The 64,095-nt window shown below is 44.7% G+C and overlaps 1 protein-coding gene and 1 long non-coding RNA gene across 3 annotated transcripts; one reads left to right on the forward strand and one right to left on the reverse strand.

Annotated features, from left to right (window-relative positions):
- Positions 1–311: 311 nt before the first annotated feature.
- On the reverse strand, positions 312–58,019 carry WTIP (WT1 interacting protein). Of its 2 annotated transcripts, XM_081872196.1 has the most exons (8): positions 56,423–58,019; positions 34,947–35,048; positions 21,514–21,581; positions 9,353–9,415; positions 8,644–8,774; positions 6,987–7,038; positions 5,615–5,683; positions 312–4,995 (listed from the first exon to the last, which is right to left on the reverse strand). In XM_081872196.1, exons 1-8 carry the CDS (start codon positions 57,546–57,548, stop codon positions 4,843–4,845), a joined length of 1,764 nt encoding a protein of 587 aa, XP_081728322.1. In that variant the 5' UTR covers positions 57,549–58,019; the 3' UTR covers positions 312–4,842. The 2 variants fall into 2 exon arrangements, 1 of the variants encoding a protein (XP_081728322.1); XR_014158967.1 differs by lacking the exon at positions 312–4,995 and having other exon boundaries at positions 21,510–21,581.
- LOC309347550 lies at positions 22,596–26,062 on the forward strand. Its single transcript, XR_014158974.1, has 3 exons — positions 22,596–22,662; positions 23,192–23,293; positions 25,872–26,062. It is a non-coding gene; the product is annotated as an uncharacterized lncRNA (long non-coding RNA).
- Positions 58,020–64,095: the final 6,076 nt, after the last annotated feature.

Genomic DNA, 64,095 nt, shown 5'->3' on the forward strand with positions numbered 1-64,095 from the left:
ACTGGAAAGTGGCCACTGTAACCCTTTAAAAAACAAAACAAAACCACTGGCACATTTAAAAGTGTACAAAGGACAGCTGTTGGAGGGGTGTGTGTGGATTTGTGGGTAAGAAAAGGCTTGTACCATCTTTTCCCCATCTCTTCCACTTTAAATGCCCTGCTTCCTGATGCAGCTTTGCCATTTATTTGTTTTTAAAAAAATAAAAGTTAAATGACAAAATAAAAAGGTGTTGGAGCAGCATGGCATGAAACACGCAGTATGTTCCCATAACCAATAAATTCCTTCTAGGTAACACACTATAAAATCAGAAGTAACTACAAAAATGTCTTTATTGGAAAAAAAAGCAGATTATAACATCTAAGGTTAAATGAAATTCTGACTTTTAATATTAAAATAACTTAGGACGATAGCAAGCAGCTTCTTTAGATAAATAAATCTACATTTCCCAACTTTAATTCTTCAACAATCAAGGAAACCAAATGACAAGACAAAAACCTGGCAAGTCAATCTATGTACTAACTAAAAGGCCGAAGGTTTTAGAATGATATATACAAACAAGGTTAAACTAACATATTTGCAGCATGTAAACTAGACACGATATACAAATTGGGCATTTAATATATTTCCTACAAAATAAAAATCAACATTGGTCCAAGTTCTTGGAAAAAAAACTATATTCTTTTAAAGAAAATGAAAATAATTCTCAAGAAAAAAACTTAATTTAAGTCAAATTATATACTCTAGTTATGGCATTAGTTGCATGATGAATCACAAACTTTCCTCAGGGCATGAGAAAGCAGCTTTTGTGTGCCTTCTTCGAGCTTTGGTTTAAATTCTTGGACTTCTTGAATTTCTGAATTTCAGAATGTGCACCCTCTATTTTTAAGCAATTCTCTTTTCAGTCAAATTCAAAACTACTTTGGTCTTTCCTTTGGAACCTTATAATTTTAAGGGATATGGTGGAACTTCCAAGTAGGCTGTTCTTTTGCATTTTCCAACAAGAGAGAAATGTGGAAGGCAAAATTCCTGCTTTTTTCATTAATGCAAAGACTAAGCAATGAAACTGAAAGTAGAAAGAATAGGAAAAATCACCAATAAATATTATGGCACAAATGAAAGAAGTGTTCCATCCCTGTTAAATAAGAATTCTCTCGAAGCAAACATAAAAAAGCTGCCTCAAACTCTTTGTCCCTCTAATCCAGCCTTCTGGTGCCCTCCAGATATTGGACCCTAACTCCCATCTGAAGGGCACCAGGTTGGCAAAGGCTATTCTAGTTCAGTGTTGCTTCCTGACTGGCAGGAATTCTGCAGAGACACAGGGAGACACAGGCCTTTTGCATCACTTGCTACCTGTTCCTTTCAACTGGAGAAGTCTGGGACTGCCTGCACACTGAGCTATGCGCACCCCCCAAAAACAACAACTTGAAGGGAGTTTCTTTTTATACTTTCCAAGGAAAAGAGGTAAAACGTTTCACTCTAATTTCAGTGCACACCATTTCAGAGTCGCTGTGGGAAGCTTTCTGGATGCTTTCTTCTTAACAAAAAATAATTAAGGAAATCTAAACAAGCTCTGTTTTTCAAAACGGAAAGAAAAAAGTTGGCAAGACACAGCCCACTGAGCCGTGATCAAATTCCGCTTTCTGTGGAAAAACAGTTTATGGAAAATGACTGCATTCTGGACAGGGCAAACTTGGTCTTGCTAGAAATAAAAAGGTTCAGCATCTATACAACAATACGGAACTGCGTAAAAAAAAGAAAAGAAAAAAAAAGACCCGAAACATTTTTAACAAGTGAAATTAAATACTCCATTCCAACGGATGTCAGTTTAGAACAGTAAAAACAGTAGTGTATGTACATAGTGCGGATGTTGTGCTATTCACTGAAAATTAAGGCAGGAATATGAATTCAAAGGTTTGCCACTAATATGGTCAAGGCACTGGGTAATACAGACTTCCCTGACTTGGCGGCCTTCAGATGTTCTAGACTGCAACTCCCATTGTGGTTATAGGGTGGGAAGAGAGGAAGAGAGTTAAACGTAAATGATGGAAGGAGTTTGGTTTTAGGTGGACCGGCCCCAATCCAGAGAATCACAGGAGAAGAGCATGCACAATGTTGAGCGTTCAGCAGGGATAACCAACACAAATGCTGTTGGGCTACAATTCCCACCAGCTCAGCTTAGTATGGCCAATGTTCAGGGATGATGAGAGTTGTAGTCCAACAGCATCTGAAGGTACTTCAATGGCTACCTCTGATGTTCCGAGAAACAAAGCATGCTGTACAAGGGATCCAAATACGACAAGCATCCATCATTCCAGGTTGTGGCATGTACTAGCCTCCACACCCCATGAAACAAGCTGGGCCCACTGGATCAAGACTGTTGTTTCCAACACCAAGAGGGCCCAAGCATTATCCTGCATCAGTTCAAAAAGGCAGCATTTCTTCCTTGCTGGAGAGAGAACAGGTATATTTTTAATCCATTATACTTTATAATCTAAAAAGGGGGCAAAATCTCAAAACTGTTCCTTTGCCATTTATTTTTTCTCTGTATAATTCCAGCAAAACAGTTTGGTACCTTCCTTGACTGATGCCTTTTAGGTTTTGTTGGAATAGAACTTCCATCAACTCCAGCCAGAGCAGACGTGGTGTGTGAAGCCTGCTTTGAGGGGTTCGGTTTGGTTTGCTTTCAAAGTATAACACTGATGTTCTGTTGGCTGTTGTGGCTGACAGCTTGAAAACGAAAGGATCAGATTCTTAGTTTTGCTGAAATTACTGGAGCATACAACTGTTTACAACAGACAGAAATCTGGCCCCCGCATGTAAATGCTAAAACCAGTTAAAACATGCTTAAGATCGATAAAGTCTTATGAGTCTACAGAGTTCTGGGTGTTTTGTAGGAGCTCAGGCAAAACAGGAAAATATGAACATTTCAAGGAACTCTTTGTGTTTGTTATTAAGTATCGTTTTTACTTCCGCTTGGCCTCCAAGGACATCTCCAAGTAGGTCTGCACATCATAAAATTGTCTCTGGAGAGGCGATGGGTAAAGACTTTCAAGGTGGATTTGGTGCAAATGAAAATTTCAGCATGCCACTGGCAAATCTATCAGTGACTCCCATCTTCCGCCACCCTGTTTTCCAGGGTGACTGGTTCTTGTTACTGAACTGTCCAAACAAGCTGCTCTTGCCAGACATTCTAGGCGATTACACGATGTTTAAATGGCCTTTATTAAATGTGGCATGACCCCACTTCAGCCTGAAAAAAAAGTCGGGTGGGAGGAGGGGAGAGATGGGGCAAATGCCCCTCAGGGCCTCCTTGGAAAACTGCTATGTGCTTGTCAAGGGCCACTTGTTTCCTAATAACCTGAAATCAGTTTGAAAATGCTGGGGATTCAATCATTAAGAATTTGACCTCCAGAGTTGAGCTTATCAAGAGGCAAGCTGTAAAAATCCAGCATGGAGCAAACCAATTCAAAAGGACCTCTCTGGAAAAAGCATGTCTGCCACCTGCAACTGAAACCACACCATAAATCTGCTGCCCTTAAAAACACACACACACAACAAAGGCAACATATAATCTAGCACAATTGCAAAACAAGTAGAATTTTGCATAGTCAGGAGGACTTAAGTTATTAGCTGAAATTGAGAGACACTGACCAAAGACACTTACCAAAACAGAAACAAAAAACACACACCAGAATTTGAGGACCTGGGAAGCCACCCCTAGTGGCTGTTTATCTGCCACTAATAAGCAGGCAGTGATGTCCAGAGTGCCAGGGCCAAGTCACTGTGAGGAAAGACATATTAAAACAGGAGACTCTCATTCCTTCGTTGCCTCTTATTAGGCTCGAATGAGCAAGGGAGCATCACAAGGCAGGGCGGGAACATCTCAGCTCTTAGGCAGCCTTTCAGGTTTCTGCATCCCATCACATCAGCCTTCCTCCCAGATGTTTTAGACTACAACTCCCATTAGTCCCTGCCAGCACACCAATAGTACTATTATAAGCAACTATGCCCATAACTATATAGCTGCCTGCCAGCTCAAGGAGGCTATGAAGTCTCAACCTGCCCTGCAGTCTTGGACTATGTTGTAACTGGATCTGGCCTGCATCCCTAAACTGGTAAAATAATGGGCACCAGAACTCCCACACAAGGGATCCCAAACATCTAAGAAACCCCCTGCAAAAATGCTTGTTACATCGATGATTCCTCAGTGGGTTCAGTTCATATAATATTCTACAAAGAGCTTCTTCCACATCTCTCTTGTTGGCACTGTATGAAAGCACCATGGCCTAAGACAATGAATTTCTCCCCCACAGAACAACTTCTTTCTCTTAAGTTATGTTTAAATCTGACCATGACTAAAAAACAAAACAAAACCCAATCCTCTCCTGCAACCACCACCCAGACCCTCATATTGTGAGGTCATTTCTCAAAACGCCTCAAGCCAAGATGCAATGAGACCCAGCATAAAAATGTAGCATTTATCCGCTTTCTCCTGCAGCACTGCTGCAAGCGGTTAAGATTCTTGCAGGGACCCAAACTACAATGGGACAAAACTATGACGAACAGATGGCCCTGCCTAGCATAGCACAGAAAACAACACTTCCCGCTGCACTTTTACAGTTACATCCACGTGGTGCATCATTTTTCAAGTACCCAGTGTCTTGGGAGGAATTATTTAGGCACACACTCTGAGAGGCGCACCTCTCTTTTCAGTCTCAGAAGCAATAAATAAACTTGGCTGCTTTGTCTCTTAAAAGAAGAACTGACAAGTCATCTGTGGAAATCTTCTCCCGCCAACAACGGCCTCCCTCCTGGTTGCAATTTGATGGGGTGAGAAACACCTCAGAGTTCTGTAATGTGCATTGGGTATCCAGGGGGAGGGTGGGGTGGCACTGTCATACTGAGGCGCCTGATGTGACAACCATGGCAAAGCAAGTGCCCCTCTAAAGGATAACAACGGCGGCCTTCTTCGTCATTGAGCTGGAGTCCACAGTCCTAAGAGGAACAAGAGTATGCACATGTTAGACAGCTGGGAGAAACTCCTAATGAAAAGAATCACATTTAGGCAGCCCTCACCAACCTGGTGGCCCTCCAGGTGTTTTGGACTACAACTCCCAACAGCGCTTGCTGGCTTGTGGCATGGATACTCGAGGGGATGCTTCTCCCACATCAACCATGCACCAAGCTCTATCTCATAGTCCCTTCTCCAGATTCTCCTGCCACCTAAAGGGTGGAAGCAGTGCACAGAGCCTTTTCAGTGGTGGCTCCCAGCTTCTGGAACTCTCTCCAGGGAAGCTCACCAGGCCCTATCTTAATGTTTAAGTGACTGGCAAAACTGCCCATTTCGGTTCCTCAGCCTTTTATCCTTTGATGAATTTTTGCTGCTGCTTCCAGTGCTGCATTTTACTGCTGTAAAGTATTTTCCTGATATAGATTGCTGTTTAATTGTGTTTTAGGAGCTATTGTAAAGCACCCTGACATGTTTTCTAATCGAAATACTGTAAAAATAAAAATGGCGGGTGGGTAGGGCACAAGCGCCAAGTTAGAGAAGGCTGGCTTAGACCAAGGCCAAAGAGCCTGCCTTATTCAGCACCAGAGAAGCTCCAAGGTTTACCTCACAATGGTAACACTCCACGTGGTAATCCCTGTCCATCGACACCACCCGGATGGTCTCCTCGGAACCCTGATTTGAGGAAGGTAACAAGTAAGGTATGGCAGCATTCTATAATTTCCCCCTCAATGGAAATAGGCCCTCAGGGAATCCCCTCCCCATTTTTATTTTTTATTTTTGCAACTTAACAAGAAAATGTCTCTCTACTTCACCCACTCTTTGCTTCATTTGGGGAGGGGGTTTCTGGACGCTGGCTCTAGTGGAAGCAGAATTGTTCCATTTTATTCCATTCTTCTGTCAGGCAAGGATAATTCCTTGCAAAATTCAGTGTACAACTTAAGGCTGAGGTGCAGATTCCCCCCCCCCCGCAGAATTAGAGCTTTGTTGGGGCACTCAAGAGAGAAGAAGGGAGGGGCCCATACACCTGCAGATTGTAAAGAAAATGGGACCTACAGCTACACACATCTGGACAGGAGCAAATACTAGAGTTTCGGGGTGAGTGGGGAGAGGAGCTCTGTGCCATGCAGATATTTTATCTGCTGGTCTAGGGAAAGGTTATCATACTGTTTCACATGTTTCACCTAACTGAACCACCTAACAGTTTGTGTCCAGTACGTTGCTGACTCTTTGCCAATGACCCAGGAGTGGCTTTTAGAGAAAAATGGAATGGATGTTGCTGTGGTTGACTACTATCCAGGTGCACTTACTTAGGCTGCAAACATTTACTGTTAGCCAGAAAAGCATGTCAGGACCTTGTAGTCAACACATTCGACATCACCAGTAATAAGCAATTCTGTTCAGCACATTGTATTCGTTTGCACAACCACATAACAAACAAAAAAAACCTCAACGGATATTCTCTGGCTGTCAGTTGTAGCTGGGGGCTTTTTGCTTCAGACAATTTGATATGCTTATGGAGGTGAGTAGCTAAATCTCATGGAGGAAGAGGGCGCATTTTTTGTTTAAAGAACAGACCCCTGCCAAACAGTTCCAAAGTCAGCCTGAGTTGAGATGTGGTTAGAACATCAGGTCTGTAGACAATGTATTTTATTTGCAGTCCAGAAGGGAGCAGATCCACCTTAAAAGGCTGTATAATCTCTGCCGTGAACAGGCAGATGGATTTTACTAGAAACCTTGCTAACCTACCTTTGAGTGAGTCAGAGAAGGGGATGTGGAAGAACCTGCATTTGAGACAACCACATGTCGCTTGCTTCAAAGTAGCCCTAGAATGATCTCATCATCTTCACTGTATATGTGCGAGCATCTTAATTCTATGTCAGCAAAGTTCAAACAACACTTTTAAAGTATTGCCTTCTTAGTAAATTTAAGGAGGCATAGGGAAGGCTGCAAAGTATATGCAAATGGAATACCATACCTGTGCTGGTAAAATGGGCTGGTTACAGGAAGCACATTTTGGTGCAAAAACCCTAGTATGAAAAGAGAAAGTATGTCACACTCTTGTTTAATAAAGAAAGCAAAATAAATTTAAGAGAAGGGTGGGAGAATATGACAGCATTTTAACTACAGCTAAAGTTTGGGGTCCCTATAGCAGAAGTCTTGCTCAAGCAGTCTTCTCTTTTGGCTCAAGTCCCAAATACCCGGTTGAGGAGGCACCCTTTCCCTTATTAGTAAATTCACAATGTATCATCACTAAGAGCAAGCAGAATTTCTCAACCTGTAAGCAGGTGTTAGGCCTTCCAGATGTTGTTGAACTACAACTCCCATCAGCCCCTGCAAGCATGGCCAATGAGCAAGGAAGATGGAGGTTGTAGTTCAGTAACACCTGGAGGGTCAGAGGTTTCCCACACCTGTTTCAGGGGCTGGCATTCTAAACTTTTATGAGGCACTGGGTTCAATAGTTTAAACTGGCCTCCCCCAACCAAGATTCTATTGGCTACAACACCCATCAGCCCAAGCACCATATGGCCATACTAGCTGGGGCTGCTGAGAGTTATATTCTAAGACATCTGGAGGACCCCAACTTAGAGTAGGCTGGCTAGGAACGTAACAGACTGCTGGATCAGGCTGTTTTTGGAGTGGTCAACCAGGACCCAGCCACCAGTAGCCTTAACCTCCATTAATTGGCCAGTCCTCTTTTAAAAACTATTCAAGTTGATGGTCATTACTGCATCTTGAGGGAATAGGGGTGGAACTTCATAATTTAACTATGTATTATGGGAGGCAATGTTTCATTTTATCTGTCCCAAGTCTTCCAACACTCTGCTTCATTGGGCGTTCCCAAAAGTTCTAGTGTTGTGAGAGAGGGAGAAAAACTTTAACCACTTTCTCTACACCACACATAATATTATACACCTCTAGTATGCCTTTTCTTACATGCCTTTTCTCTAAACTAAAAAGCCCCAAATATTTTAATTAACACACACACATTGGAAGAGGTGGGGAAACCTCTGGTTTGGAAGGGGTAAACTTGGCTCACCTGGTGTTTGGCAGTTTCCCCCAAACCACACAAAACCTGCCCCGCAACTGACACTGCATGTGTTCTTTCTCAGCAGAGACTGAAAGGAGATTGTACAGAGCCCCCCAGGGAGCCCCAACTTTGGAGGTCTGATACATCAAGCCCTTCAAAGACCACTGATGCTTTGCCTCCTCTTTGGCACTGTAAAAAAGCCCTTTAAAACTGGAGCAGCCAGATGCTATTGGACTACAACTCCCATCATCCCTGACCACTGGGCCATGGTGGCTGGGCATTGTAGTCCAATAACATCTGGAGGATATCATGTTGGCTCTCCCTAATTTAAAAGGGTGCACTCAAGGCTCAGGACACCTCCTTGTTTAATGCCAGCCTGGCATTCAAGAGCATCTGCTGGAATGTGCAAAATTATTGCAAGGCCTTCTCTCCCTTCGCCCCATTTACTCCCTGGTATTTGAATTTGATTTAACACTGGATGATGCTTTCTTCTCAGTGCCGTTTTGCAATACCTGAAAGCAACAATCAGCCCTTCCTCATCTCATGCACAGTCCGTCCCCCCTCTTCCTCGTCCCCCCCAACATACAAGGTTCTGCGTTCTCACGTGTGATAGTCTTTCACACAGTAAATATTGTTCTCCACATCTACAGTGAACGGGACGCCATCTAGACATTCATTGCAGACCACACAGCGGAAACAGCCAGGATGGTAGGACTTCCCCAAGGCCTGCAAAATCTGGAAAAGAAACAAAGACAGCCCCAAAATCAATTCTCATTCCCTTGGAGGTATATTACCTACACAACAGCTACTACGAAATGGGTTGGCATTTGGGGAAAGAGAAGCAACACAGTGGTGAAACATCTGCTTACTATGCAGAAGATCCTAGGTTCAGTCCCTGACATTACCAGGTAGAGCTGGTGGTGTTCCCTGTCTAACCAAGTCACTGCCAGCCAGTGTTGGCCATACTGAGTTAGACCAATGGTCTGATTCAGTATAAACACAGCTTGCTGTGTTGTTTCCCTGCTTTCATTGAGCTCTTCACAGTGACCCCAAGGTCTCTTTTCTAGTCAGTTACTGCAAGCTAAGACTCCATCACTTAATAGGTGAAGTCTCTCCTCTCACCACCTCCGCCAAAATCCCAACAACATGAAGGCACCTTACTCTATCTTGAAGTATTGTTGGCATTTCAGGAAGGAAAGGAAATTTCTTAAGGTGTGTATACATGTTTGGGTGGAGGGGAAGTAAAAGAGGGGAATAGAAACCACACACCCCCACCTAATATTATTGTACATTTTAGAAGCCTCTCTTCTTACCATTTCCATTATGAGGTGTCCACAAATGAAGCACTTGTCCGCAGTTTGCTGGAAACCTGAATACTGTTCAAGAAAGAAAGGGAGGGAAAAGGAAAGATGGTTACTTGCTTCCTTCCTCTCTCTTGCTTGTTTTGTTTTACCTCCCAAAGCTCCCCACTCCAACAATAAGGTAAGCCAGCCAAATCTTGAAGGGCAACTGCCAATCTGGAAACATGGATGCAAAAGAAGAAGAAGAGTTTGGATTTGATATCCCACTTTATCACTACCTGAAGGAGTCTCAAAGCGGCTAACATTCTCCTTTCCCTTCCTCCCCCACAACAAACACTCTGTGAGGTGAGTGGGGCTGAGAGACTTCAAAGAAGTGTGACTGGCCCAAGGTCACCCAGCAGCTGCATGTGGAGGAGCAGGGAAGCGAACCCGGTCCCCCAGATTACGAGTCTACCGCTCTTAACCACTACACCACTAAACACTCTAAATACCTCTAAACACTCATCTTCAGAAGGAGAATAATTATTCTGAGATTCTGCAAGCAGAAATTGACCCTTAATGCAGAATTATGATATTGAAAAAGCAAGTTTTTGGTACTTTTGCTTAAGGGGTTTCTTTGAAAACACACAGGAGGTAACTCCAAAGGTAGCTGATATAGCTTGGAAATGAAGAAGAGATGGGCAGCAACACTTTTACATTAATAGATTATACATAATAAATACATTGCACACACACAAAAAAGGATAGACTGACAGTAACATATAATGAACTAATAAAACTGAGCATCCTTGAGTTAAATTCAGCAGAGTAAAATGGTGGTGGTGAAACAAAAACAGTGGCTGGTCAAACTGTACCTAATAAGTGTTTATGGTTGCATCCTTGCCATGGCCGTTGTTCCAGGGCAGATTTTACAAGCAGATTATCATTTGATAGATAGATAGATAGATAGATAGATAGATAGATAGATAGATAGATAGACAGACAGACAGACAGACAGACAGACAGATAATAGTTGTAACTGTATTTTCTCAAAACTTTTTGAGAAAAAGGAATGAGAAATATTTTAAAAAGAGACAAACATCCCAACAAGAAGCTTGCAGGAGATACAGAATGTTGACATTTGGCCAAGGAATTAGCTTGCTGATGTCTCTGACAACTTACAGTAAGCATCTTGGAGGAGGAAGAGGAAGAGTATCAGGTCCCTGGTATTTTTCTTGTTATTAAAAAAAATCTCCCCTCCCTATGTCACTTGATAATGTTTCCAGCTAACGGAAAGAGGGTGGGATTAACCATTTTTGCTTTTGCACTCATATCCCACAATTTTACAATAGCAAGTACCAGGTATGTTGAGTGGCAGGTAGCAAAGCCTGATCCCTCTTGCCACACAGCACAGGAAGGCCTTGAGATGGAGAAGAAAACAGGGGCCCTTTCCCTTCCCTTGAACACTCTCCCTCTCTTTGGAAGGCTTGTCCGGCATCATCAGGCTCCTTTCCAGGCTGCCTGGAACCCCAAACAGGAGTACTTCCCATATGGGGTGAGGATATGTTTTGTTGCAATTGAAATGGTAGAGTTTAGTTGCAGAAAATGAGAGAGGCTAGTTAAAGACAAGAGATTACATTTTCTCAGCCTCCCTCAAAATGTAAACATACATTTGTAAGCAGCGTGTGCCAGACAAGTGCTTTGAACACCAAAATGACCGACCCACCACAACCTCTGTGAAATTCCAGCCAGCTAATCTTTAAACACTTATTTGCTAGGGGATGGACTTTACCTCACCTTCCTTCAGTCCAATGTAAATATGATGCCACACGACTGCCCTCTTCTCCCATGCAAAAGGGGTGCTCCACTATTGGCACAGCACTACCCTTTCAATAATGCACTGGTCTAACTTAAGCCACCACTTAGTTCGGCATTTGATTATATGAACCAATTTGGGGCTATTGCAGGGATCACTTCTGTGGGGTGTGGGTGTTGAAGTGTATCCTGTAGATAAGACATGGAACACAGTACAAGGGCAGGAAAAGAAGTGAACTTGTCTAGACCACGTCAAATGGCCTTGAAAGCATGGTGGAGGCAGGGGTGTGAGGCCATGTGTCTAGTCAGTGTGCATACAGGGGTGTGTGGGTCTAGGTGCTTGCATGCACACACTAACACATACAAAAATGCAGGAGGTGAATGCAAAAGAAGAGCAGCTACTTTAAAATAAACTACAACAAGCCGGATTTCAACAAACAAATTCACTTAAAGACCCCACAAATCTTTTAAAAATTGCAGCAAATAAAAATTGCTTTTGACCTAAAGCTGATTTTGGATCCAAGATTCTACATAGGTTGCATGCACCTGTGTTTTTAAGGGAATAATTATTCCTTAGTATTCGTTTTTATTCTTTATTACTCTGTTGCTTCTCTGCACTGTATTCGGTGCCATTTTGGTTTTTTTGCACACGCTGCACCAGGCTAAACATGCCCAACTCCCTTAACTATTCCTGAAACCAAGATTTATGAGGAATGGTTGAGGGAGTTGGATATGTTCAGCCTGGAAAAGAGGAATCTGAGAGGAGATATTCCAGCCATCTTCAAATATCTAAAGGGCTGTCACATGGAAGATCAAGCAAGGTTGTTTTCTCCTGCTCTGGAGGCTAGAACCCAAACCAATGACAAGAAAGGAGATCCTGAATAAACATCAGGAAGAACTTTATGACAATAAGAACTATTCAACAGTGAAGCAGACTCTATTGGGAGGTGGTCGACTCTCCTTCCTTGGAGGTTTTTAAGCAGAGGCTGGATGACCATCTGTCATGGATGCTTTAGCTGAGATTCCTGCATTACAGGGGGCTGGATTCTACAATTCCATGAACTAATCCCAAATTATGTTATCAAAAGTAAATTAAGCAAGTAGTTTTGAATGCCTACTTGCTTATTCTAGATACATAACTGTGGCTGTAACTCTTATATATGTGGCCTTGTTATGGAGAATGGATTTAAAAACAAAGACAGATCTAGACCAGATCTATTTAGTCCATAGCTGTCAAGTGTCCCTTATTTGAAGGGACAGTCCCTTATTCCAGGGTCATGTCCCGCTGCTGTCCCTTATTGATGGATGTCCCTTAAATGATGTCCCTTAAATTTCAAAGGAAGCAGCTCCTCTCCCTCCCTCCCTCCCTCCCTGCCGGCCAGGGAGGAGGGAGGCTCCAACTGTGTTGCTTGGCTGTGTTGCTCACCCAATAAGAAGTCTAAGAATGACTGGGGGGTGGAGCTTGCATGCCTTGTGTGTGGCTAGTTAATGCAAGCTGAGGATTTTTTTGAATGCTGGACGCCATTTTGTTGCACATGCTGCTGCAAACTTTGCAGTGCAAAGCCAGGCCGGGGAGTCATCTTAAGTTGAGGCTGCATTGGCCTTGTGGTGCATGTGATTCAGATTCTATTCAGTTGAACCTCTGGTTACAAAGTTAGTTGGACAGTGTTCTCAGAGCTACCAGCATGGGTTTGACCAGACTGCAGGAAGACTGGAGTGCCTGGAACAGGTGAGGCTGCAGGTCGCTTATTTTCAAGGCTGCTGGTCCCTTATTTTCAAATCTGTAAGTTGACAGCTATGATTTAGTCTTACATGCTAAAATGGATGTAGTCTTCTTCCTACCAAGGAACTTGGGAGTGTTTGGCCTCATGACATCTTTGCAAGTTAGCCAGGGAAGCTGTTCTTTTTGAAAAGTGCGCCAGAATTCAAGACTGCAGTGCGCAGGGATTTAACTCAAATCCAATATCCGGGGGTGGGGAGAGCATGCTTGGCAGCTGTGGGGTGCCTATCGGCAGGTGAGGCCCAACAAACTTTTCCATAGCCCAGCATGAACTGAGTAACCAGGGTGCTCTGGGGGCCCTCAGCAGATGAGTCCATTGAAAAGGTTTCCCTGAAAAATTGAAAGCAATAATGCACAACTGTCCTACACTTTTAAGGAATCATCAAGATCTTCTCTGCTGTCTTCCCTTCTTGCTTTGCTCTCCTCCTTTTTATCCCACCAGGAAAATGAAGCACTAGCCTCCAGAAGGCATGGGCTTCTGGCTATAGCGGTGACCATCTGGCCAGCATGTTTCATGAGGCCATGACCTCAGGGCTGAAGAGGAACAGGTGGGAAGGGCAGACGGCAAAGGATTATCAATGGTGTAAGCCTAGCTAATTCTCCAAGCCTGTCACTGTGAATTTAACTGAACCATCTGGCTGTCATTTGATAAGAAAGGCAAAGGACCATTTATTGATTAATAGGGGACAGAACTCCTGAAGAATCAAATGGCCTTGGAGGCAGGTTGAAATCATTTATGGTCCCTGGATGGCCATAAATTATGCTATTTAGTGGAGAAAAGAGGGAAGCTGATACAAAATCTATTTTCTATGTGACTAAACCAATTGCATTAAGCCCATATTTTGTGTTTAATGGAATAATTGAGTTTGTAAAAGGAGGGGGAAGGAGGGGAAAGTTGTTTGTAAGAGATGATTTTCCCACTTAAGAAAATAGCCACAAATTCAACAACTGTTTTGGGATTTTCTGCCGTGTTCTGGATTTAATACCCATCTCCCTGCTGTGTACCCATTTGGTGGCTAGAGGAAGGCTCAGCTGTCAGAGCTGACTGGAAGGACACCTCCAATCAAACAAACTCTGAATAGCCTATCATGGGGGGGGGGCCCTTTGGATTGGTGTGTTAGGCTGTAAGCCACTCAGGCAACAATGTTACTAAGCAACATTATACAAATCTGATGGATGGATGGATGGATGGATTTCCTATCACTGTTTTGAAATTTAGCCTTGAATATATACGTACTAATTTTGAACACACTGTATTTTAAACAGACTAAAAAGAATCTGATAAGAGTTTATACGTGAAATGAACACAGGGCATCTAATCGTCTAATATTAAAACAGACTCAATATAAAATACACAGAAGACATACTCCTTCCCTCTACATTTTGTGAATGAACTGTTTATGGGTGTTTTGTTTTTGTTTTTTAAATTGAATTATTCATCTATTAAATGTTGGGGATTAGTGATTAGTGATGCATCCTTGTGTATTGTTGTATATTGGAGTGGGTTGTTGTGTAAGTTAATGTTGATTGTTGAATAAAGTTTATTTTAAAAGCAAAACAAAGGAGAGAACACAATCATGGATTTTCATACATTTAGTAAAGAACAGAAAAGGCAGAGGCTAGAAAGAGAAATATCTTAACCTCAGGATTTCCTCTGAGAAAATGCTCTAGAACACCCTTTCAGTTCATGATCATGCAACCTTTGTACCTCCTTGCCTGGGGTTCTAGATCAGCCCCCACCCCAACCAGGTGCCCTGTAGATATTCTGAACTGCTACTCCCTAGGCCAGAACTACCAATTTGGACTACAACTGCCTACAGCTCCAGCTGGAATAGCTGTGATGCTGGAGTTGATGGAAGGGGTAGTTCAAAAGAGCTGGAGGACACCAGGCTGGGGAAGATGATCTAGACCAGGGGTCAGCCAACTTTTTCAGCAGGGGGCCGGTCCACTGTCCCTCAGACCTTGTGGGGGGCCGGACTATATTTGAACAACGATGAATTCCTATGCCCCACAAATAACCCAGAGAGGCATTTTAAATAAAAGCACACATTCTACTCATGTAAAAACACCAGCAGGCCCCACAAATAACCCAGAGATGCATTTTAAATAAAAGGACACATTCTACTCATGTAAAAACACGCAGATTCCCAGACCGTCCGCAGTCCGGATTTAGAAGGCGATTGGGGCGGATCCGGCCCCCGGGCCTTTGTTTGCCTACCCATGATCTAGAGACCTAAGCCTAAAATGCTCTCCCTCGCTCTCTGTGTGTGATGGCTTGTATAAGCCCCCCAACCCCAAACATCCCACATCTAACAATTGTGAAGTGAAATTTAGAGTGCAAACAATAAACCCTTCTGAGGCTCCTGACGCAGCATAACCACTATTTATTTGAATGGCTTTGTCAGCATTTAAAAGACCTTTGACAAAACCCATAATGACACCACCACACACCTAGCCTAGGATAATGATTCAGATAATGCAGGCTTGCACATGCAAAGTGCTTTCCAATTTAGAACTTCTCACAAGAAAACCCCATGACTGTCTCACTGTTGAGCAGAAATCTCCAATGAGACTTTGCTCCAAAGAATACAGAGAGGCAGCGTCCCCTCAGTCAGCTTACATTTATCAGCATTTCACTCTGTGTTTGGACCTCAATTTTATAAAGGACTGTTTGGTCCAATGTGCAAAAAGCTCTGCTAAAATAATCACAGCTTTGAGTATAAATCCTTCATCATAAAGAGAAACAACTCTCATCTTTTTCAGGCCAGTCTACCTTTTCCTTCATGTGTTTTCTGCATTCTTACAACCAGTGCCCTCCACATTACTTTTTCCCACTTGGACTTTTTGTTTTGTTTTTGCAGTATAGAAAAAAAAATATTATGCTGATTTAACACTGCACAAGTCATCGGCAAGCTCCTCTGTGACTGGAAATTCCCCCTTTATGCTTTTTTTTAAAAAAACGCTTTGATAGGCGGACCTCCCAGTTTTGCCCAGAGGCTAAAGGAACTGAAAATCTAAAAACTGACTACATGGCTGGCTGCTCTCCTGTTATCTACTCCAGCCACAGGGTGCCTCCCCATCTGATCTCTTGCAGTTCCATTTCTTTTGCTTTTCTTTTTGCAGATGAGCTCACTTCTCTTTCTCCTTAGCACTGTTTTACACCCTATGAGGGATTCTTGTTAAATGGGACATAGCAATGTAAAAATAAAATAAAAATTAAGTAGTCCCAAAGAAGGGGAGAGAATACGTAGAATCTTATGAGTTGGAAGGGATCCCAAGGGTCATCTAGTCCAACCCCAATGCAATGCAGGAATCTCAGCTAAAGCATCCGTGACAGATGGCCATCCAACCTCTGTTTAAAAACCTCCAAGGAAGGAGAGTCTACCACCTCTTGTGGGAGTCTGTTCCACTGCCAAACAGCTCTTACTGTCAGAAAGTTTTTCCAAATGTTGTGTCGGAATCTCTTTTCTTGCGGCTTAAAGTTCAAGTCCTACCCTCCAGAGCAGGAGAAAATAAGCATGCTCCCTCCTCCATGTGACAGCCCATAAGTTATTTGAAGATGGCTATCATATCTCCTCCCAGTCTCCCCTCTTCCAAGCTAAACATACCCAGCTCCTTCAAGCGCTCCTCAGAAGGCTTAGTTTCCAGGCCCTTGATCATCTTGGTTGCCCTCCTCTGCACACATTCCAGCTTGTCAACATCCTACTTAAACTATGGTGCCCAGAACTGGACATAGTATTCCAGGTGTGGTCTGACCAAGGTAGAAGAGAGTGCTACTATTACTTCCCTTGATCTGGACACTAAAGCTTCTGTTGATGCAGCCTAGAATAGCATTAGCTTTTTTTGCTGCTACATCACACTGTTGACTCATGTTAAGCTTGTGGCCCATCAAGACCCCTAGATCCTTTTCACATGTACTGCTAGTAAGCCAGGTGTCCCCCATGCTAATTTGTGCATCTGGTTCTTCCTGCCTAAGTGCAGAACCTTACATTTGTCCCTATTGAAATTCATCTTGTTAGCTTGCACCCAGTTCTTCAATCTGTTACGGTCATTTTGAATTCTGATTCTGTCTTCTGTGGCATTAGCTACCCTCCCAGTTTGGTGTCATCTGTAAATTTGATAAGCATCCCAACAACGGGCCCAGGACAGAATCCTGCAGCACCCCACTTGTCACTTTTTTCCAGGATGACGAGGAACCATTAATGAGTTCTCTTTGGGTTTCGTCAGTCAACCAGCTACAAATCCACTTGACATTTACCTCGTTCAACCCACATTTTACCAGCATCCTTGTGAGAATATCATGGGGGACCTTGTCAAAAGCCTTACTGAAATCAAGATTCACTATGTCCACAGCATTTCCCTGAACCACCAAGTTTGGTCTGGAATGACTTATTTTTGAGAAACCTATGCTGGGTTTTAGTAATCACAGCATCATTTGCTAAATCCTCACAGACTGACAGTTGAATTATCTGTTCTAGATCCTTCCCTGGTATCAATGTCAAGCTCACTGGAAGGTAGCTACCTGGGTCTTCCTTTTCCCCCCTTTTTGAAGATGGGGACAACATTTGCATGCCTCCAGTCTGTAGGGACCTCACCTGTTCTCCAAGAATTCTCAAAGATAATAGACAAAGGCTCTGAAATTACATCCACAAGCTCCTTTAGTACCCTTGGATGCAGCTCATCAGGCCCTGGAGATTTGAATCCATTTAAAGTAGCTAGGTGTTCCCTTACTACCTCTTTTCCTATCTTGGGCTGCAGCTCCCTCCTTAAATCATTTATTCTGTTATCACCAGGTTGGACAGGCTTCCTCAAACTTGGCCCTCCAGATGTTTTGAGACTACAATTCCCATCATCCCTGACCACTGGTCCTGCTAGCTAGGGATCATGGGAGTAGTAGGCCAAAAACATCTGGAGGGCTGAGTTTGAGGATGCCTGAGATTGGGCATCGCTTTCCTTTTGGGTGAAGACAGAGGCAAAGAAGGTGTTGAGTAGTTCCGCCTTTTCTCTGTCACCCAATAGCATTTAACATAATGTTGAATTATGTATATCTGTGGCCAACAGGCAAAGTTGGACCTGATCTGTGCACTGTATATTCAGAAAGCCGCAACCTCAACAAGCATGTTTTTTCCTGCATCTACTAGAACTTTAAAAGGAATGTTGACGTATGTAATGATGAAGAGTAGAGGTTTTTGCATGAGTTTGTGTTTTGTATTGTTTTAAATGCAGTAGCTACTTTTCTGGATTTTAATTGCTTTTGATATATTTATTGTCTTGAAACAAATGATTAATGATGATGATGTTAAGAGGGGTGTGGCTGCTATTTGCCTGTAGCTCCTTACCATAACTCCTAATATAACTATAAGAGAATTGACATCACACGGAGGAGCCAGGAAAGTAGTGAACGGCTGGTGTGGAATTTAGCTATAGGTGTGCTTGCGATGAAGACTGACACTGAGCTGGATGGATGGCATGAATTGTTCAGTTGCTTATGAAGCTAAGTGTTTTGCAGTCCGACTTCTGTGAGGGAAGGGAAAGTTGCCAGTTTGACTGCGGCTAAAACCTCACACAAGGGCAGGCTAAGACCAGGAATTGCTCCCATGATGTAGAGATGCCAAGACGCAGCAGGCCCCTGAGACAAGGGGGCAGGCCTGTGGGGTGGGGGTGGGGTGAGAATCCAAATACACTTGCCCAGAACCTCAGAAAGCTAAGATGGCTGGGAGAAGCTGGCCCAAAGGGGCCAGCTGCTTTTTTGTTTTGAAAGACTTCCACCCCAGGCCTCAGACAAGCTCTGCACGGGCCTGCAAGGAGGACACAGAGCAAGGAGTGGACTTGTGTTGAGGAAAAGGGCAGGAGGCCAAAGGGTACTTAGGCAAGAAGTGGCATAAGAAAGAGCAGGCTCTAAAGAAACCACACAGCACTTAAGGTTTAAAAAGGGCTGCTTCTTATGGAGGTTGGGAGAAAGAGACAGGTGTGCTATGGAGGCTCATCCAAAACAGGATGATGCAAGGAAGAGGTGGCTAAGTTTAGATTTGAGCCTTTTATTTAGAATGGGGGCGGGGGTGCTGTCTATTCTCTGGTCCATTCAAAAAAGTTGTCTGGTGGTCAGGTGTGTATTTTGTCATCAAAGGACAGCTCTATGAAAAAGTGGACAATGTGGGCTGCACAGCCACCAAGCACACTGAATCCGGCACAGCTGGGATGTGACTTACAAAAAGCCAAAGAGCTATGTTAGCATACTAGCATACTTCCTCCAAGAGCTGGAGTGGACGCTGCTTGTTGAATTTTGCTGCACTTCTTATACTTCCTGGACAGGGATATATTTACTTTATTTATTATTGCACCGGTATCCCATCTTTTCTCCAAAGATCTCAAGGCAGCAAACACACTTCTCCCTCTCTCCATTTTATCCTCACAACAACCCTGTGAGGCGGGTTAGCTTAAGAGATAGTGGCTGGCCCAAAGTGATCCAGTAGGCTTCACAGCGGGGGGGGGGGGGGGATTTGAACCCTAGTTTCCCAGGTCCTACTCATGAGCTACTTAACACCACCTGAAGCCATGCCAAAAAAACATGATTTCGTTTTTGAGACTTCAACCAATGTGACCCCAGGTATTTCCTCACTCTTCTCTAGAACCATGAAGAAAACTGTTAAGAAAGCTGCTTAAAAACAAAGTACTGTAATATATGAGACTCCGAGGATACCAAAGCATACTACAGAACAATCTACATAGTAACAGAGAACTCAGTTCACCAAATGCTGATCCACAGGCAGCCAAAATATACAGAAGAAGGAATGTATCAATAGGCTTTGGGGAACTCCAATGTTGCCAGACATACAACTTTAGGAGAGGGAAAAAACAATGGGACACCCACCATTGGGTGGGGAATGGGAGTGGCCTGGAAAGGGACGCGGCTGGTGCCCTGAAGTCCACGCTGCAACATTCTGTTGTAGGTCCCACTTGTGATGGACCAATGACAAGAGAGTTTATTGAAGCTCCAATTCTGCAGATATTTCCAATCTCACAGCTTCCAAGTCCAACTTATAATTGGCTGACTACATCTCTCAGACTGTACTGACAACTTAAAATGTAAATGAGATGCAGCTTTTATTCCTAGCATCATGAAAGCCTGGTAATGAGCTCTAGTCCTCCAGCTCCTGCCATGGACCTCACTGCCAGACACTCTGTCTGCTTCAGTACAGTGTGGAAAACATCTCCTCAATCTTTTGCCAGTATCAACAGTGAGTTATTTGGCTTTTCTTTAACCTGGTATTTAAAGGCAAGTGGGTGGAAAGCACCCAAGTTGTTCCTGATTAAAAATAGCAAGCCATATTTCCTTTGCCTCTAATTACGCTGCAATTTATCGACAAAATGGAGGAAGAATGTCTAGTTGGGATTATTTATGAGAGCAAAAGGCAGATGGGATTCTTTTCCCTCTCTAATGAAAGGATGGTCCCCTTGCTGAATGCCAGGCCTGGTCCAACTGCCTAAGCAGCCACAACAGGCAACCACGTTCATATGTAACACTAGCAGCCACGTTCATATGTAACACTAAGCTGATGAGTTGTTCCACATTCAACGAAACAGCAGTTTCTTTTAGCAAAGCATGGCTTGTTTTCCATTGGCCTGTTCTTCACTGCCCACCTGATACCTCAAACACCTTTGCAGCACCCTAATACAGCCATCACCCGTTCCCATCCCAAAGCTGGAAGCAGGATGAGGGCGACACTCAGTCAGTCATAGACTGTTTGCAGACACCAAAGCCAAGAAGCAAGACAAACAATCTTTGTGCTCCAAGTTATCTGTTTGTTTCTGCATTAATAATCCACCAGAAGGCCAAGAGTTACAAGGGACACAAGCACAATTCAGTCAAAAAGAGCAGCAGCAATAATTATAAACACAAAATCCATTAATGGTTGTACAACACACATCTCCTAAAAGGTGACTGGTCTTATTTACCATGATGTTGATTCAGCCCATGTTCTGTGACAGGAGAAAGATAATATTCACTAATCATGTGGTCTACAAAGAGAATAGGGGTGGTGCAGGAGGGTGGCGAGGCTAGGCATTTCCCACTTGGGGGGCCGACTGCTCTCCCATTCCCACTTTGCAAAATAGTATTCAAGAAGATGAGGTGCAGCCTTGCACTGACGGTATAGTGCCCGAGGGCCCCCAAAATGCAGAAACCCAGAATGAAACGGAGGGAGAAGACATTCCAAGGGAGAGGTTGTTGGACTAGCCCAAGGTCAGGATGGCAGATGTGGGGATGTTGCATCATCGCTGAGAGCAGCCTACTCGCCAGATTCTGGAATTCTTGTCATTATTGTTTGCTTTTCTGTATACACCATAATTGCTGCTTAAATAAAACGGTTACTCATCTGTCAATCTGCAAATTTTCCTTTGCTTGTGCTAAGCTCCCCACCGTTGGGGCTCACAGTGATGACAGACAAACGGAAGTTTCACAGGCCTCCCCTTTTGTTATGACTGGCATCCACCCTCCTAACCACAGATGTCTGAGCTGAGGGCTGCCATATTTTGTCATTTCCCGCCCCTGCTCCCCCACTGCCAAAAAAGACACAGAAAGCCCTAAAATCTTACTTACTAGGAAGTCTTCTTCACAGTAGACTTTTCCATTGACGTTGTAGAAGGCTTTCCCTCGTAATCTTCTTCCTGTTAAAAAGATTGCACAGTCAGAGCCATAACACCCCAACTTAGAAGTTGTTAGAAATAAGGAACAGAAATGGAGATGAGTGACAATTTTATGGATGACATTCTCTAGAATATCTTAGGAAAAAAGCCCCAATTAGTGCAACTGCAGAGATAATTTATTCAATGCCGTTGCTTCAGTGGTACCCATGGGGCACTTCCATTTATCTAGGGCAGGGCTCCCCAAACTTTTAGGGCCCAGGAGCACATTTTGACATCAAAGAAACTTTTGTGAGCACAACAAAGTACCAATTTCACAGAAAAGAAATGGGAAATGCTCAGACCTCCCACCACCACCACCAAAGAAAAAGAAAAACCAGGCAAAACCATTCATATACATATTACAAGTAAAACACGGGGGGGGAGCAGGCCCCTCCCCACCTCCAAAACAACATTTCCAATCTAACATGCAAAACACTCACTCAATTTTAGAAATAAAAATTGGGATACAGCAGGGGCCCTTGGCAGGTAACAAGCTCTTGAAGGCATTGGGATGACCACGGGGGTCACATTAGGAACCACAGATCTAGGAAATGATGAAGTCCATTTATTTGGGTTTAAATCACTGCATATTTGGGGATTAATGCATTAGTGAATGATCCTGTTCATTCACCCCCTTATTGCAGAGTCACACAGAGATATCGCTCAGTGTGAACACATCCTTGAAAGTTATTGGTGTTATTAGTAGTGATGATGCGGGGCTTTTGCATTTTTCCACAGAAATGTTTTGTATTTCTCAAAAAAATGTGTTGCTTTGCAAAACTACTTAAGAGCATAATGAATACAATCTCAGCCAAACTCTGCTTTTTTCAAAGATTTAAAACAAGACACTTTCAAAATGACTGCCCCTACCAAGGGTTGGTAAAGATTTTGCACACTTGAAAAATTCCAGATGAATACAACTGTGATATCAAAATATACAGAAAGGGTCAACATACAGGGGACCTTGGTCTCCATCTATGCTTTCTTTTCATCTTTCTCAGGTATTGGGAGAGACACTTCAGTAATCTGCAATGGCTAATGATCAATACAACATAACACGAAAGTAAGATCTTCCAAGGACACGTCTGTTTACATGCCTCGGAGAAAGGCTTGTTTTTTTATTAGTTGTTTTGTAAATTTTTGTTGCTGGATTAAAAAAAATAATAATCTCAAGACAAACAACAGAAGCAGTGGATGTGTAAACTAAAACCCCAAATACACGTAATCTAAAACATTATAATCTATGCAACTGCTCCTGAGCCTGTACTTTAGAAAGACACAGAAAAGCTTCTGGGTCTGCAACTGCCCCCTTTCTCCAACACCCACCACAAGCAAGGGAGGCAGGAAAGGAGGGCTCCCCCCCCTTTCTTGAGATGACACAGAAGCCCTAATTTTGCATCCAAGTGCAACAGCTTCCAAAAGCCTTTTGTTGTCATCTTGTACTCTGCAATCCTCTGCCAACTATCACAGAAGCCACTGGAATTTGGGCTACATCAAAGACTATTTTCAGGGGCAGGGGGGGGGGAGAAGGGAGATGGAAGGGCTGGCTTTGGCATCCCTCTCACTCACTTAAAAATGGCTCCTTTTCCCAGGCTCTGCCATGCCCTTCAGCACGAACAGCTTGTACTAGCTTGTTCAGAATCTACACCCATATGGAGGCCAGCAGCGAGCAAGAGCTAACCTGCAAGTCAATGGTAAAAGAAAGAAAGAAATTTTGGGGTAGGATGGGGGAGTAACCTATTTTGTTTTGTTCTTTTTAATGCACAAAGGTGACATGCTTGCATCAGGCATTAATTAACTTGGAAGAACCACGGACACCCCAGATTTCACAATCAAGAGATAATTCAGACATTTGTCAGATGCATGGGCTTTGACACAGGAAGTAAATTAAACTTCTGATGAGAAGTCTCAGTGTTTGCATCCTCTCCCACCATTGACATTAGGGTTCAAACAGCTCCTTGGAGCCAGGGACCCATCCTTGTACACTTATGCCAGCCTTCCCCAACCTGATGCCCTCCAGATGTTTTGGACTACAACTGCCTAGCTAGGGGTGGTTGCCAGGAGCCCCATGGAGACATCCTGGTGGGATTGGTCAGAAGGGGAGGAAGAATGGGGCAAGGATGTAGAAGGAGATTCTCCCTTCTTTCTACAGCTTCAATTTACTGAAACTCACACTCATACATTCTGAATGAAAAAAAGAACAACCCAGTCAGAATCTCTGAATGAACATTCTCCCTTGATGAAAAAGTGAAGGAAGTGGAATCAACCCAGCCCTTGCCAACCTGCCACTGTCCAGATGTTCCAAAACATCTGGAGGGCACCAGGTTGGCAAATTCTGTCTCAGCCAATCCTTTTGCCTAAAAGGAATTCATGCAGTTGACTAAAATTAAGGCATCTAATAAACAAGACAGAACAGGTATTTCTGCCAGTGGATTTTTACTTTAAAACTTTAGGAATTGAAGCTGAAGACACCTATTCCATTCACTGTACAGTTGGCTACATGCTGGCAATAAAAAGAATTTTAATCCATAACAGAACATGTAAAGAGGGGAGGAAGAGTTTGCTGCTCACTCTCCTGATGCAAAATAGGTATTTGCTGGTGTCTATGATTAAGGGGTCTGGAAATCTCCAAGGCCATATCAGTATAATGGAGCAGGAAGTATGCAGTCTTTTAAGGAAACTGGCAGGTTCTTTATGTTCTCAGCCTACAAAGCAAGTTTCTAACCCACATGGGATTCAGAGAAAAATCTGAGAATGTAAGTTGTTGGGTTTTTTTGCTGATAAAAAACCATGCACAACTGAAAACAGAGAATTTTTGTGGTCTGGCTTTCTAAATACATGCCCTGGGTTCCTAGACCATCCTGCCCTGATTCCATTCCCCTCACTTTTCCATAACTTTCAATACTTTTTTGAGTGTCTTCCAGGAAATCCCCACTAAACTCCTACACCTGGGGAAAAAGGTAAAATGGCCCTCCATAGAAGGCTGCTAGAGCAATTCATCTGCAAATTGCATGAAGCACACATATATGAAGTACGTTAATGCAGATTTTCTCAATTTGCATGAGACACCCTAGATGGTAGGATGGTGGGTACTTCGTACTGTCCTAAAGCCTCCAGGTGTCAAATTCAGTTTTAGAAGTTCAAATTCAGAAGTTTAGAAGAAGTTCAGCAGCTTGGTCTCAATACTTGCCCTGGAAACAAGTCCACAAAAGAGTCCACAAGAGTCTTATCATAGGTGAGCAAGTATTTATAAGTGTATCTTCAAAGATCTCAAAACAATTCCTTGTCACAATACACTGTCTGCCACTATCAGAGCCTAAATCTGTCAGGAATTCTGTGAAAGTGGTAATTTTCACCAGGAATTTCTACAACTGCAGAATTGCCTCTTTATAAGGCAGATGCCACAAACCTGCAGCAGTCTCCTAGCAAGGGATATAGTGTTACAACATGAAATACATTTTCCCTTACTCTTTGCAGCAGGATTTTCTTGGGACCTTCACCTCAGGAGTATTTCCCTAACACAAGGCTTCCTTCCTTCCTCCTCTTGTGGTTTTACCTGGATAGAACCCTCTGGCACAGCAACCTGGTTGGACTAGTTTTTAGAAATGCCCAGGATGTGGCTCTCCATTTCACACCTGCCCATGCACTTGGAGAACAATAGCTCATTTTGCAATGCCAGGCTGCAAAATTCCATTCAAGTCTGGCACAGGCAAAGAGGGATCCTTATAGGACTATTAAGAAGTGCTTTAAAAATGCATTCAGTGTGCTGTTAAATCATGAGTTGCTCATCACATACAACAGCTTATTAAGAGGCAAAAATGTGTAATTATCAGGCATGGGACTATGGTTATAGCTGCCCCGTTGGGGACTCAGGACTTTATCATCTGGAAGGTTAGAAGCATTCATCAGCTGTTGAACAACAGAGGGACCCACATTCCAAATCACATCTGCAGCAACAAAGCAGCCCCACTCTCCTTTCACCAAGATGCAGTGCAGTAGTAAATGCAAAAACATCTGAAGGGCCCCAGCTTTAGGATGACTTAGGGTACCCCTAGTGTGGTGTATGGGTTAAAGTGTCAAACTTTACCCTGGGAGCCCAGGGTAAAAAACCCAACTCAGCTATGAATCTCACTGGTAGTCTGGTAGCAACACCTCAACACCTTCCACATGCATCAGGAGGATTTCGGGAATCACACGGCAGAGCAGAATTTCCAAAAAAGATATGCTCTCCCAAGCCCACATTCCCAACATGTTCACACTCTTTTGTTTCAGCAACGTCTACACTGGCTTGGTAATGTTCACAGAATGGAAGATGGCAGGATCCCCAAGGAAATGCTCCACAGGGAACACCAGGCCCATTGGTAGAACAACTCCGTGATACAAAGATGCCTGCAAACATGACATGAAGGCTGGCAATATCAACCCCGCCATGTGAGAATCCCTTGCAGACAACTGCAGGGCTTGAAAACGTCAAGCTGTGTATCTATAGCAGTGAGCAGTTATAGAGGAATGACCGCTGGGAGGAACACGGATGGAAGAATTTCCATGGTGCATCGTCAGCAGCACAACCGGTCACCTTCATTTGTCTCAGCGGCAACAAAACATGTCTCTCTCACATCAGTCTCTACAGGCACAGCAACCTTTGACTTCATCTCCAAAGGCGTAATCCTCCATTGTCTCCCAAGACAGATGGATGCCAACCAAGAATTTTAGTTTCTGCTGACTCTTCCTCTCCTCCTCCCAACTTTCTAGATCTGAACATGAAAGTAGTGGGAGGAGGGAATCAAACGCCATTCTCCTTCCAAAATAAGTGTATTTGCTTTCAATCCCATGAATTTTAAGGGTGTCTGAGTAAGCCCTTTAGGATGCAGACAGAATTCAAAGTATTTCAGTAATGGTTCATATAGGGAGGATATTCCCAGCATTCCTTACTCCTTTAACCTCAGGAATAACATTTTTTGAGTGTGGGAAAGAAAAGTAAGAGGATTCTCGTGTTGCCTCTGGTCCTCCAGGGTGAGCCCAGACAGGAAACTGCGGCCCTAACAGGCTTCATAAGATGACTAAGGAAATTCCATGCCCTACACAAAGAATCAAACCAACTTCGTTCCACATTTGAGACTTCTGTAGGGAACCTTTCAAGCATCTCTCCAGATCTGGAAGGCTGAGGAGACCTCCTTTGGGTGGCTTCACAGCGCAGGAAGATAAATCAGGAGTTGCTACTCTCTAGCATATTTACACAACCACCACATGTTGATCAGGGTTCCCTCTACCTCGTGGCACTTCCAGAATAAATTACACCTTTTTAAAATAAATTTTCACTAATTTGCTGGGTGTCAAGTACACCAGTACATCATCTTTTGTAGGTTTTCCTTAATAAGATATCAGGCAGAGAAATTCATGGTTTCCCCCCATAATTTTTCCAATGAGGACAATTCTATGTTGTAACCAATATCTATGGCCCATTTTGTCATTGTCACCTTTACCATCTCATCTTTGGTCTCCCACTCCAGTAGCAGTTTATAAATTTTCAAGATTAATTTATTACCCTTTCCTATTGCATTTTTTTCAAATTCTGAACTCATTTCTGCAAATACCTTTTCCTTATTGTCTCTTTTATATAACTCGTTCACCTGAAAGTACTGAAATCAATCTACAGTATGATCCAAAATCTCTTCTCTCTCCTCCTTCTCTAAATTCTGTAAGGTGGCCCACTTCTCATCCATGTTCAACCTTTTCACTGAGACCACCTCAGTTGGTGATATCCATCTTGGGGGTTTTCTCTCTAAAAGATCTATGTGTCTCTGCCAAACCATGTATGTACTTCTACTTATGACATGGTTTTGGAAACCTTTGGGCACCCTTGATTTGTCATAATGCAGATATGAATGCCATCCAAAGCATAGATCAAAACGTTCTAAGTCTAAAAGATTGGTATCTCTTAGCTCCATCCATTCTTTCATCCAATAGATGCACGCTGCCTCGTAATAAAGTCAGAGGTCTGGAAGGGCAAAACTCCCTCTTTCTCTTATGTCTGTCAGATTTTTATACTTAATTCAGGGTTTCTTTCTTTCTTTGTTTAAAAAACTGTTAGCCCTGGCTTAGGTGGTGGTTAGAGAACTGGGGTTTCATTACAGGAAGCAAAATACCTCAGACCATCACTGTGTATCATTACAGCCCATAAGGATTAGAAACTTGCTTATTACAATGAAAGCAGAGATTCTCCAGAAGCTGAATTCTGCACCTATAATTACACTGTACTGCTGGGCTCCTGCGGAACGGCAGCACACACAATGCCCTGTTGAGATGCCTTGCCTACAGCACCTCATGTGAGCTGAGCAGATTCTTAGAACAGATGGAAGTGGCAGTACAAAACATCTGAAGCAGGGGTCGGCAAGATTTACCTCGCCTGAGCCAGTTCACTCCAGCAGAGATCTCTCAGTGGGCTGGATTGCGCACTCGCCCATGATTTCCGGCATCTGCGCCTGCACAGATGCGATTTCCAGCGCTGCGGAAGCGAGTCCCCGCACTGCATTGGTTTGGCGTAGTGTGTGGGAACTTGTTGAGCAGGTGGCTCGGTTCGGGGGTGGCTCGTGGGCCAGTTAAACGATCCCCATGGGCCTTAGGATGCCTACCCCTGATCTGAAGGGCAGCAGGTTGGCAGAAGCTGTTCTAGAATATGCAGGGATTCCAGGGAAAGGTGGAAAAGCTCCAAAAGGTAAGGAAGTTTGAAAGCTAAGCTCTAGCTGAAGGAACCAGTCAACAGGGAGGTCTGCCCTACAACCAAGATATCTGCAGGAAGCAAGTCTCCTTGTATATATTCAACTCCCCACCCCCACCAAAAAAACCTTCCCAGTACCAGAAACAAAGGTTGAGAGAGAATTAATTCTGTGCCAAAATTCCTCTCAAAATGAGATACTGCACCTTGGCAGGATTTGCTATTCACAGGTTGCATCAGTGTTGGAAACCCAAATCACTAAGTGGATACCACAGGTCTGGCTGCACCAATTTATATTCTCCGTAGTGGGATCCCAAACACAGAATCCCTTTTGCACCTGCACTCCCTTTTGACTAGGAGGAATGCAGGATCAGATCCCCAAACATACATGTTCTGTTATGCTAAGGTTCCTGTGGCTCCACTCCAGAGGGAACAAACATACCTTTATTTATTTTTCTCTAAAAAGGAATTGTAGTTTCAACTAACAGGCCAGAAAAAGCTGAAAAGACCTTTTGTTACGGAGGGCAAAAATGTCTGGAGTATAATTGTACAAACACTCTCACATTTTCTGGACTAAAACTGATTGCATTCTAGTCCGTCGGCCCCCCCCCCCATGCACCAAAAGACACTGAAATATTTTAGAATTCTTTGCTGCTGCCTAATAAAGATGGAACTGGAGGCAAAGTAGCTATTTAAAAACAAAATGAAATAAAGCTCCAAGAGCAGCTGAATCCCAGAAATAATTTTGCAAAGACAGGGAACAATCTACCAACAGTTTTTCCCTCATAAGCCCCACAAATGGAGGGGCGTAACACACGTAACTCTCTTTCCTTTCAAACAGACCCTATTGCAGTAGAAGGAGTGTCTTCAATATTTGCCCGAGATCCTTTAAAGAAAGACTAACACAGAAAATGGGGCAATACAAAACAAAAATCTCACAGCGCTATTTTTCAGGGAGCTTGCATATATTTAGTTACTAAAACTATTAGGATGCAAATCTCAAAATGTGCAAGCCTTCACTTAGCCAATAAATACAGAAACTGGCATACATTGTCCTTGCATAATAAAAGGCTCGCTGGTAAAATAGCAGGAGCTCTACGTAAATAAGCAACATTCTTCTTGGCTGAGGTCACTGACTCACTCTATTCTACTTCACCCCAGTCTGGAATCTGACAATTTAAGTATGGGAGAGGGAGGCACTGCCACTCTTCAGCCCCCTCCCCGTACACACACAGACACAGCGGACTTCATTTTAAATGCAGTTTTAAATTTTAAAGAGAGGCATCCTATGACAGTAGCAAGACACAAATATTTTAATTAGGGATATGAAAGGCTTGTGAAATTATCCTAAAAAGACAAAGGAAATGCCACTCACAATTCAAAGTTTAGGAAAATGTGTCCATGTTGTGTATGTGTAGATAGGTACCTCAAATGTACTATGTTTACTGTATATTTTATCTATATTCATGAGACAAAGTACGACCAGTTAGAATTTCTTTTAGAAATCCGTTGGCTGCATTGCACACTATCAACAAGCACAGGGGCTGTATGTCGGCAACAGAATATGGCCTTGGGCCCAAGTTTAGCTTCTTGGGAAACTCAGCTATTATTTATTTTTATTGTTATTTTAAGAAAAGCATGTTTTTAGATTTTGGACCTCTGAAAATGCACTTGAAAGTATATGAGCAGGACGAGGAGGCTGAATGTGAGTTCTTTGAATAGGAAACATTTTCTGAGCACATACAGGGCAGGATTCTGCCCAAAATGTATTTACGGTGGTACCTTGGTTTACAACCATAACCCGTTCCAGAGATCTGTTTGTAAACCAAAACAGGTTGAACCCAAGGCATGCTTTCGCCAATGGGGCCTCCAAAAAAAATTTGTTCGTAATCAAAAAAAAAAAAAATGGGTTGTAATCCAAAAGAAGTTTGCAAACTGAGACACGCACTTCCGGGTTTGATGTGTTTGTAATCCAAAATGTATGCAAACCAGACTGTTTGCAAACCAAGGTACCACTGTATTAATTTGAAAATGTACATAATATTCCAAGGTGACTTTCCAGATACAATAAAATCAGTTAATGAATATCTATAAAACATAACTAAAAGCATCAGTGAAGCATCAGTAGATATTCGTTGGTTTAAATAAAAGTTCATGATGAGCAGTCCTGCCTAAGTGGTAAAGGTAAACGTAAAGGGACCCCTGACCATTAGGTCCAGTTGCGGACGACTCTGGGGTTGTGGCGCTCATCTCGCTTTACTGGCCGAGGGAGCCGGTGTACAGCTTCTGGGTCATGTGGCCAGAATTACTAAGCCACTTCAGGTGAACCAGAGCAGTGCACGGAAATGCCGTTTACCTTCCAAAAAGAAGGGAGGGGTGGTTCCTGACAAATCTCCACAGGGCAGCAGGGACTGTTACCCTAAAGACTCAGTCCCTAGCGAAGGCCAACTGAACCCCAAGGGCCAAAGTGCCCCATCAGAGGATCTCCGGGATTGAGGTGGAGGATCGAATGCAACAGAATACAGAGCAATTGCATTGAGAGGCTGTCATGTCCAACAGACCTCAAACAACAGTGCCATCCCTCCCACTTCTAGGATGGCAACTCTCAAACTGCACTTTCAGCAAACACTGGAAACTACAGTGGTACCTCCGGTTGCGAATGGGATCCATTCCGGTGGACCGCTTCTGCGCATGCGCACCAAAACCCAGAAAAATACTTCCGGGTTTGCTGCGTTCATATCCCTACGTTTACATATCCAGAGGGAAATGTAAGCAGAGGTACAATTGTAATTGCTAATCCTACTATTGAAGCATAGTGGAGCTACTTGTTCAGTTCATATGGAGTGCCAGTGATGCTCCAAAGGCCTAGCTAGGCCACATGAACTGAGTGGGCATCCTGAAGCCTCGAAAACATGCAGGGATGGCATGATAGAAACTTGGGGTCCCTCAGCCCAAATATATATAGAAAACATCCCTTAGAAAGTTGAAGGGGGGTGGGGCATGGCGAAATCACTACTTTAAGATAATAATTCTCTTATTAAAATTCTTTTTTTACTGAATTTATACCCCACCCTTCCTCCCCAAGGAGTCCAGGGTAGCAAACAGATACACAGTTTAAAAACAAAAGGAAAGTGGTGGTGCTTTTACAATCATGTCTCTGCTAACTAGCTTTCTGTTGCAATTTTCTCCCTCCCTCCCTCCCTCCCTCCCTCATTGATTGAATTTATATATCGCCCTATACCCGGAGGTCTCGTGGTGGTTCACAGAAAAGATCACAATATATAAAATAAAAACAATAACCCAGTAACACCTCCCCAAAAAAGCCACATTTTAAAAGAGTATAGGATGTCAATCAGATCAACCAAAGGCCTGGTTTTTGCCTGGCGCCTAAAGGTGTATAATTAATGTTCTTAAGGAGACTGTGGCCCTCTGAAACATTAAGCCAGAAATAACCATTTGTTCCATTTTGTGATTTCAAGAATGAACAGAAGTAAAAACACTGCTATGCAGAGCTCAGCCCAAAAGCCAGGGTCAAGGAGTGCTCTTTCAGAGGTCCCCATGGGCAAGTCTCTGCAGCTAACTTTGGGCTAACTCATGGAGAAGGCGGAAGGGTGGCTGTTTGAGCAGGCCTTGCGCCAAGCCAGCTTCTCAGATCAGCCACTCAGCTGCAGCCACGTCCCGACATCGGTTCCAGTTCCCACAACCGCTTGACATAATGTGGGATTATTTTTTTTAAGCATCCTAGGAATGTTAAAAATATATGATCAAGGCAGTGGGAAGTGGGAGGTCATGCTAGGGGGGAGGGGGGCAAGAACCCACTCCTTTGGGTAATTTTTGTATTTTCCATCTACCCTTTCATTAATAGTTAACACAGCATTGTTGGATGTGGAGAGAGAAGGGCCACAAATCACACCCAAGCAGACCCTATGCCAGGGCATTATAAACAAAAAGTTCTGTAGCCATCCAGTAACAAATAAATATAGTAGTAAGTTTCATATGACTGCCCATCGACAAACATTCCCTGGGGGGCTCGCAAATATTATGGTATCAAAAATGCAACACAATAGTTAAAATCAATAAAAGACAGCAAAAGACAGCAAAAGATTTCCTTGTAACAGATACAGCATAAACTGATTACAGCTTTTGTTGAAACGCAGTCATAACAGTTCAAGGTTAATTTTACTACAAAACCCTGCAGCAAGAAAAATCAGAATTCAGCCACCTGGTTGCTCAGGACCTTTTAAAATGTGGTAATTTATGTCCCCTCCTTCCACCATGGAGCTTAGGGTGGTGTTCATGGCTCTCCCTATGCCCTCTCATTTTATCCTCCTAACAACCCTGTGAGGCAGGCTAGGCTGAAAGAGTGGCTGGCCCAAGATCACCTAGTGGGCTTCATGACAGACCTGGAGGATTTGAACTCAAGTCTCCCCAGTCCAAATCCCATACTCTAATCAAAACACAACACTAGCACAAACGTCTTAGGCAAACCGTTTGTCTACTATTGGTTTCTGCCAACCGTTCAGGTATCAGAAAACTCACCCCTTTCCTTATTTTTCTTTCCTCTAGAAGGAATGTGTGTCATTCTTTTGGCTTTTCCACACACTATAGGACTTCCAATAACATTTTGATTAATTTCCTCACCAAATATACACGAGTAAGCCCAGTGCTCATGGAATGTGCAGAGGTCCTACAACTCCCATCAGCCACAGCATCATATGGTCATGGTGACTGGGGCTAATGGAAGTTCTAGTTCAAAACAGCTGGAGCACACCAGGTTCACAAAGCCACACTGATCAAAACTAGGGAGATGTGTATGGTGGAGGCAATGTGCACAGGTTGCCTCAATTTATTAATTCGTTTATTCGTTTATTCATTCACTCACTCACTCACTCACTCATTATGGATTTATCCATGCTCAGTAACAACTGCTCTCTGGCTAATGAAAAAAAAATGCTTTAAAAAGTTAAAAATCACAAAATCCATGTACCGTAGCACCTCACTTTAAGTATGTAAACAGCCCTTTTTACATACTTTTTGGTAGACGAATTCTGCAAAACCGGAAATAGTGTTCCAGTTAGTGAACTTTACCTCGGTCTATGAATGGAAGCTGAACGGTAGAAGGGCACTGGTGATGGGAGACCTCATTAGGGAAAGCGAACCTCAGTTTAAGAACGGCTTTGGTTTAAGAATGAATTTCCGGAATAGATTAAGTTCATAAACCGAGGTATCACTGTAAAACTGTATCATTAAGACGAGGGGGAGGATGGATTTTTAATTGTAAAAACTTCTTTAAATCTTTTTACCAAACAACACCCCCCCAACAAATCCACATAAATAAAATTCTTTTTTAGAAGCACTAACACTAAAACATCTGCTTTATTTTATGCCATCTTATTTTTATTTTTATTTTGCTGCTTATATGCTATGTTTTATTGCATGCCACTCTGAAATTGTTTTTCCAATAAAAAGGGATAGAAATATTTTAAATAAATAAATACAGTCATTTTAAATCAGAGAAGTCTACAAACTATGGCAAGCAGCCATGCAAGTCCTACAAAGTTATACAACCACATTAGCAACCACCCAGCAAAATCCAACAGATTTTAAAAACAGAGTTTAAAAGGCCTGTGAAAATAAATATATATTTTTTTCCTTGTGTCAAAGAGTCATTAAAATAGGTGCTGGGACAACCCCTCTGCAGAAGGTACTCCAAACCTGAGAGGCTGCTCCTGAGAAGGCCCTTATCACCTTAAATATTCTCCAGTATCTGTGCAGGTAGATCTCATCTTAGGTTGATTTTATATGCAGCTTTATGCCGATAACAGGAAAATAAATATAAGGGATAGAAGAACAGGGAAACTCCATGGAAGGGTCATCTGAGATCTCACAAAATCTCACAGGACCTCATTGGAGCCTTAGAGGACCTTCCAGAGTCCTCATGCAACTCAGAGGTGGTTTTAGGGTAGCATGATTGGTTCAGCCGCACTGAATACTGCACTGTAGGGGGTGGTACAACAATTCTGTAGCATGGAGCATGAGAAGGGGGGGGGGCAGGGAGAGAGTCAAATTTTAAGGTGCTGCTGAAATTTGAGAGCCCAAAGTCTGCTACTGCACAACATTCCCAGTTCCTGGTAAGCAAGGAGGGCAGTTTAAAAAAGCTCCCTGCCTTGCATGGGGGGCAAGGCCTGCTCAATGCAGGCTTTAGACGTTTTAGAGTTCCAGGAGCCATTCTGGCTTTGCACGATTTTGCTTATATACACAATAGCCAGGAATGCAACCCCTGCATATAATGAGACCTGCCTGGACACTTTGGAAACACAGCAATAAAAATGAAGCGTCACTTTCCAGCTGAAATTTGACCACCACAGGTATTCTGCTCTACAGTGGGTTAAGCAGAGCACCAGTCGCCTCACTTCTGGTAAAATCACAGCATCACTACTTTTGCAATCCATTATAACCTGCAGATTCCCCCAAGTATTCCAAATTTCACCTTCATTTTACACATTTAGAACTTCGATTCATCAAAATGCCATGCACGCAGTGAAGGCACCCCAAGGGGCAGGCCTCAAAATCCAACAGGGACACAAGTTAAGGCATTTTTTTGCAAGAGGCCATAAAGGCACGCGACTTACCACAAGAGCAGCATGTAAAGCAGTTGGTGTGGTAGAGGTTCCCCATGGCCTGGCAAGCCTGGCTGGCCCCGTATACCCCCTTTCCGCACTTGATACAAATGCCTATGGAGAAGAGAGAGAAGGAAAATTAGAACCCAATAGAAATCCAACTAACAGCTGCAGACGCCTGACCAGCAGGCACTACCAACCCATGAAGCCAGCTGTTCTTATTGCTCAATAGGTGCCAGGAGTTATTTAATTGCATTTTGATCCCACCTTTTTTCTCCAAGGAGCTTAAGGTGGTAAACATGGTTCTACCCTTCCTCATTTAATCCCCACAAAAACCCTTTGAGGTAGGTTAAGCTAAGAGGCAGTGACCCAAGGCCTAAGGTCACCTAGGGTGCTTCATGGCCAAGTAGGGATTTGAACCCCCGTTTCTCGCAGGTCCTAGTCCGACACTAACCACTACATGAGTGCTCTCCAACCTTGGGTCCCCACAAGCTGTTGGACTACAACTCCTATCATTCCCAGCCAGTTTAGCCCGTGGTCAGAGATTATGGGAGTTGTAGTCCAACAACATATGGGGACCCAACACTGCACTATCCCACACAGGCTTTCAGTCATTTATTTCAGCATGGAACGTTGCAACTATTAAGTGCTAGAAACTGCTCCCCCCCCCACTTGTTCCTTAAGAAGAAAAGAAAAGACAACACAACACACACAAAAGCTAAATTTCCAAAAATTGAATTCTGAGAGGGGTAGCCAATGCTGCTAAAGACAGAATCAGGATTCCAGATGATCTTAAGAGATTGGAGAACTGGGCCCCAACTAACAAAATGAATTGCAATACGGACGAATGTAAGAATAAGATGGGGGACACCTCGCATGCCAGCAGTAAATGTGAAAAGGATCCAGAGGTTCAGTAGACCACAAGCTAATGTGAGTCAACCATGTGATGAAGCAGCAAAAAAAAGCCAGTGCTATTCTAGGCTACATCAACAGATGTAGTGTATAGTGTATAGTGTATAGTGTATAGTGTTCAGATCAAGGGAAATAATAGTACCACTCTCTTCTACCTTGGTCAGACCACACCTAGAATACTGTGTCCAATTCTGGGTGCCACAATTTAAGAAGGATGTTGACAATGGCTTCAAGTTACACAATAGGAGATACTGACATCAGGAAGACCTTTCTGCTGGGAAGAGCTGTTCTGACAGTGGGCCCATGAGAGGTGGTGGACCCTACTTTCTTGGAGTTTTTAAAGCAAAGGTTGGATGGCCATCTGGCATATATGATCTATTTGCAGGGGGCTAGAGTCCCTTACAATTCTATGATTCATGACTCAGCGTGTCTGCTCAAAACAGAACTTGCACGCCACAGACATGGGGGAGTAGGGCTGAGCCAGAGCTGTGTCATTTTGCAACACCATCTATCTATGTATGGAGCTTTTCAGGCTAACATAAACAAAGACATACTGGCCCTATCTTGAGATTCCAACTGTAGGAGAGGCCACTGACGGAATTAGCAGATGCAGCAAAGAGGGCTTGGTCTTCATTTCAGCTGAGGCTGAGGGACAAAGGTGTAGTCTGCCAAAAGAAGGATGGAAGAGGTGGCTTTGAAGAAAGGTTGAAAGAACATGGATGTCCTGGGAGAAGTTCTAGGCGTAAGGGACACCAGGGGAGAGTCAGAATATTGAAGGAGAGGAGGGCATTTGCAGGAATATAAGGTAGAAATATTGGGGAAAGCATGTCTGGGAAAAGCTACCAAGACACTGGTTGGTTCTGTTCCTTTCTGTAGGAGTGGTGGGCTTATTAGAAACAACCCATCTCAAGAAGCCAACAGATTCCCAAGAGCCCCTAGGGAGTTTCCATCAGGTATGGCGTCAACAGACTTGTGCAGTTGACACCATTGTTCCTAAGTGGACTCTTGTTATAAAGAGAGTAATTGACAGTTGACTGCAACACAAGTTGAATTTTCATAAACTCAGTAAAGTGCAGCTGAAACCCACTTTACAGCTTGGCACATGCAACTGGCACATATACTGATACATACAGGAGCTTTCTCTGTTGTGCACACACCCCTTCAATTGTGGAGTGTCCTTCCCCTACCCTGGAAGGGCTGATGGTGATGAGTCTAAAGGGATTCCACCATCAAGTAAAAATAATCTTCATGTTCCAGGAAGTTGGGAGTAAAATAGTAAAAGCACCCTGTGGTTTTAGTATTCCTATGTTGCTGTTGCTGATAGTTTATCTGGTTGGTTTCATCATTGTGGTGTATTTGAAGTACAGTGGTACCTCTGGTTATGTACTTAATTCGTTCCGGAGGTCCGTTCTTAACTTGAAACACCACTTTAGCTAATGGGGCCTCCCACTGCTGCCGCGCCACCGTGCGATTTCTGTTCTCATCCTGAAGCAAAGTTCTTAACCCGAGGTACTATTTCTGGGTTAGCGGAGTCTGTAACCTGAAGTGTCTGTAACCTGAAGCGTATGTAACCCGAGGTACCACTGTATTGCTAGAAACTGCCCCACTCTACAGTTTTAGAAAATAATAATAACAATACATTACACATGTCTACCATCATGTCTAAAGACCCAAGTAGTTTTGAAGCAATGGAAATGAGATCTTCCAAAAGGAGGTGTTTACAATTCCCAAAGAGGAATACGCAATACATACTGTGTAGAACAGCCCAGGAAATGTCACCATACAATTACACTGGAGCACAGTAGTGTACAAGCAGCAATGCTCAATGCTGCCTCAGCTGAAGTTTTTGCCCTATTAACTAAGTTTATTTTTGGCCATGCAAACAGCTCTTTTAGAGTCCTCTGGCACCTCGCTGCCGCCATCTGCACTCTTTCAGAATCTGAGCACATCAGTGACTGACTGACTGCTGCTGCTGACATTTCAAGCCAGGAGAAACAACCCCTTTGATTCTCCTGTTCTCATTCCAAAGATGGCAGAAGTCCATTTCCTTGCCTTTTGAGAGCTCATTCACAAACACAGCTAGATGCTGCCCATCCTTTTGCAAATTCATTGACAGTGCTCTCTCTCCTGGGAAACACTGTGGCATGAGGATCTGTTGCCCATTACCCCTGCTTCCAAAGCCATTAGTCCAACAGGAGCAGATCACTGGCAATTTCAATTAATTTCACCAAAAAAACACAGCACTGAACAGCTGCCAGGTTGAAAATTATGTAGCTTAAGCAAGGTGTGTTATAAATAATATAACAGGGGTGTACTGTCCACCCTGCTGCACACCCTCCCTAAGTGATCAGGTGGAGGTAATCTCAAATGTGATATTAGAAAACCCTCTCATGGTGGTTATGGTAGAACTTGTATATTCACACTGATTCATGTTATAGGCTTTAACAACAGCAACGGCAGTTTTCCAGCTTTTTAGTTCTATGGGCAGCATTTCATACTGTAAACAGAGGAGGTCTTTGGAATAAGGCACAACCATAGACCAAACATTATATTGTGTCAGTTCAACAACTATACAGAAGGATCTTTTACTACTAAATCAATTAAGGGTGCATTCAGATGTGGGGAATATTGCATTAGTTTTTCTGATGATAATGCTCAGGACAGAAGTGCAGAGCATTATCATCAGAAGTGCAGAGCATTATCATCAGAAAAACTAATGCAATACCGCAGTACCTATTGTGATATGACACTGGGACTGTTCAACTAGTATGCCAGCATGTCACATTGAATTTCACCACACCAGTAGGTGTGGTATAAAACAATAATGAACATCACTGAAAAAGGTCACCCTCCCTCATCCCTTCCACACATGCACGCTGCTTCTGTTCACCCATGAAAACAGCAGGAAAAAACTGTGTGCTGGTATACCACCTCAAATTTCACTACTTTACTCCCATGATTTTCAGGGTTAAGAGGACTGCAATTGGTTATTTTCTGGAATCAAATAGCATGGAAATGAGCACTAAACACATGCAACATCCTGTTAGTTCAAATATAATGTGGAAACCTAAGAGTTTTGGAAACTTTGGGGAAATTGAACAACAGTCTATCAGGGGAATAAAACAAGGTTGCCTAATGGCAATTATCCTGTTTAATAATTATATAAATGACATAGTCCATATATTGGAAACAGAGGATGTGGGCTCACCTGTTACATATGGCAGAAAGGTTTAGAATTTAATGTATGCAGATAAACTAGTGTTAATATCTCTTCCCTGGTTAGGTGTGAAGAAACTACTTAAAAAGGCTTATAGTATATTACAAAGTAGATAAATTATATTGAATCCAAAATAATGTTATTTGGACATTGCTCACCAAAGCAAATAGATGGGCACACAATAGAACAAGTCTATATGTGCAAGAATTTGGGTATTCTCTTTGAAGAGAATTTATACAGTACTGGAAAGCACACTGGGAGTCTAGCCAAGCAAGTGAGTGGAGCAATACAAAAGTTTCCCCCCACCCCACCCCCCAATACAAAAGAGTGACAGAAGTCAACCCCTGCTTTGAAAACATTTCAAGCCAAGGTGATTTCCCAACTGCTGTAGGGCTCAGAGATGGGGTGGGGGAATAAAATGTGGATTAAACTACTAGAAATAGAACAGATTTATTTATTTTTAACGAAGACTGTTAGGTCCCTCACCTCCTCTGTCCCTTGGCCATAGATGGACTGGGCCACCACTGAATTAAGGACAGAAGTGGCACTATTGAAATCTCATAAGCATATACACATCTCATCAGAAGAATGGGACATCATCTTTGAAGCAACATGGGAAGTCAATGTGAAATTATTCAAAATCTATTACAAAAGTATAATCTGCCAGAATCATTTAGGCCCACTTAGACAAAAAAAGAACCAGGGAACAGGTTTTTACAGCTCAGAATTAATGCAGAAACCTTCTGGCCCTATTAAGAGCTTTTGAACTTAAACAGAGAAAGGTCTTAACTTATTTTGCATGTATAACCCTTATAGAAAATTGGTTATTTTGTCTCTCCTCCTCTGCCTCCCCACTCCCCAACCCACTTCTTTTGCTACTTCCCACACTGTCAAGATAAAGAAAGTAAAATCCTTGTGGCTGGGACCTGCCCTTTTAAAAATCTACAATATACTGTATAACACCACATGCAGTTATATAAATAAAATGTTTATTGATAATTTAAATAGGACTCTGAGTCTTAACATACTTAACAGAAATAAAATGCAGAGCATACATACATATTAAGCCGACACTAACTTTGCTTCAGGAGCAATCTACCGTATTTTTCGCTCTATAACACGCACCTGACCATAACACGCACATCGTTTTTAGAGGAGGAAAACAAGGGAAAAAACATTCTGAATGAAACAGTGGATGTATCATTTTTGGGCTTCATGCTGTGGCCACAGACATGTGATCTGATGGTGAATTTGGGGTGACCCAATGCAAAGATCCTGAGAATCCCTGTGGATCCATGCTTTGTAACCACATTTTTGCACCATTGCAGCCCCAGGCAACAGTGGGTGCGTGATTTTTTTGGTGCAGGCTGTAGCCATGGACATGCTATGTGATCTGATGGTGAATTTGGGGTGACCCAATGCAAAGATCCTGAGAATCCCTGTGGATCCATGCTTTGTAACCACATTTTTGCACCATTGCAGCCCCAGGCAACAGTGGGTGCGTGATTTTGGGGGGGCAGGCTGTAGCCATGGACATGATATGTGATCTGATGGTGAATTTGGGGTGACCCAATGCAAAGATCCTGAGGATCCATGTGGATCTATGCTTTGTAACCACATTTTAAGTGGGGAGCGAAGGAAAAACAAAGAAGGGACATGAGAGGGGTGTGCAGAGAAGCAGCTGGCTAAGAATGCAGGAGAGGGATTTAACGGGAGGGAGGAAAGAAAGGCAAAAGTTTCCCCCCACCCAAGCCAGCCAGCCATCTCTCTCTCTCTCTCTCTCTCCCCCCCTCCCTCCCTCCCTCCCCCTCCCCCCCTCTCTCTCCCTTCCCCCCTCTCTCTCCCTCTCCCCCAGCAGCGCAGAGAGGAATTCCCCTCTGCTTGCCTGGAGGGGAGGGGCTTTCCCTGCTCTTTGTTCCGTTTCAGCAAACACAGCAACGAAACAGAGAAGGGTGGGCAGTAAGACCCTGAGGCAGAATGCAGGAAAGCAGCCACTTCCTCTTTTTAGGTTTCGCTTCTCCGTGCAGCGCTGCGATTTGATTTTGCCTGATTTTTCGGCTCCAGGGACCACACATTCGCTCTATAACACGCACAGACATTTCCCCTTCCTTTTTAGGAGAAAAAATCTGCGTGTTATAGAGGGAAAAATACGGTAAGTTTCTTCTTCTGAGTAACACAACACTGCATTCCTGACAGAGATACAGGGATGGTGAGCAGATAAAACACTGAAAGACTTGGGGACGCAGAAGCTTCTCATGGGTGTCCCAGATGTGGGGAAACTGGGAATTTCTGGGGGTGAGCTATTAAAATTCTTCCTTAAATCTCAGAACTATAGGCCACAATCCTCCATTCCACTGAGCATTGAGGCAGTTAAAGGAAAGGATGGTACCTCATAGTGCAGTACAGTTCAAACTGAGACAGAAGCCGATGTTCTCAGGCTGTATGTGATTGATCATACTACTCAAGAACAAGTACATCTTTGCTTGTAACTGGGTTGTAAGGTAAAGAAGGTAAAGGACCCCTGGACTGTTAAGTCCAGTCAAAGGCGACTATGGGGTGCAGCGCTCATCTCACTTCAGGCTGAGGGAGCTGGAGTTTGTCCATGGACAGATTTCCAGGTCAAGTGGCCAGCATGACTAAACCGGTTCTGGCGCAACAAAACACTGTGACGGTAGCCAGAGCACAAGGAAACACCATTTGCCTTCCCACCACAGCAGTACCTATTTATCTACTTGCACTGGTATGCTTTCGAACTGCTAGATTGACAGAAGGGAGGACAAAGCAATGGGAGCTCACCCCGTTGCGTAGATTCAAACTGCCGACTTTCTGATCAGCAAGCCAAAGAGGATCAGTGGTTTAGACCACAGTGCCACCCAGTCCCAATAACTGGGTTGTAGCGTATACTAACTGAAGTTAGAGAAGACTCCGTTAAATTAATAGACTCAAATAAATAATGTCCATTAATTTCCATGAGTCACAGGCTGGAAAAAGGCCCTAAGAATGTCCACCGAAGCCACCAGCACAACAAGCACCACACAAAACCAAGGGCCGGCAAGGGCCGGATTGGGCCATCATAGCCAATAGCCACTAACACACCCACCCTGCATAAATTCACAGAAAAACCACCCACGTTGCTAGTCCTCACCACATAAAAATAGCCTTCTGGATCAGACAGCATCCTGTTCCTACAGTGTCCCACAAGATGCCTGTTGAAAACCTGCAAGAAGGACCTGACTTTGAGAGCCCTCTCCCCTCCTGTGACTTCCAGCAACTGGTACTCTCTCTCTGAAGTGTTACTACTGCCTCTGATTACTATGGAGGCAGAGCATAGCCATCCTGGCTAGTAGCAGCTATTGATGGTGGCCTTACATTGCATGAATTTGGCCAATTTTGTTTTACAACCATCCAAGTTGCTAGTACATTTCACATACAGTGGTACTCAATTCTGTAACTGCAAGAATGTCACTTCATCCCACATTGCTTGGCTCTGTTGTGAAGGCATGAACAGCCTCCAGTGGTTTTGTGTTAGGGGCAATGTCAAAGCTCCTTCTGTGCTACTTGCCCTGGACAAGACTGGACACTTGATACAGTGGTACCTCGGGTTACAGACACTTCAGGTTACAGACTCCGCTAACCCAGAAATAGTACCTCGGGTTAAGAACTTTATCTCAGGATGAGAACAGAAATCACGCATTAGCGGCGCAGCAGGAGGTCCCATTAGCTAAAGTGGTACCTCAGGTTAAGAACAGTTTCAGGTTAAGAACGGACCTCCAGAACGAATTAAGTTCTTAACTCGAGGTACCACTGTAATGCAGTAGGAAAGTCCAGCAACATGAGTGGAACAAATCCAGCAACTCACAGGATTTCTGAAAGTCAGAGCTGATGGGGATGGAACAGCTGTCTGGCAGAGAATCACACCATGCTGGTGATCTTACCAAACTTACACTCACCCACCCAGGTTGGTAAACTTTACCCTCATCAACCCCACAAAAGCTCAAAGCAGATAAATCAGGCTCCACCAAACGGCAAAGAGGTTATAGTTAGAACAGCACACCAGGGATCAGGATCTAAACCAGCTTTGGAGCCTCTAATTCTGGCACAAGCTACTTCCCTTCCCAACTCCATTCTCAATGTGTAATTTGAGATTATGACACCCTGAGTGGACACAGAACCCTCCCTCATTCATGAGAGCACAGACGGCTTGGGGAAACTCTGAGCAGAGCTGCATAAATGCTGGCCCAAGTCCGGTTTCTGTATTTTGGGACTACAACCTCCCATGGTCTCAATATCAAACTATTTCAGCAAATGAAAGTTCCTACTCTTTTAACCCTCACTGAGTTATCATAAAACACCTGCTTGCTTTGTAATGGCGGCAGTGTGGTGGGCTGTATCAACTTTGTAGTAGTGAAATATTCAGTATTTGCAGATGTTTGTGTACTTTTAAGCTATGTTCCTATGGTATGGGGATTAACAGCAGAACAGCAAAAGTGGACAGTGTGAGCCTTTACTGTTGCCAAGAGACTTATGCTTCAAGCCTAGGAGGATAAATATCCACCACCAATGGTTTGAGCACCTCATCAACCATGCTACATTTCAGTGTATAAACAGTAATTTCATGTGCATATACTGTTTGGACTTCCAGATGCTTATACCTTAACATGTATCATTTCAGGTGGCTATTGTATTCTCAGTGTTAACTGACACTGTATAGCATGTTTTTCCTGTCTTTTTAAAAATCTTAGTTTGTCCCCCCTCCTTTGTTAAATTTGACACTACAGATATGTAAGCACAATGCACAGAGACCACAATTAGTTTACAGCTGCCCATCATCATATATTCTATGGGGAGGCTGTATGTTACCATCTACTGATGACAAACATGCCCCACGGCTCCTTTGCTAGGGTGGGGGTTTGAGCCCAGATTCCTAGGTCAGACTCCTCATATTAGATCAGCTCCCACATAAATTTAACCATTCTAAAATCCTTTGACAGCTGTTCTGCTTCCTGGAATAGGGTTCCAACTGGGTTACACCCCATGTATTTTCCTCTGCTTCACACTGTTCCCAGGAGACAGAGATGTTTCCTGGCTCCAGCAAGTCAAGGAAAGCAAACCACTTAGGTTTTTTATTTTTCAAAAATAAAATAAAAAAACCTCAACAACAACCCTGACACAGTCAGATGATCTTCTTGGGAGATGCCCTCCTCCTGTTTCCTTGCAGACAGTCCAAATGTTTGAAACATCCCAAGTTATGTTATTCTTCAGATAAAGGATATTTCAAGACACAAAGAAAACACAGTAGCTTTGGCTGATTGCTAAATGAAACCACATGACTGTTGGGATAGGGCTGGGCTTAGCGGTTTGGTGTTTTTTAAAAAAATGTCCTGATGGGTTATAGCATCTTTTCCCAGTGTTTGCTGGCTCTCGCCACCAATTCCATTACTGGCTGCATTCTAATAGAATTCAGGGGTGTTTTTTTTATTAAAAAAGATGGAATGAGATATCAGCAGGAAGAACGCACTCCAGTAAGAGAAGCCAGATCTGCCACACCACATGCACATTGTAGGTTTGAGCCAGTCCACCACAGACATGGCACTTGCACGTAGAGGAATCCCATAGGGCACAGCAGGCCTGCATCCAGCACACCAGGCCATGACTAAGCCTGCATGCCTGCCATTCCTTGTAACAGGAGCAGCCTGGTGTTCTAAGTACTCATACCCAGAGGAGTGGTAGGGCTGTACTATTGCTTATGGCAGTCTTCCCCAACCTGGTGCCCTCCGGATGCTGAAATCAACAACTCTCTCCATCTCTGCCCATTGGCCATGATGGGGGTTAAGGGGAGTTGAAGTCCAAAACCTCAGGTCAGGTGGCTGCAAGGCTGCTTTATGAAGATCCTCTCATGTGCGAGGACAGCACCAAGAGTGGGACCAGAGTGGGACCAGATCCATTCTTGTATCTTGAAAGGTCTGGGATATTACCTCCCCTATAAGTAGGCCAACACCCAGTATTTAACATAGCATATTCAACCATATTAATTCAACCAAAGTAATGACAGCAGCTCAGGAGCTCAGAATCAGTGGGAATGCCTTCTCCAGACCAGACCAGACCAGTCTCTGCTCTGCATAAGAGGCCTTGTTAACATGGCCTGAAGATACCCACCTCATAGTGGAGCAGAGTAGGGCATTCTCCACAGTGACACCTACCTTCAATATAGCCCCCTAAAACAGGTTTGCAGACCACAGTATGAAAACGTGACGAAAGACTGTAGCTCCACAGCAGAGCACACACTTTGCACGCAGATAATCCAGTTTAATCCCCAGCATCTCCATTTTAAATTTTCAAGCAGACAGAGCATGAGAAAGCCCCCAAGGCTTTAGAGAGGTGCTGCCAGTCAGAGTGGGCGAGTCTGATCTAGATGGATTATTAGACTAATTCCCCATAAGACAACTTTTGGATATTTATACAGGTATGGGATAGTGTAAGATGTGGTAAGTTAACTCTGCCTTAAACCTTTAAACTCAATGTGCAGCAGCTGTGAAAAAGGCAAACTCCAAGCTAGGGATCATTAGGAAAGGAATTAGGGGCGGGGATGACTGCCAATGTCAAATTTATGGTTCAATAGCATTTGGATTACTGTGTGGAGTTCTGGATACCAAACCTCAGCATGGATATTGCAGAGTTGGAAAAGGTGAAGAAATGAGCAAGTAGAATGATTAAGGGGATGCAGTGACTTTCTTCATAGTGAAGAAAGGTTGCAGTGTTTGGGGACTTCTTAATTTAGAAAAAAGGGCAGTAACAGGTGAAGTTATAGTCGTTTATAAAATTAGGCATGGCACAAAGAAAGTGGACAGAGAAATGTTTTTCTCCCTCTCCCATAATGCTAGAATTTGTGGATACCCAATGAAGCTGAATGTTGGAAGATTCAGGACAGACAAAAGGAAGCACCTCTTCACACAGTGCATAGTTAAACTTTGGAATTTGCTTCTACAGGATTAGATAAATTCATGGAGGAGTGTGCTATCAACGGCTGCTAGCCATGATAGCTATGCTGGGTATCCAGAGGCAGTAACAGCTCTGAATCCATTGCTGGAAGAAAGCCACAGGAGGAGTGAGCATCCTTGTGCTCAGGTCCTGCTTGCCTGCTTCCTACAGGCATCTGGGTGGCCACTGTGAGAACAGGATACTTGGATCAGATGGGCCTAGAGGGCAGATTCTCACGTTCCTAAGAACAGTCCTGCTGCTCAGGACTGGCTACCGCAGACAAGTCAACCAAGGTCAGATCCCCACAAAAATGCTTTCTTCAACAAAAGCAGCCTTTACTTAAAAAAAAAACCCCTTGTGTTGGATGATATGAAACTGGAACAAATAGACCAGTGAGGCTGACTGAGGTTACTGGCTGGCAGATGGGAGCAGCAGGTTGGTCAAGACAGGTTTACTTTCACCCCTGGGTCTGCAGTTTTATGATTTGATTCATATTGCACTGATATATGTAAGCTGCTTCAAGGTTACCTGTGATAGAAGGCTGTATTCAAAAAGCCCTAAATAAATAAATGAAAATAATTAAGTAAATGCTTCCATGGATCTGCACTTAATTTATTTGCTCTAGTACACACAACTGTTGAGCGTTCTCTCCAATACTACGATTTGTTTTGGAAGATCACAACGACAGCATCATTTGCACCATCAGGTCAACATTTTCCTCCACAAAACTGGCACGCGAAGCAGCAAGATGAAAACCATCCCAGCAATTTCCTCCCTTGGGAAAGGAAAGGATAGCTGGTGCCAAGATACTCTTCCAGACACAGAATGAATACCAGCAGCATCCCACAAAACTCAGAATGCTACCAGAATGCTTTTATAATTCTTATTTAACAGTGTTTGTATATTGCTTGATTGCAGAATTAGCTGCATGGCTTCCACAAAGCACAGTAATTGGAAACACTGAAATCTCTGGAGATGGACCTACAGGGAAGATGAGTCAACATGCCAAGGCTGGCAAGATATATTCTTGTGATACACGCAGCCAGCCGAGACACAGCCAGTAACAGACAGTTAGCAAAGGCCAGCCCACAGATTGACAAGCTCTGCTCTGAGTTACCAGCCATGAAACCAAAAGCCTGCCAGAGTCATTGTTTTCTGGCCAGCTAAGCAAGATCTACCTGGGGCAAGGAATGTGGCTGCCAGTCTCTCTCCCATTGCCAATTTTGCACCAGTCATTCTTCAGAGTTAACCAAGAGTTCACACTTTGCAAGCCACAGAACCACTCTGTGATCCATCACTGCAACCAAGAACATTTAATTTCCTAGTTCATGAAGGCAGCAAGCCAGAGTTTGGGCTGTACCACTTCTGATTGCAAGTGGAGACTTACATAGTGGAATGTTCCCTCAAATACCTATTTAAAGCCCTTTCATCTGGAAGACTAGCATGCCAGGAGAACTCATTATCCCTGACATGCTATCTTTACATGTGCAAGAGTTTCTCTTCTCCATCATGAAAGGCCACACCTACAAGACACAGATTGAGCCCTACTGTAAACATTAGGAACACTAGACCCCTCACCCATTTTCTTACCTCCTGCCTTCTCAGAACTAGGCAGGAAGAAGGGCGGAAGTGCAGTTGCTTATTGCTGACATATACATCCAAGGAAATATTTGACTATTTTACTTAGAGACACCTAGGGCAAATGGGTATAGAAAGCCTACATATGTCCTTCACGCAACTGATGAAAAGCCAAAACCCAAGCAGGTTTATACTGCAGCTTTAAAGCTATAGCATTCTGATTAAAGTGGAGGCAATTATGAGAACAGGTTCTCCCTGCCCTGGGACAATGGCATTCAATCTACTTAGCTCCAGGGCATACTTTACACAGATACTTGTTTGCCATGAAGTCCTGCACTCTCTAAAGATCAGCCAATATCCACCTGATGCTCTAGTTTTAGACTACAACTCCCATCAGCATGGCTGTGCTGCCATCAACCCCAGCTGTTGCTGCTGTTGCTTCTTCACACTTGTTTATTAATGTTTATTATTTCATTTATTACCTTCTAAACCACCATCTCAAGGCAATTTACATATAAAACAATTAAGAATAGTTAGAAACACAAAAACAAGGAATGCATGTGAACTTGGGTTACAGCCTAAACTAGAATACCAAGCAATCTCCTTTAACTGCAGCAATATAGGGGAAGATGTGATGGGCACGCAGGGGGGCTTGGCATTTGGCCAATTATAAAGGATTTGGTCAACTGACCAGTCAAATTCTCATAGGGTCATAGAATCACACAATCTAGTCCAACCCCCTGCAATGGAGGAATATGCAGCTGTCCCAAACGGGGATTCAACCTGCAACCCTGGCATTATCAGCACCATGCTCTAACCAACTGGGTTATCCAGCTGATCATATATTTTTAAAACTATTACCCATATGTGTGTGTGGGGGGGAGTATTTTAATCATCAACAAAGCTTGGCACCCATGTTCCCCACAAAAGCAACCAATCTTGTGAAGCAATGAAAATTAAAGTTGGTTCTAATAGTCCCATTACATTTTATAACATTGTTAAAAGATTAGGTGAAGGAACATTTGATTTCCTAATTCTCGCGAAGGTGGTAAAACCTGTGTCTGTGCTGTAGCACCTCAGGCAGCAAGTGGGGTGGGGGGAGAACCACAAGATGGAATGCTCCTCCAAATAGTATTTAAAATCCTTTCATATGGAAGACTAGCATGTCAGGGAGGAAAATTCTCTTTGGCCTGCTAATTTGGGGTGGGTGGGTGTGTAGGTAGGTAGGTGTTTTCCTTTCCTGCAGGGCAACCCTTCCAACACACAAGCCCCTACCTACATTCTGAAGTGGTACACAGCCAAGACAACAGATGGAGGCCGTTGGTGAGCCCTAGGCTTCCATCCACCTCCCTATAGTCTGCCTCCTGAGAAATGATGTGGGGAAAGGGTAGGGAGAGCAGCTTACCTCACAAATGGTACCACTGTGAAGTACTAGAGACACACACTACCACCTATGAGGTGGCATTCTAGGTTTCATGGGCCATTTAGTCAAATAATTAAGGGGCCAATTGATGCTGTCATTCAGGGAATTCTATCTGCTCTGAACTGATATTCACACTGAGGAATCCCTGACAGAGTGAAAGGCCATCTTGACTTCCCAGAAAGGAGGATTCCATATATGAGTCCTGTCATCAGGGGCCACAGCAGAAAAGCACCCCTGGCTTTCCAATCAGTTCCTCAGAAACCAACCCATCAGGTGACCTCAAAGAACAATCTTCTAAGGGCAGCCCGACACAGAAGTACAGCCAAAACAAATTTAATAACATTTAGAAAGCAACGCAAATAGCATACCAACTAGAGCTAAAACTTGAGAGACCCACATTCAATTTCCCAGTCAGTCACAAAGTTCACTGGGTGACCTTAGCTCTCAGCCTATCCTACCCCACAGGATTGTTGCGAGGATGTACTTGGGAGGGATAACTTTTGAGTTCCTTGGAAAGAAGGGAAGGCATTTGCTATGAGCAAATCAATGTAATACAGTTCCCCTTAGCCTGGCAGGACAATTCAGAAAAAGTTACAGCAGATTGCCTCAGCAGAGTCTGACAAGATTTGCAGTTCAGATCCTCAGGTTGGCATCAAATTGGCAAAGGGTGGTGTACAATTCTGAAAGGTGCTGAGAGGTTCAGTGCTCCAGCCTCTGAGCCATTCCTGGCATCAAGGTAACTAAAGCCATTTCAGTCCCAAAACTGGATTGGATGGCAGATTGAAATGGGTCGACGGAAGTAGCATCACCCCAAAAATCCTGAACTTGAGTCAACAGTCCATACACGTTGCCCCAAAATGGATAACGGTTGATCTTTTACTGCCCATTTGAAAGGGAGGAAGGGATAAGCTGAATGAATGAATGAATGAAATTAATATATTTTTTTCCAACTAGAAAGGACTTGTTTTTTAAAGCAGAGGATGAACTTCAGCTTTCAAACTAGATGGCGGAACTTCCTTGCTTATGGAAGCATTTGTCACCCTCTCTGCCAGTTTTTGTTTGTTTGTTTTGTTCTTAAAATATTTTTTATTAAAGAACATGTATTGTCTCTTTTTCAGGTTGTAGAATCTTTTTGACATTTGAAGTGAGACATTAATAATGTTGTATACAGAATAAAGTTGGGGCAGAAGGAGAAGGGGAGGGGTGGTAATACTTGGTGTATATGTGGTTTTTATGTCAGCTGCACTTGGGTAGGTTCTTTTTCTATTTGTTTATTATATTTCCTTGGTGGTGAGAGAGGTTGGAGGAGGCCCAGGGCATGGCTGGTTGTCTTTAGTTGGCTGCACTAAGATTTGTTTGTGGGGGGAAGGGGTTGCTGGGTCAAATTAGCCATACTGATTTCAGTGTTCAAAACTCCCATTGTGCTAGGCGCATTTTGCGACAGGGAATTTCATTAGCATGAGCACTTTCTGAGCTCTGGACGCAGTACTGCACCTAAAATTTCAGATTAAAACTGCAGAGTGGAAGGAAAGGAGGACCTTTTTCTGCCTCCCCGCTTACATCTACTCTCTGAAGACTGGAGAAAAGAATATTAGGGGGGTGGGCAGGGGAAGGACTAGACCATGTGAAAAATGAACATAACATTTTAGCTGCGGTTCATTCATTTCCAGCTTTGTATTCTTGTTATAAAAAAAAGGTGTGCGTAGACATTCCGTTGTTGCGCCCATAACCTAGGTTTAAGGTGCCATTTAGCTCCTGGCTTTCATATCTCAGTTTCTAACACTGATTGATTTGTATGCTGTTGATGGGGTCTTGCTGTTGTCCTGTTGGGCCACGTATGTAATAAAGGGGAGCCATACCAGGGTGAAGGCATCCTCTTCTATTTGTCCCTGACCTCTCTGCCAGTTCTGACCTGGCCAGCCTAACAAGCTGGAACTGGCAAGGACTGAGTTTGTACACGTGGGTCAGCCATGCATTTTCCTCCAAGAACCTTAGACTTGCACAAGTTGAAAAGAATATGTAAGAGCCAGCAGGAAGCTGCAGGAGGCAGCACATGAACTGGCTCTCTCAGCACAGAATCCAGCAATGAAGGGTGAGAATCTTTCCACTCCTATATTTTTCCATAAGAAACAAAATCCATTTTTTAAGAACACCTGTTTCATACAATAAGTAACATAGTAACTACATCACAATAATCCTAGGTAGTCTTGTTTTACCAGGACCACAAAAGCATGCCATGCTCCCAGAAAGCTGCTCCCAGCCAAGAACAAACTTTGACTACAGCTCATAGTTAAGGAGGAAAGAGCTTAACCATGATCCCGGGTTTGGACAACACACTAAGCCAAATTTTGGCTTAGCTTCTCCCTGCATCTGAACTATACAACAAGATGCCCTCCACAGCTGGTACTCAGAGGGAGACTCTTCCACAGAAGATGCAACATCTCAATTCACCGCATGAACCACGTTAAGAGATGCAGGCAGGCCTATACTTCCAGATGTTAAGCAATCTATGTGCAAATACTTCTCTTTCTGCAGTGAAAAAACCTTCCAACTCAAGCCCTGATCTACCCAATTCCTGGCTGAAAGACCTTGCATGACTTCTCATGTTTCACAAGTCTAGGCAGCCCCATCACTTGCCATGGAGTAGCTAATCTAGCCTCTGGCCCCCCGGGCCACGACAGTCTTCTCTTGCTTGGTTGCTTTCCTCATCGAAAGGAGAGAGGGAGAGCTCTACAGATTTTGCAGCCATACCTTAGGCTAACCTTCCTCATTCTGGTGCCCTCCAGATATTAAAAGACTACCAGTTCCCCTCAGACGTGCCTTAATGGCTGGGAATGACGGGAGTTTGTAGTCCAAAGCTATCATTCCATCAGGCTGCCTCAGTGGTGGAGATGGGAGGCTGTTTCATCAGGCACCTCCTACCCTTGAACTGTGCCAGTCGGTCGCTGTAAGAGCAACTGCTTAAGAACTGTTGCTTGAGTTTGATTCCCTCCCCTCTTCCTCCTTGTTCCTTTCCCCTTGTGTGTTGTTTTCTTTTTCAATTGTAAGCTTCAAGGCAAGGACTGTCTTGCTTTAACTGACTGTATACAAGCCACTCCAGAAGCCTCTTTTTTTGCGGAAAAGGGGGAGACAAATGGTCTATCAATGAATCATAAAACACCTGTAGGGGACTAGGTTGGGGAAGCTTGCATTATGCCCCTTTAGCAATGTGAACAGCAGGGAATGAAATCTTCATTCAAGAGCTGCAGGACATGGAGAAACACTGCTTCAAATCTCTTATGCTCCAGCGCTTGGGAGGTGGAGGGACTGCCAGCAATTGCACCAGGACCCAAGCCAGAAGGGGGGCGGACTTTGAGGTTATATGAAAAGAGAGAGAGGTAGGTCTCTAAACCCTCCTAGAAGGAAAGTTAGGAAGCAAAGTGGGCATGTACCCTTCTAAACAATTTCTGTGAGTTGAGCTAGGCTGACTTCTCCCACCTGCCAGTGAGCGCCGTCAAGAGCTGTAACTGATAGAGGAGTTGTTTGGACACCACACTCTGGTATCCCTAGGGTTCCAAAGATGTGCTTTTCTCTCCTGTAGAGTACAGGCAACTCTCAGTTTGTAGCATTCAATGCATGCATCACCGTGCATGCCATGTCTGGCACCTGAAGAGGGCAGAACGGGGTGGGCTTACATACACTCTGCAGATGTGCAGAATGACCCGGGACGTAACCCCCCTGTAAATGGGTGTGTGTTGCCTGCACTTTTCTACTCTGCTAATGTCACATTTTCTAATCCTTAGATTCTCTCTTCATTTGCCCTCCCTTTTCTCCCTGGGAACCAGGATGCCTCTTTCCTGTGGTGGGTTTATCTGGGATCAGGTACACCCTCTAAATCTGTTTCTGCAAATAATACTCCACAGTACATGCAGGTGAATGTTAAAGAATCTCCCTGCCCCCCCCCAAAGCAAAATGTAAAAACTTCACCAAGAGGCTTAGACACACCTCTTTCGGTATAGGACCTAAGCTCCAGGCACTCATGAAGAATTCACTGTGTGGTTAGCTTACAGTACAAAATCCACCTCAAATGCCCCAAGCCTCACCTTGCTTCAGGTTAGAAACTCTTCACTTAGCAGAGCAGCAGTAGCACAGGCAACCAGACCAGGCAGGCATGAAGCCCTGCAACTTTTCAGCCAGCATGCCCCTTATAGCAAAGGCCAAAAGTGGCTCCTGCACAGCTCACACAGCAGGTTAGGGACAAAGCACTGCCACCAATTTCACAGCAGGGGCAGCAATATCATTGCCTAGATCACCATTTGCCAATCCCCTGCCCAACACATAAATAAGATTTTGCACGCGAGAAAGAAAACTACCAACTAAGCTAAGCAAAAGAAGAGGCCAAAGGCCCAACCATCACTTTTACTTTGAAAAATTTCAATACGACCAACCAGAACATTGTAATAGTGAGCAAGCTTCTGAGCCCACCAGAGTTCTTCAGCAGAGTTCTGAAAGTTAAGCAGCGGGCAGAGGGGAGATTTTGTTTGTTGAATCCAGAATGCCTCGCTGTGTTGGTCACATGTTCATTTCTTCCATCTCGCTCAAGAATTTGGGAGTGGCGCAGGAGAGGGCATTCTTTGAAGCAGCCCCTAGAATGGGGAATTCCCTCCCCACAATCTAGTGTGGTGTAGTGGTAGTCTCGTAATCTGGGGAACTGGGTTTGCGTCTCCACTCCTCCACATGCAGCTGCTGGGTGACCTTGGGCTAGTCACACGTCTCTGAAGTCTCTCAGCCTCACTCACCTCACAGAGTGTTTGTTGTGGGGGAGGAAGGGAAAGGAGAATGTTAGCCACTTTGAGACTCCTTCAGGTAGTGATAAAGCGGGATATCAAATCCAAACTCTTCTTCTTCTTCCCCGCAGAGGTCACCTGGCACCTTTACTATATTTGTTGTTTGTTGTTTAGTCGTGTCTGACTCTTTGTGACCCCATGGACCAGAGCACGCCAGGCACTCTTGTCTTCCACTGCCTCCCGCAGTTTGGTCACACTCATGTTGGTAGCTTCGAGAACAGTGTCCAACCATCTCATCCTCTGTCATCCCCTTCTCCTTGTACCCTCAATCTTTCACAACATCAGGGTCTTTTCCAGGGAGTCTTCTCTTCTCATGAGGTGGCCAAAGTATTGGAGCCTCAGCTTCAGGATCTGTTATTCCAATGATTTCCTTAAGAATGGATAGGTTTGATTTTCTTGCAGTCCATGAGACTCTCAAGAGTTTCCTCCAGCACCATAATTCAAAAGCAACAATTCTTCAGCAATCAGCCTTCTTTATGGTCCAGCTCTCACTTCCATACATCACTACTGGGAAAACCATAGCTTTTACTATACGGACCTTTGTGGCAAGGTGATGTCTCTACTTTTTAAGATGCTGTCTAGGTTTGTCATTGCTTTTCTCCCAAGAAGCAGGCGTCTTTTAATTCTGTGACTGCTTTCACCATCTGCAGTGATCATGGAACCCAAGAAAGTAAAATCTCTCACTGCTTCCATTTCTTCCCCTTCTATTTGCCAGGAGGTGATGGCAAATAGCTTTATATAGCTATTTATATTATTATATAGCTTTCAGCAAATGCTTAAGATGCACTTCTTTACCCCTGACCTTTGACACCTGAAATGTGTGCTTCCAGGAGTTGGACCCACCCTATTCTTGAGAATGTAGCATGTTTTATGTGCTTTTAATTTTGAATTTTAAATTGTTGCAACCCCCGCCCCCCAGGACTCACTGGTGAAGGGCAGGTAACAAATATAATGATACTACTACTACCCCTACCATTACCACCAATAATAATTTATGCTGTGGCTATAGGGGTTGTCATGCAGAATTTGGAAATCCTTGGAAATCCACTGAATCCACTAAATGTTGATTTTACAAAAATCCCCTCTCCATCTGGCCACAGAAGGACTAGAAGCCTGGTGAACTTTGGAGATTACGGGAGCACCTCTTTTGATCAATCCCTTATCACACATCCTTGCAAATAAATCATGGGTCCTCCTAGTCCTCAGCTTATTTACTTGAAGCTGGTTGTTAGCCTTTGAAGACCTACTCTTGTATGTTTATGCCTCAACAGCTCAAAAAAGGGAGGGGGGGACACACAACAAATTCTCATCCAGCTAACAAAAGATCTGCTTGCTACTTGCCCAAAGACAAGCATGCAAGTAGATATTTGCACCCGACTGTATCTTCAGTCTCTGCTCAGCAAAACACAAACATGAAACATTTCAAATAAGTAAATAAAGTCAGCAACCCTGAAAAAAGTCAGTGGAATGCAACAGTCATTTCTTCTGGCACCTAAGAATTAAGGAAGAGGAATTTCTGCAGCCCTTGCAAGATTTGCCTGGGCAAGAACAAGGCACACAAGGATGCGAGTAGTCAGAAATGGGAGCAACATGTTCCAAACATTTTCTAAGCACTAAGCTTGCATTTGCTTACTCTCACCTTCTGCTATCCTCCCCTCTTCTCCCTTTCCTGCCCCCCCCACCAGCTGCATCAAAGCCTAGACTGTAAGCACCATGGGGCAGGGAACAAACACAGCTGATGATACTATGACCCCAAACTGATTCATCAGGAGGCACCCACTTATTATTTTAATTGAAGAGGATTTGAGTGAATTGCAAATGAGTCTAGCAAGACCCTATGCTGGATTTACACCCCCACGCACAAAAGCAAATTTAAAAAATGAGCACACTTTAGAGCACCAGCTTTGTATGCAGAAGGTTCAGGGTTCAAGTCCTGGGATCTCCAGCTGTGGTTGGTAAAAATTCCTTGCCTGGAAAATCCTGGAGGGTCAATACTGAATTTGATGGACCAAAGACAGAAGGCATCTAGGCCTACTGGTGTGGTGTAGTGGTTAATGTGTTGGAATACTAAGCCCTGGGAGCAGTGGCGTAGCGTGGGGGGTGCAGGGGGTGCCGGCCGCACCACCTGGGGGTTAGGGTTAGGGATAGGGTTAGGGGGCGCAAATTACTTGCCTTGCCCCGGGTGCTGAGAACCCACGCTACGCCACTGCCTGGGAGACCAGGGTTCAAATCCCCACTCAGCCATGAAGCTCCCTGGGTGACTTTGGGCCAGTCACTGCCTCTCAGTCTAAAATACCTCACAGGGCTGTTGTGGGAATTAAACATTAAGAACTAAGCAGAAGGCGCCAGGTTCAGTCCCCAGGTAGGGCTGGGAGAGACTTCCTGCCTGAACCCCTGAAGAGATGCTGCCAGTCTGTGTAGGCAACACAGGCTCCATATAGGAATATGGCCTAATAACTTCCTAAAGCTGTAACTCTTTGGAGAGCCTCTTGCCTGCTTCCTCTTGAATGCCACCGTCGCAAGAAGAACCCCCCCCCCCCGCAAAGGCACTCACCGAAGTACTCCTTTTTCATGTGCATCTCCAGCTCCTTCTCCAGCTCCAACGTGAGCGCCTCTAGCCTCCGCTCCACCTGGCTGGGCCCGCTCTCCCTCGACGGCGTCACCTGGTAGGGGAGCCGGAACTTAGAGACGGCCGCCGCGCCTTTGGCAGCCGGCGAGCCGTAGGACAGCGAGGAGACGGCGGCGTCGGGGCCCCCGAGGGCAACCGGCGGCGCCTGGGCGTGCAGCCTCGGGTAGGCATCCGCCGCCGCCTGCTCAGCCAGCAACAGAAGGCCCTCCTCGGGCAGGAGCGAGGCCCGCGGCGACGGCAGCTGGAACTCCGGGTAGGCGCCCATCGAGCCCCGGGAGCTGCGCGAGCTGTGGCTGGAGATGCTGGAGCGCGGGCTGGCCAGAGCCGCCGCGATGGCCCCCGACGCCATGGCCGCCGCTGTAGCCGGCCCGGATCCGTGGCGCCCAGCCGCTGAGGCTGCCACCTCCAGCTCGACGGCGCCGGCCAAGGAGGAGCGCGGGCTGATGTGCCGCTGGTCGTAGCCCATGCTGATGCCGCTGGTGCGGTTGCTGCTCGGCTTACTCCCGCTGCCACCCCCGCCGCCGTCGGAAGAACTGGTCAGGCTGGCGCGCGGGCTGGAGTGCTTGCTCGTGTCGCTGGCCGTGCTGGCGTAGCTGGAGCGCGGGCTCAGCGCCGAAGACGCCTCGACGGGCCCGGCTACCAAGCTGCCCCGCGGGCTGGCCAACGGGCCGCCGCCACCGTAGCACGTCGAGGCCCGCGGGCTGGCTCCCCCGCCGCCGCCTCCTTTGCCGCGCGGGTAGCCTTCGGCCGAGTAGCGCTTGTAGCAAGGCAGCGCTACTTCGGAGCGCGGACACGAGCCGTCCTCGGCGCCGCCGTTGAGGGAGCGCAGCGGGAGGCACGACGACTGAGGAGCCTCTGCCGACGGGTACGGCGGCGGCGGGCCCAGCATGGTGCAGCCGCCGCCGCCGCCGTTCAGCTGCTTCTTGGCCCGCCCGTCCAGCTCCGGCGGCGGCTGGTGGTCTCTCCTGCGGCGGCCGAGCCCCTCGTCGTAGAGCGCCAGCTCCGCCATCAACTTGCTGGCTTTCCCCAAGCCCTCCTCGTACCTCTCCATGCCGGCGGGAGGAGGAGGAGGAGGAGAGGCGCCGCCGCCGCCGCCGCCCTCGCGCGCTCCAGACGGCAAAGTTTAGCAGAAGCCGCCGCGGCCCGACGCCCGGTGCCGCCTCGCAAGCGCTGCCTCCGGCTACAAGAGAGTCACCTCCCGGGCATCCCGCCCCGAGGCTCTCACCACGAACCGAAGCTCGCCAGGCAGGCAGAGCGGCCGGCGGGCCGGCGGCGGGAGGGAGGGAGGGAGAGGCGGCGTTGTCGGGGAAGCGTCCCCGCCCGCCTGCGCGAAGTTTGCTGGGGCCAGTCAATGGCGCGCTCGGCGGAGGAATTTGCACTTCGAGGCTGCCCGGCTGGCTGACTGGCCGGCCTCCTCCTCCTCCTCCTCGGCTCGGCTCTTCCCCGCCCGGCTGGGCTCCAAGATCCGGGGCGGGAGGGCCCGAGGCAGCGCCGGGCTGCTCCTTTGTGCGGCAAGGGAGGGAGGGACTTCTTTGTGTGGGGCAGGAATGCGAGGAGGAGGAGGAGGAAGGAGACGGGGCGCTGCGTCCCTCTGGAATGTAGTTAATGCCGAAGCCAAACAATGACTTTAACCAAGTCAGCCCCCGAGGGGGGGGGGGGACGCCGGGCGGGAGGAGCCGCCGCTGGAGGAGCTGCCCCCCCCCGCATTCCCTTCATGTGACTGCGCTCCTCTAGCAGGGAGGGAGGACGCTTAAAAGCAGGGGGGATTCTTTGTGCTGCACGCTCACACCTTGGGAAAGGCCCTACTACTCACTCTTCCATGCTCCCGGATGCTGCCTCGCCAGAGCCCATTGAATGCCGCCCCCCCCCCCCCGCACGGCATAGGACAAGGTCTATCCCACCCACCCCTGACTGTGCGCCCTGTGCCAAAAGGACCCATGGAAAAGCCAGAGAGGGAATGGTGATGGGGCTTCCAAGCACACTGGCCTGCTTCTGCCAGCCATTCCCTCCATCACTTGTGCTGACCTGCAAGGCCACGCCTGGCCTACCAAAGCCCCCTTCCCCATACAGGTCTCCAGAAGGTGTGTCTCATGGTTTCCTTTTTTACTGCTTTGCGCATCTGCCAGGAATCCCTCTCTCATTGCATCCACAGTCCTAGATGGCAGCAAGTTATCCCCACACAAGTTAGGGCCCATGGGGAGATTCCGTTTGTGAGAACGGCAACCTTCCCAGTTCACACAGGCACACATCCATCCTTTTCTTTATCTATGCTGAGTTGTATGTCCTTGATCAGTAGCGGTTGAATGCGTGAACTAGGTCCGCAGAAAAGCATTGAGTGTACACAGTGCTGTTTTTCTAGAAAAAGGTGCAGGAACTTTCCCTTGTTGTCTTATCATGGCAATGGCGCCCACCTGAGAGGGGCCGGAACTGAGTTCTGGCTTTCCGGCCGGAAAAAAGAGCCTTGAGTTAGAGAGGCAGAATGTAAGTTCCGTTTCTGGTGCTCAGTCTGGGAGGACACATTCCTCCACAAGACAGTGTGCTGTGTCCTGCAGGCACATGAACCACCCTCCACGTGGAGCTAGCAGTTCCTGCGAGCAGCACCTCATAAGAACAAAAAAAAAAAAAAGGTCTGCTAGGTCAGGCCAATATTCTGTTCTCACAGGGGCCAACTGGATGCCCCAGTAGGAAACCAGCAAGCAGGGTTCAAGCACAAGAGCCCTCTCCCCTCCCATGGCCTCCAGCAACTGGCATTCAGAAGAGGAGGAGGAGGAGTTTGGATTTGATATCCCGCTTTATCACTACCCTAAGGAGTCTCAAAGCGGCTAACATTCTCCTTTCCCTTCCTCCCCCACAACAAACACTCTGTGGGGTGAGTGAGGCTGAGAGACTTCAAAGAAGTGTGACTAGCCCAAGGTCACCCAGCAGCTGCATGTGGAGCAGTGGAGACACAAACCCAGTTCCCCAGATTACGAGTCTACCACTCTTAACCACTACACCACACTGGCTCTCTGCTACCTCTGACAGAGCACAGCTATTGCAGCTAGTAATCAATAGCTCTCTCCTCCATGAATTTGTCTGATCCTCTTTTAAAACCACGCAGGTTGGTGGCCATCATTGTCTCCTGTGGGAGCAAGTTCCATTGTTTAACTATGTGCTACATGAAGAAGCAGCTGTTGCGAGTTGCGGATGTAAGAGGAGCCCAGCAGGTGGATGGGTCTGCCTGGTCCAGCATCTTGGTCTCACAGTGGCCAACCAGATCCTCGCAAAGGGAAACCCACAGCCCTGCCACACTCCCACACCAGCCCCTCGGAGCCCCAGGATTGTGTGAACTGAGCCAGAGGGGCTGCAACGCATAGGGCTGCCTCTTCTAGAACCCGGCCATGATCACGAGCCCCTGGACCCAATCCAGGTCCCTGTTGCAGCATGTTCCTGCTGGGCTGACCCGTGTCTTAGTCATGCTTACAATACTTCAGTGGGTCTACTCTAAGCATGACTAAGGCAGGGCCCATCCCTCCGAATTTAAAAGGCTTCATTCCCAGATAAATGTGAGCCTGGTTTCTTTCTACTGAGCTTTTTTGTTTTTTCACTAGGCCTAGGAAAAAGAGGTGCCAGAACTCACCACAAACACTTCCATTGTTCTCTTAGAATGGCAATGGCACCCACCTGAAAGGAGAACCTATTTGCAGCCCCTTCTACCCAGATAGATATCCTTTTGCCAGTTGAGTCCAATGTTCTCCCATCATATGCATATTTACTTGGCAGTAAGCAGTAAGTACTTGCCTGAAACCTCTTGAATGTGGAGGGTAGCGGTTGGGGGATCTGGTTAAAGAGACTACTTGCAACCTCTTGTTGAAGCAAAATAACAAAACTGTTTATTATAGGAAGTACATAACGTAGATAGAAAAGTTTCTGGTTCCAAGCCAGCTAACAAAGCTGAACAAAGGCAGCCAACCATGCTGGCCTGTTTGTTGTCAGGAGGATAGATTCAGGTTCAAGGTCAGATAAGTGAGAGAGGGGGGACATTGGAGAGGATGCAACTTTAGAATGTCAGTCTTAAGATCAAAGATCTAAGGTCAAATATACAGAGACAGTTTAGGAATCTGGAGGTCTCCCACTCTGTTTTAGCCCCATGCGAACCCCTTTTTTGCTAACTGAGTTGCAAAAGACTTCCAGGATAAATCCCCAAATGTTGGTGAAATTGATACAGATATGATATAGTTTTTAGGTTGGAATCCTAAAAACTGAGCTCGGTGGGGCTTTGTTCTGAATGGATGTACCTAAGATAGTGCTGTTACAGTACAAGCCTATACATGTCTATTCAGAAGTAAGTCCTGTGGAGCTAATTGAGACTTATTCCCAGCCTACTTGGCTATAAGATTGCAGCCTAAGGATTGCAGCCGCTTTGTTATTTTGAGAGCTTTAAAAAGAATGTTATTGTTTTATAATTTCATGGTTTAAGTCGTCTCAGGGTATTAGTTTCAGGCAGTGAAAGGCATTTAATTATATTACTTTTTAAATTTGTATGTTATTGCTGTTAGTTCCCTAGAGTTCCGTTTGCTGGAAAGACAGGATAAGAATATAACACAAAAAAAATGTGCTATATATTAGTAATTCATTTGCCGCCTCTTAATGCAAATAATAAACTCCTGTTTGCAAGTTCCAATTCTTTTGGAAATAATACATTATTTTGAAGCAATAAATGCCAAAAGGTAAGCACAGATTGTTGAAAAGTCTGGCCCCAAGTCCAGACTGAAGCACCTGGATTCCTCTTCTGAACCTAAACCGCAGGGGGTTTTGCTTATGGAATTGCTGATGCAGTGACTGCCCCCCTTTCCCCCACCTGCACTCAGAGCAAGATATTGCACAAATGGTGCCATTTGGTTGCTGGCTGCTCAGCTGCCTGCACTCGGTGTAGCCAGACCAGCCCCTGTACCAGGCCAATAACATTTTATCCTGTTATCATTCTTAATTAAACATTGAATGTGAGTTTGCTCTTGAAGAGCTCAGCTTAAAACCTCCCAGAGGTCACATACAAATGTCAAGGACCCAGTGGAGAAAGATGTTGGATGAAGAGTCCTGCTCTTTTACCCTCATAGCCTCAGGAAGTGTGAGACTACAGAGCCCAAAATATTATAGCGCCCAGTGGATCTTTCCCATCCTGCCATGTATAAGAACACATTTTATTTCCTGCAGGACTCATAGGCAAGGGTTGCTGTTGTTAATGCAGTGGAAGCCTTGGTCTCTTGCTGAAACGATAGAAGACTAGTGGAGTTCTGAAAATTCTGATTGCTTCAGTAAATACAGATTTTTTTATAATTTTAAAAGTCTGGACAAAGTGGGTCATTTTAAGAAGCAGGTTCCAGAAACAGCAAAGTTCAGAAAGGCCAGTCCCATGTGGAAAGAAGGTGGTGTTGAATGGTTTAGTCTGTAGCCTTCAGCAACCTGGTGCCCTCCAAGATGTGTTGGACCACAACACCCACCCACCCCCAGCCAGTGCTGGGGACAGCCTTGAAGGGATTGTGGCCCATGAGCTAAAGAAGATTGCCCAGCGCTGCTCTGGAGGTACAGCTGGCTCCCTTGTTGAATTTTTGAGCTTGGCATGAAGACATCCCTTCTTGCAAGAAATACTCAGAGCATTTTTATTCCTTGAGGCTACTTTAAACCACACCAGCTGTAGCAGTCCCGTTTTTCAGCTCCTGGCACTTGATGCTAATATAGAATTATATTGATCTATTTATTGCTTTGGAATAAACTTTGGAACTTAGATATCAGCAGCGCTACATATTTTTTTCTTTCGTGGACCAAGAGGAACTTCAATATTTAGTAAAAGAAATGTGACTTCACACATTCTGGGCAGATCCAATAAAGCCCTCTTCTGGAAGACAAGGGTATAGTTCATCATCCAAAGGACATTTACGGTAATTTGTTTGTTCCTATACAGCTACAATTCTGCCTGCCTTCTCCTTAACTGCCTTGGAGCATGTGCCACCAGAAGAGAGAGAGGGAAGGGGCTGTGTTTAGGAGACTGGCAGAGCCAGCTCCTCAAAGGTCACTACTGCACAGCAGACACTTCCTCCTTTCGGAAGTCATTGAGACTTTTGTGACACCAATTCCACTCTCATGGCATCTCTTTTACATCTCTAGCAACTGGCAACTTGGCTCATTCTGAACTCACCAACCCACTCAACCATATTTACTTATTTACACGCAATGACTGAAGATGACATTTTATATAGGTGTTGCTTCATCACCTATTAGTTCTCAAACCACACCAGAAGGAGGCATTCAGAAAGCCTTGGGTTTCTCTGTGATGACTCTAAAGCACAGAAAAGATAGGCAAGGATATTGGGATGGACCGATTTAAACTAACAGGCAGAGGCAATCAGGAATACCTTCCACATAAGCCCAGCAGTGAAATGGATGACAGTTGTGCAGGCCAGGTTACCCACCAAACGCAACCCACCCTTCATGTGTCCCCCATGTTTTGTGCTGCCTAAGTATACAACAAAACCGAAGTTACATTCTGCTGTAGATGAGCTGCATTCAAACTTGGTGCTTACAATGTTTGTTGGCCTGATATAATACAATCACCATTCTCCCCACTGGCTAACACCACAAGCCAAAAAACCGCTTTGTCTAAGCCTCTTTTTAAGCCATCCAAGTTGGTCCTGTGGGAGTGAGTTCCATAGTTCAACTATGTACTGTGTGAAGAGGTATTTAAAAAATCCAAAAACTGTCCTGAATGTGGAATGCAGCTTGGGAATGAGTTACTTATGCAGTCAGCTTTCATCTGGCACTCACAATCTAAGGCAACACAGCCTGGATTCACTGTTCATTCTCTCTCTCTCTCTCTCTCTCTCTGTGTGTGTGTGTGTGTGTGTGTGAGAGAGAGAGAGAAGTGGCTATTATACAAAGGTAGCATTTCTATTCTTTGCTCCACACACTTTTGTCTCTTGTCTTGCCCACCACTTGCATGTGATCCGCTGGAAAGTTGCTCAAAAGAAACTGTAGCCCTTGTGGGACTGAATGGGTCCTAAGCCTTCCCTGCCCCAATGCTTCAAACCAAGATCCCAGGAAACTGATGAGAGTCTTCTCGAGTCCCTTATCCTCTTGGACAATCTCCACAGAGCAGATGCAAAACTGACATAGGTCTGAAAAATATACAAGCCATTTTGTTTTGCTGACCCCGCAGCGATAACTGGCATACCATTTTTCACTTCCCACCAGCCATCAATGCAATTTAAATTCTTGCCATTCCTTCAATATTTGAATACTGATAGAGCTAAGCGCCAACCACACAAAGAGGCAAAAGATACAGCTATGATTGATGCTTCATAAATACCTCTGATTAGATAAGAGAGACACAAAAAGCATCCCTTGGGATTTAGGGCACTCTTAGTGCTGTTTATGTAGGAAAACAAATACAGAAAAGCAGCTTCACATTCCAGCATCCCAAAATAAAGAAAATCACTCCAGACAGTTGTTTTTAAGCATCTGACAGATCTTCGATCGGATCAAGTTTTAAAATAATTGATTCTGACAAGAATAGTAGGTGCTGCTGTCCAGCTGACGTCTTCTGGTTCACTACAAAAGCTCTG

The sequence above is a fragment of the Podarcis erhardii genome, assembly GCF_964252035.2.
Source record: "Podarcis erhardii genome assembly, chromosome: 7".
NCBI classification, from domain to species: Eukaryota; Metazoa; Chordata; class Lepidosauria; order Squamata; family Lacertidae; genus Podarcis; species Podarcis erhardii.

Excerpts from the sequence above, each read along its gene's own strand:
- WTIP (XM_081872196.1), bottom strand. The coding sequence starts at position 57,548 with ATGGAGAGGTACGAGGAGGGCTTGGGGAAAGCCAGCAAGTTGATGGCG. Across the intron at positions 35,049-56,422 it reads CATGAAAAAGGAGTACTTCG|GCATTTGTATCAAGTGCGGA; the intron begins GTGAGTGCCTTT and ends TCTTCTCCATAG. Across the intron at positions 4,996-5,614 it reads TGGAGTGTTACCATTGTGAG|GACTGTGGACTCCAGCTCAA; the intron begins GTAAACCTTGGA and ends TGTTCCTCTTAG.